The 51,566-nt window shown below is 39.5% G+C and overlaps 2 protein-coding genes and 1 long non-coding RNA gene across 3 annotated transcripts; 2 read left to right on the forward strand and 1 right to left on the reverse strand.

The window, feature by feature from the left end:
• The first annotated feature begins 4,804 nt into the window (after nt 1–4,804).
• On the forward strand, nt 4,805–35,391 carry LOC143305517 (uncharacterized). Its single transcript, XM_076689536.1, has 2 exons — nt 4,805–4,932; nt 31,720–35,391. The coding sequence occupies exon 2, from the start codon at nt 33,754–33,756 to the stop codon at nt 35,137–35,139; it is 1,386 nt and encodes a 461-aa protein (XP_076545651.1). The 5' UTR covers nt 4,805–4,932; nt 31,720–33,753; the 3' UTR covers nt 35,140–35,391.
• Nucleotides 34,033–35,529, reverse strand: LOC143305518 (uncharacterized). The gene is made up of 4 exons (XR_013062531.1): nt 35,390–35,529; nt 34,540–34,696; nt 34,208–34,405; nt 34,033–34,111 (listed from the first exon to the last, which is right to left on the reverse strand). It is a non-coding gene; the product is annotated as an uncharacterized LOC143305518 (long non-coding RNA).
• A 221-nt stretch (nt 35,530–35,750) lies between these two features.
• On the forward strand, nt 35,751–37,601 carry LOC143305540 (uncharacterized). Its single transcript, XM_076689572.1, has one exon. It carries the CDS (start codon nt 35,751–35,753, stop codon nt 37,599–37,601), a length of 1,851 nt encoding a protein of 616 aa, XP_076545687.1.
• The last annotated feature ends 13,965 nt before the right edge of the window (nt 37,602–51,566 follow it).

The following is a 51,566-nucleotide window of genomic DNA, read 5'->3' on the forward strand; positions in this document are numbered from 1 at the left end:
GAATCTTCTATAATATCCGCATAAACCAAGGAATTGCCTAATATTTTGTACTGTCTTTGGAACTGGAAACTCTTTGACCGCTTCTATTTTCTTCGGGTCAGGTTTCACTCCATCTTCTGTAATAATGTGTCCCAAATAGGCTACTTCCTTTTTCAATAGCTCGCATTTTTCTGGCTGGAGATATAAATTTGCTTCTCTCAGTCTTGCCATAAGTCTATTGAATTTTGTTTCGTGTTCTTCTATTGAGCTAGCATAAATTACTATATCGTCAATATACACGAATGCTTCGACCCCTTGTAGTCCATCCAGAACGTTGTTCATAAGCCTCTGGAATGAACCTGCAGCGTTCTTTAAACCAAATGGCATTCTTTTAAATTGGAAGTGTTCAAATGGCGTTGAAAAATGGGTATCTGGTGGAAGCTAGACTTTAAGTCGAATATTGAGAACTATTTTGCGCTTCCCAAGTGATCTAAAATGTCGACTATGTTTGGCAAGGGATATGCGTCGCTAATGGTTTTTTCATTTAATTTTCTGAAGTCGATGACTAATCTCCGTGATTTGTTTCCTTGTGTATTTTCCTTTTTTGGAACTATCCAGATTGGAGAATTATAAGGTGATGATGAATGTTCGATGATATCCTTTTCTAATAATTCATTCACTTGTCTATTTACTTCTTCTTTGGATGCTTGCGGGTATCTATACTATTTTATATTAACTGGAACTTCGTCATTTGTAATTATTCGATGGAAAAATTTGTTTGTTGCTCCAAGTTCATCTTCGTTTAAATAGAATCTGTCAGCGTTGTTTGAAATTAAATTTTTTATGCTTGATTTTTCTTCTTTGTTTAAATGTTCCAGGCGAAGTGACGTAAATAGTGTAGTGATGCGTTTGGTATAGTCTGATGGTGCTTCTTCTTCTTCTTCTTCTATTTTAATTTCTTCATATGGTTCTAATTGTACGGTAGGCATTTGGATTTTGATGTCTTCAGAAGAGACGTTTGTTGCATGAAGGAAGGCTATGTCAGTTCTGTTTGTTACTACGACGTTTCCCATGTATAATTGTGGGTGTATTTCAATTTTTGGTATAAAGCCTGTCTTTTCTTCCGTATTTTTTACTTTAATAGGTATTATTGTCATAGTCCTTGATGGTATTGTGATTAATGGTTTTTGGAATGGTATAATATAATTATTGACTATAAGCATAGATTTGGCGTAGTCAATGTTTGTTCCGCTATTTTTGAAGAATTCCGTTCCTAGTATTCCATCGTGCGCTATTGGAAGATCCTCCACAACATGGAATGTGGACTCTGTATCCAGCGTTTTTACTTCGATGTATCCTAGGGTTGAAAGATAGCCTTCAGTTATTACGTTTAATTCGAAGATGATATTTGTATTAATTATCGCTTTATTTGATATAATATGTTCTTTTATAATATTTATATCTGATCCAGTGTCTATCATTAGTGATGCTACTCCTTGGTGAAAGTTTTCACTCATAAGTTTAATGCTCGGAGGCTTTTCTGCGTAATTTGCTTTTAGACACAGGTTCGTTTCTTTACGTACCTGTGGTTCCTGAGTTGTAGTTTGTTGCGGTTGGCTTTTAATCTTCTCTTGATATGCTTTCTTTCTGTATTGCTCGATAGTATGGCCAATGTTTTGGCAATAAGCGCATATTGGAGGTTGCCTTCTCCAGTTTGCAGTGCCTTGGTACCAGTTATTAAGAGGTTGGTTTACCGGGGGTTGAAAAGTCGGATTTGCCAAAGGTTGATTTGCCGAATATTGAAAAGCCGGTGGTTGTCCCGTTCCTTGGCGTTGGTTTGTTAAATTCCGACTTATGTTTTGCCGCTGATTCACCGGGGTTTGGTTTTGTGGAACCCGGTTAGGTTGTACCCATTGATTTCTTTGTTGATTATAATTGTTGTAATTGTTACAGTTGCTATTGAAGTTGTTGTTGTTATTGTTTTTGAACCAGCAATTTTGAATTGTGTGTCCCGGGCGCTGGCAATGCTGGCAATATCTTGGCTGCCATTGGATTGACGATACCTGCTGTCTTTGGAATGAACGGCTACTACAGGTGTTAGTACTGTGGCCGTACCCAAAACAGTTGCTGCATTGAACGGCCTGGGTATATCCCTCGGTTAATTTCATCCTCATCATATTTTCTTTGTATTCTGCTTCGCCTTTAATAGCTGCACTGATTGCTTCGTCCAAGGTGTCGAATTCGTAATTACGCATTCGACTGAAGATTTCTGGTTTTATCCCAGTCAAAAATGCTTTGACGGCATTGGCTTCTGCAGATACATTATACTGCTGCGTATGTTCAGGAACTTCGATTTAGTTGCAGTTCTGAATTTGCAGCGAAATACTGGAGACTCGGCTGCTATAGTCGACGACTGCTTCGTTCGGCATCTGAGCCAATTTCGACATGTCTCCGTATAATTATATTGATGAGTACAATGGAGCATATATTGAAACGTGATTTCAATACCGTAATCAGATGCTCGATAGTATTGTAGTCTCCGCTCAATACTACTCTCGAAGCTTGTCCATATAATTTATTTTTAATTAATTGGACTAGGCCGTATTCGGCGTTCGGTGAAATCATGCCCCTTGCATTAAGGCAATTCTTCGTGAATTGATATACAGAGATGTTGTGGCCATCGAAAGGTGGCACTATATCCGCTGCATCCCTTATGCTTATTGGTCGGTTGCCCTCGGCTGGTACGTTGGCTTCGTTATCCATGTTTGTTGGTTATTATTTATTAATATATATATATATTTTTTTCTTCTTATTTTTTACGTATGTTTTTTCCTTTTTTTTCGTTTGTTTATTATATATATTTATAAAAAAAAATTTTTTTTTTATTTATTAGTATTTATTTAATTAATTATACCTATACTTATTTTCTAATTTGTTTCAAGAAAGGTATTAACATCCGCTAAGAATTGTATTCTTTTACCACTCTGTCGAACAGAAAACTTGGATGACCCGAACTATCATGAAGAATGACTCGACAGATTCTACCTGTTACAGTGACTCGACCTATCCCACCGCTGTCACCAAATTTATTCTATACTATACGTGTAACGTCCCGGAATTATTATCGCAAGTACGCTACTGCACCGACGCGTAGGGAGAGCGGTTCCCTTGCAAGAAGGCGACTCGTATAATGAAGGGATTACAGTAAAAGCTGGATATATGCAACAAACATTGGGACCCAGGCGTTGCATATATCCAGTCGAGGTGTCGAATCTCGGGTTACACGCGACGAGCAGCCAAGCGTGAACGTAGAAAAGGACAGACAGTGGCAGAAAGAGAGAGGTCCGATGATCAAAGGAAAGAGCCGAAACGTATCGGTGTGACTAATACTAATTGAATAAAAAACTTTTTTATGTTTCACTTTTTTTTAATGAAACTTGTACTAGCGCATTGGTGAGATTTTTGTGATTAAAGTGGTACCAAACACGATATAGTTTGAATTATAATTACTTGCTAAAATTGATGTTAAAAGTGGCGAAAAGCAAAGGACGATTGGAAATGAAAACCGGTTGCGGTGTCGGCTCGGGTTTCAAACGTTGCATATATCCACCCGAGGTGTCGATTCTGGGCATTTAAACGTTGCATATATCCAGTCTTGGTATCGATTCTGTGTCCGTACAAATCGTTTGTACCGTGCCGCGATACCTATTCTACGTTCGTACACATGCAACATGTTGCATGTTGCATCTTGCGTGTTTGATGTATCTTTGGTGTGCAGCCTACCTTATACATATGTAGCCGAGATGTCAATTCTATATTGTTTATTTTATTATTATTCTTTATTTATTCTATTATCATTCTGTTATTACTGTTAGCTTGTAAATTACTGTAATTTTCAATAGGAAGAAACTGTCCGGTTTCATAGAAATCACGAGCTGTTGCTAACATTATAATTAACAACATTATTATAACATGTTCCTAACAACATTATTTTTTTCCAATATATGACAATACATATTATAATGTGCACTTTTATTATTATTTTAATAAATAAATATAATTCAAATCATATCGTGTTTGGTACCATTTTAATCAGAAAAATCTCACAAATGCGTTAGTAAAAGTTTCATTAAGAAAAAGTTAAAAATAAAAAAGTTTTATCGTTCAATTAGTATTAGTCACACCGATATTACGGTCGGATCATATTACACGGTATCCTCGCCGAGCGGCTCGGCTCAGCTTAGGGGTATCCCCCCAAGTGGAGGGGATAGCGATGTTGCATATATCCAGACAAACTTTTGTTGCATATATCCAGCTTTTACTGTATAGATTCGGGTGGCACGCGATAAAGGAGTAAAATCCAACGTTAATTCCTTTCTCAAAAAATAAATAATGAGTATGTTTATTCAAGAAAAATGATGTGTTTGTTTATAATATATATAAAAAAGAGGTAAGTAATTATTTGAATTATATAAAAAGGTAAGTAATATAATATATAATAAATTAAGTAATATGATTTAGTTAATCAATGTATGTACAAATGTTGCGCCCTGTTTTGAAATACAAGAAGAAAATAATTATATTAATTGAGTACAGTGAGTGCGCCCTGAATTAGAAAATACAAAAGAAAATAACAATTGTGTTTGTGCTAAAATGAAATACAATAAAAGAAAATTCAGATTATTAATCACAAAATAATTCGTCCTAAAATGAAATACAAAGGAAAATAAATTAATTAGTGAACGCGACTCTAGATACGATTATCAAAACTCTAAATCTATAATTTGAATTTATAATATAATATTATCTAAATGAATTGATCGATTGTCGGAAAATTGGGGAGGATCCGTTCCGACACTGTAGGAGCTAACTCGTTCGGCCGCAGTACGATTTCTGGGCAACTTAGCCGTCACTGATAGGCCGCATCCAAGGAGCTTCTGCTTTCGCTCGCTCGTTAAGCTTGGTTGCGAACCTGACACGTATGAGAACCGCTGCGAACCGGTGGTCGAGCGCTCCGGGTCCGACGCGGAACCCTTGCCGCCTTACCGACAAAAGAATCTATGCTACTGAATTCTAAGTAATAATCGTACCATAGACCCGTGTCAGACTACGATCAGAATCGAAGTGAAACAGCTCCGCGCGGCACGCTCGTATTTATACCAGAAATCTGCTGACGTAGCAGTTTTTTCTACACGTACTTTTGATACCGGAAGTGTTTGGACTTTGACCGGAGTGTACACTGAGTTGCATTGAACTTGTCGCAGTGAAGTTGGCTACAAATTCACTAACACATTCACGCCACGTCGCGTCGGCGAGCCGATGGCGAGATCGGTTACGTGACTCCGCGCGTATCGCTATCTCTGTCTATACGTTATTGCTATCTTTCTCTATTCTGCGCTCTATTGCTATCTCTTTCTATGCGTTATTGCTATCTCTATCTATTATGCGCTCTGTGTCAATCTTTTATCGACGCGACAATTATCGATGTTGTTACCGTCTTATTTTTGAATTTATTTTTGAGTTTTGATCTTTCCAAAGGCCGATGGAGGAGGAACAGTGGTTACCTTAATGATTGACTCTTGATACCTGATAAGATTTGACGTTTAATAAGCTAGAATAAGTTGAGATCTTTTGAATATACAGATTAGAAACTATACTTTATCCCTGAGTTACGGCGAGAGTGCGAGGTTCTTAGAATACTACAAACGCAGTTGTGCTTACAATAATTAAATCTAGATCCGTTTATGTTTGAATTTGAATACACCCACCGAAGGACTTCACTAGAGTTGCTTGTAGATTTTGAAATAATAATATATGTTGAAGAATGCGCGATCGTTATCGGTTGCGCCCGTCTCTAACACTGAAGGTGAGAGTTTTTGTATATGTATTTACTGGTGACTTGTTCTTCTGGGTCGCGAAACGCCGTCTTTGTGCTACGCCAACCGACGTATGATACAGGAAGTCTTGAGATATTGACTATTGCGTTTCATAAAATGCCCATAGGCAGTGAAGTCAATGCTCAAAACAGGCTATATCATCGCAACCCAAATTGACAGTGCATGGATGGAAGGTACCCTATAATTGTGTAGGTTCCGGCGTCACTGCAATTGAATATACGTGCGCAAAGAGGGTATCTAACGTAGGTATCTGAGCGTAGGAGTAACTGCACAACTGACTTAAGGGCACAGACTCCTTGTACCATGACCTGTATGCGTGCGCTCACACAATCAACGGAAAGCATGCACGTATATGCCATGCGTGAGTTTCGTTTTTTATCTCGATAATTGCACAAATGAAATTTCCGCGGGTACAGCACCCACGGGTAGACTTCACCACAGGGTGGTTTGGTCCGTTTGAACTCTAATAAACACCATACGTTGAGAAAAATGATATTTTCGACACTGTAAGATTGAGACAGACGCTGTCGTAAGCAAGCAACATGGCTGCCGAATGCTGCGTTCGGCTGCATTTTAGCAAATATTGGACGATTTAATGGTTTTTTCACCCATAGCACACCAGATCACCCTTCCTTGAACGAGCACAATGTCACTGAAATTCGATTTTTCACAATTTATCACTTCTGGAAGACGTAAAATGGAATCTACGATTTGCACGCATCAGACGTCAAATAGACATAAGAATAGTTCAGTGATTCTCCGTCAGAGGCATTGATGGTATATTTGACCACGTTATCATCAGGGTCGATAAAAACACAGATCAGTCGATAAATGGAAATTCTAATTTGACACCACAAATGGCTACGCGAATATAGCCACAAGTAAGGCATAGTTGCCGCAACGTATTAGACTTCTGTCACGCTGTTCACACCTGTTACAATTGTAACCATCAACACAATGAATCGGCTCGAGCCGAGAAAGAAGTCCGAGAATAAAACAATACATATATTAATGTGTGCAACCATAAATCTTTTTTATTCATATGTATAATCATGTTTTTTTATCAATGAAATTACAGAGATATGCCAGATAAATGAATTATACAACTTGTACATTTTTTAATATTTAGCATATTCTATATGCGAAAAGACATAGAAGGCGATATAAATGTGCTGTTTGTATTCCTATTTATGTATCTATCATTTACTGACGAGATTTTGATTCCTGCCGGGCATACAAAAGGACAGCCCGAACGAAAGAGAGACAGCAAGAAAGAATTGCTTATTTTATGCCTCGACAAAAAATTGTTTAAACAATTACAAAAAGTTATAAACGTAACAAGGATTGTTTCCAAAAGCCTCTAATTACCTTGTTTCCCAAATCGCATTCGAACCAGGGGCAGTTTCGCGCTATCTCGACATAAGCGAAACGACAAGGATGACATTCGACGAGCCTGGAGTCGGAGTGAAATGGGGCTAAACAAGGACAGAAGTTACAGTGCGAGAGAGAGGCTCTTATGCAGCTTCCGGTTCGGTATGGAATCACGGTCTGCGTTCGCAGTTTCGTGCACCATCCTATAGGGCGGAGGGAGCCACCTTCGCCGTCCGAGGCTCGACGCAATTAATTATTTCGACAAGCGAGTTTTTAATTGTGCTGGTTATATATTTTACTCGTTGAAGAATGAACCGCCTCACTCCTCCGATTAAGCATTTATTTGAAAAAATTTCTTTTCTCCTGAAATACAAAGGTATTTCTCATGCGAACGAGACATAATGGCTGCGCGCTCGCGCGTGACCCGGTGGTAGGGGCACCTTCCCCTTTAGTGCTTTTTCACTAGACGAACGGACACTATGATTGATTTTGTACAAATAAATACTCGTTGTTACAAGCGCCTTAGTCATTTCGTCTCCCGGTGTCACACCCCACAGTGTTGTTGGGTTGAAATAAATGGGATAAAGTGCATAATAAAAAAAAGTGTAATTATGTTTGTAAATCGCATTGTGTATGGGAATGTATAGTATATCTGTAAAAATAATAAATAATACATTTGATGGCGTTCCTGAGAATCACACGTGTTCTCCACCTAATTCGACTTCAGCAGCAACCGTAAGTGAAAATATAATGTACATAAATCGCAATTCAGCATTGTGCTTTTATTACCAATATAAAAACATAAAATAGTGTATTAAACTTACAATACAATTTATAATAGAAAATGAAGGAACATTTCTGGGAAACGGACCGTTTAGTGATTGCGACGGAGGTATGCATACGTCGTTGAATTCGTTTTGGCGAGTACATTACTAATTTGAGTATCATTATTTGTGGAAATTCATTTTTTTCGTGACTGTAAACTTTCAATAAAAAAATGAGGTTAAGTACACTTCGACAGATCTATGGGCAGAAATGATACTTTATTACACTACAAATATTTATTCCGAATCATCTAAATTACGCATATTTATATTTTCTCTGGAATCGAATGAAATCTTTGCAATTTCTGTTAAGATTTCGTCGAACAAGTCTGCATTTTCGCTTTTGACATTTTTGGTGACAATATAATGGCTTAAATATCTCATAAAGTTGTCCTTCTTACTAGAAATAGAAAATATTAATAGCATTATAATTTATAAAAAAGACAATACATTAAAAAAATGCGAGTAAAGTTATAAATAATAACTGATAACATTCTGATAGAAAATGTTTAGTATGTGCCGAGTGCTTCCTACAGTATTAATGCATGCATCTGTTAGAGGACCTTTAAAATTTATGCTATGGTTTATTTTCAAATGTTTATATCCCCCTTTCTCTAAAATATTGTAAAGCTTTACAGCTATCGGATGTAATTGTCTTTCGGGACCTAATACATTCCTTTATAATTCCTACTAATGTGAATCTCTACTTTCAGCAGGCACTAAAAATACTTTGCTGCTCTCTCTCTCATTGCCTCTAAACATCAGATGATCCCTCAACATAATGCCTTTTATGATATTTCCATTTGCCGAATTTGGACTTGTCAATTTCTATAATTTTTCCTTCGTCACCAATTAGTTCACAAAAGTGATAACCAATCAATCATCACTTGTACAAAATATAACCATTGTTCCTATTCAGTTCCAATTCCCTTATAATAGAACATTGGTCGTAGTTATACACAGGCATTAAAGTTAATTTTAATACTGTCTTGTAACTCACTTTAGTTTTTTAAAAAAACGTTCCTTTTTTCCTGATATTTTAACATTGCAAACTTTCTTCTTTTAGTTAGGATTAGCAGATGCTGGAATAGTCAATGTGGAACGACAATTTGCATCTACTATTTTCATTGAGTGTCCACATTATGGACAATTCATTTCTGTTTTAATTAGCATCATATTCTGTAGAAATTTGAATAATGAATTTTGATCCTGGCAAAATTCATGAACATTAATCAAGTTCCATTTTTTTGGAATTATACATATGTTCAGTCATTTTGATTATGGAACTCGCTACAATCCACAAAGTACAAAAGATAAAAAAAAGTCAGCATTAGTAGTTTGAAACCAAAGGAAGACACATTCTTCATTTATTAATTATTTGAATTTCACTTTCCAAATTCCTGCAGAATAAAGTGTTAATAAAGTAAGAAATGAATTGTCCACAAAGTGGCAATGCTACAAAAATGAAAACCGAATCTCTCATACTTGTTGAAAGTAGGAATACTAATATTGCTACCATGAAAGTGCTAAAAATTTTAATTCAAATCTTAGTGCCAGCCGGCCATTAATATAACCTATCTTGACCTCATCTAATTTAATTTAACCTGCTGAATAGTCCGTTTCCTAGGAATATGCTAATTCGAGCTAAGAAAAACGGAAAATGCTGCATAAGTGAAACTTATTCCATTTCTTAACAACACAGAAATGATTTTAATCATTAAAGCGCAATGAAAAATATTTATTATATTCTAGCAGAAATAATAAGTATTTACTATCTATGGTAATATGTAGACAATATTACTTTTTATATAACAAAGAGCTCGTTTTGTTCAGTTAACACATTATCCATCAGCCATAAATAAAATAGATAAGCACTATCACCTTACAACTTAACAGTAATTAAAGATAAAGCATTGTAATCCTTCTTTTTTATTTCTTCTTAATAGAAGTACATCTAACTTTCATTATTTTAACTGAGTTATATGTATGCAAATTTGTAATAAATAGAAAGTTAATAATTCATTTTCCATCAACAGCCCATGGTGTTGAAGAAACTATTAATAGGCTTCCTGTAGATAAAGTGTTAATGGAACAATGCATGTAGATCATATTATAACATCTTGTTTTTGCTTTAATTATCATATGGTAATAATAACACATGTAGGTAATTTATTACAGATAAAATAAATTATATGCTAATATGCTACGTTGTTTACGTCATAATCTTTATGACATTAACATATTTGCAAACGTAAGTGGGAAACAAATGTTGCATGTATTAATGAAATTATAACAGTGTAAGTGATGTTAATAGTAATTTAATATTACCAACTTAAGAAACTATATTTTGTTATTAATTAACATTATTCAATATCTGTTAAGAACAAAGTGTTCTGCGTTAAAAACTAACATATATTATTGTTGCACAGTGGGTTGCGGAGAAGGTTTATTTTACACTCACTATTGAATAACCTTTTTATAATGTTTTATTCTCAGTTTGCTTAATAACAAAATGTAACATAAGTTTGAACCTTTTTATGATATAATGAACTAGATAATAAATGATAGACTTTCTCTTTATGGTTAACGCTATTTCTAATCTCTCTTCTTATCCTTACTGTTCTCTAACGAATAACCGGAAGTACGTACGCGTGGGACTATCTTTACTATATAATTGGCGCTATTATTTGAATTTTGATTGTCTTATACTAACAATTATTATTAGTCAGGAATTTTAGTAACGATTCGCTTTTGCAAAGAAACACTCGTTTTCGGTTTTCGCACGTACACATTTTATTCTACATATACAGCCGCGGAGACAACAATCACGATTAACACTCTTCACTCGTGGGGCGTACTTAAAGACCCAAAACATATATGATGTCACGCTTTTTTGTCTATATGTTTACATATTTACATTTGTACAGAGATGGCTGGATCAGTACGTCTGTGAAGCTGGCCCCTCATTATCAAAAACTTGAAAAATTGATAAGAGTTCTGAATGCCCCCTAAGAGTCCTAGAGTTCTCTATCAGTTTTAAAAATAGTTCCGTCGATTAAAGTATCGAAAATAGCATTTGAAAACCTTGAAGAGCTATAACTTTTTTGCTATCAACTTTAGCACTTTGGTTGTTAAGGATAATTGATAGAACTGTTTGGGGGGCTACCAGAACTCTCAGCAAAATGGTCGATTACAAAAAAAAATTTTTTTGTTAATTTTAGAGGTGAACAGTTCTGACAGCCTCCCGAAAAGTTCTATCGATAATTATTAACAGTCAAAGCGCTGCGATATGAAATAAAAAAGTTCTCGCTGCTCGAAGTTGCAGGATCGAAAATTTTTCTTGATAACTGACAATTCTGTTGACAGTCCTGGCAGCCTCCTGAAGAGTTCTACCGATAATTATTAACATTCGAAACGCTACGATGCGAAATAAAAAAGTTCTCGCTGCTCGAAGTTACAGGATCGAAAATTATTTGTCCATAAGGGTGAAAATTTTTCTTGATAATTGACAATTCTCTTGAGAGCTCTGGTTGCCCTCCAAAGAGTTCTATCAATTATCCTTAACAACCAAAGTGCTAAAGTTAATAGCAAAAAGGTTATAGTTCTTCAAAGTTTTCAAATGCTATTTTCGATACTTTAATCGATGGAACTATTTTTAAAACTGATGGAGAACTTTAGGCCTCTTAGGGGAGTACATTCAGAACTCTTATCAATTTTTCAAATTTTTGATAATAAGGGGCCAGTTTCACAGAGGTTGGATCGGTATTAAACTGACATCGGTAATCTGACATAATTCAAAACTAATATCTTTATTTTTAAAGCCACTAATTTCATCCAAAGGCATATGTTCTTCCAAATTTTTGGATAAAACAGAAGGAATTTGGTAATTATTTAGATTATGGACGGTAACTCCGATTTCGATGATTTTTGAATATGTTGTAGAAATCAACATTTTGAACAACTTTCTCCTATACATATAACCGCCGCTCGGCGTTAGTTTTCGAGATATTTTCGAAAAACTGTCGAAACTAATACATTGAATTCTGCCTGTTCGTGTGCGTCCGTGTAGTTCTTACGCGCAGGGTGCGATCGCCGCTTTTCTATTGTTTTTGCAGGCAGCAGCACGGTGACCGACACAAATATACAGGGTGTCCCGTAACTTGTGTAACTCCCGGAAACTGGGGGTTGCTGGGGTGATTCTGAACAACATTTCCATTTACCAAAATGTCGTTTGAAGCTTCGTTTTTGAGTTATTAAAGAAAAACACTGGCCAATCAGATCCGTTGCCGTTTGTGATCGTTTATGGAACAGTGGAAGCGTCCCGTTTGAGAATTAGCTACCTCCTATTCCATAAATGTACCTGTAACTCCAATCCGTCGTTCTTTGATGTTTCCGAACATAGAAAAGGATAGCGTAAGAAGGATAAAGAAAGAGAAAAAGACTCGCAAGTTCAACATTTAACTCAATATTATACCACTAAATGTTGACCGATTTATATCGTGTTTAGCTTCATTTTAATCAAGAAAATCTCCCCCACATGATAGTGAAATTTTTATTAACAAAAAATATAAAATAAAAAATTTTATTCTGTGCATTAGTATAGTCACACTGACACGGGACATTTAAACGAAGGCAATAAATACCGGTCTCATTCCCTCTTTCGTTTTTAGCTACTGACTCTTTCTACGTTCGACGGGTCGGCAAATTATAATCAAATTCGAAAAACGATTCTTCTATCCCATAAGAGTTGCGGAGCGGACCCGTATAGTTACACTTATCGAGTTTTTACTGTACATCGTCGTGAGGAAGACGATTGCGTATTTCATTACTTACGGTAAGGTAGAATCGTAAGCAATTTTCGCGGAAGTTAATAATTTCACTTTCTATTACACCGTTCTGTAATGCCTCTTCCAAGTGCAGTTCACACTCAGTTCCAAGTTTTACTTCATTTAGTGGAACTTGGTTAGATTGGCAGGAGAAATCCATCTGCCTAACTAAATCTAAACGTTTAATTAGAGCAGGTTTCAAAAACCTGCACAAGAAAAATTGAAGCAGCCTCGCTGATGCAGGTTGCAATTCCGGGATCATAGTTTCTCTACCCTGGAAAGAGACATTATAGATATTTAAAATGTTTAAGGTATACTAGTGGAACGCCCCGTAATCAGTTAAAATATAAATTTGACTTTGCCCACCACCCACCCCAAGCTCAAATTCCATGATATTAAACCAAATGAAACTTTTAATTAAAAACTTCGTTGTAAACTACATTGTGTTGTAAAAATACATCAGTTTGATTTGTTAGAAAATTTGTTGCCCAGGATCCGCTATTATCTCACGAAAACTTTGACCCCTGCGCAGTAGTAAACCGTAAGAGATAGACATGCGCAGTAGATTTTTACAAAGAAAGTAATCAAAGAAAAAGTAGTCGAAGCACCCATAATGATGACGTAATTAGTTTTTATGTATCCTTTAAAAAGTGTCCCTTAATAAGGGTTTTACTGTACTATCATTGTAAGAGTACATATAATATTTTTCTGCCTTGTTTTCGAGCATGCGTACAACGTTTCAGCGTAACTCACGGACATGTTTCTGCGTTATAATATGATGATTCGAGAAAATAAAAATACCCTTTCATAAGAGGGTTATTGAAAAATAATAAATAATTTTCAGCGACATTAGATTTTTCGGAAAATACCTGTTCTGTGAAGAATCTAATCAAATCGTCCCAAATTTCAAAAAATCGCTGAACGCACTGGTGCATCGCCAACCAGCGCGTGTCCGATAGTTTCAGAACTTTCAGCGGGCAGTTCTGATAGCTTTCCTGAAACTGCCGGAAAATTGCAACTCGTTTAGGGCTGCTATTTATAAAAGAAATCACACCCCGAAGCAATTTGAAACATTCCTCTGGAAGTGTAGCGCAAGCAGCACTCGTTGCCAACGCTACCGAATGACATACGCAAGGGAGTGTAATTACATTACTGTTTTTTTTCCAGCAATTTAGTTTTAAAAGAAGAATTCCTCCCCGTCATTACAGAAGCATTATCGCAACTAAGGGCCGCGATATTTTGCAGCGGAATTTGCATTTTCAGTATCTGATTTTCGAAAGATTTGAAAATCTTTTCCGCTGAACAATCGCTGGCGTCCAGATGAATTAGTTGCAATAATTCTATACGCATTACAAAACTACATGGCTCCACATACCTCACCGCTAAGGTAAGCCATTTATCGTTAGTCGAGTTCGACGTTTCGTCCTCGTGTATAGAAAATTTTGCGTTACGAATACTATCTACAATGCGTTCGGGAAACCGAACGCATAAAACATTATTGATAATTTGTGTACATTTTGTACGACCTACTCGTATTCTCTCTAACACTCCTGGCTCTTTTACTATATCTTGCATAAGAGCAAGAAAATCTGTCGCGATAGATAGTGCAACATTATGTTCCGCGAAGAATGCGGCATACCTAATTTCCGCGATCTTGACTTTGTCTTGAAGGGACGACGAAGGTACCGCACTTTGCTTCACTATCTCACATCCTAATTCCTCTGATGCCGAATTTCCTACACTTAAATCTATCCTATCCACGCTACTTGAAATATTACTATTATGGAGCATTTGCTCCATATTACACTCCCTCGCAAAATTAGAGGAACACGCACTTTTTACGTAGAAATTATGCGAACTTCGAATGGACGTAACTTCGGTCCGAAAAGTTGTATTGACGTGAACAATATAGCAGGTAAAAGAGCAAATGGTCCTTTTTCGAAACCTGTTTGTGGAAGTTTCAAATTTACTAAAATTTTGAAGTTATGTAGCTTTGAAGAAATATTAACAGTAATTGTAATTTTTTCAATCGATTTTTTCTGTCTCTGTCGGCTTAGCAGAATTTTTTTTCTTAGCTGTAACAATTAGACAGGAAAGTCTGTTTCCTTAGCTTTAATTCCCTCTCTTCAAACATCTTGTGTGATTTTTTTTGACCGAGTTATTAAAGTTTAAAGTAAACAAATCATTCTCAACTTTCATGACCTGTATTTCGCGACCAGTTCCACTTACAGGAATTAAAAGAAATGCAAATTAAAGGTCAAACAGTCAGCTTCGACACTGTATTATCAGATATCATAAGGAGACCCTTTCACCCTATTTATTTTTGCATTAATTGACATCATACAAATCTGCGAAATTGAAAGTTGCAAACAAAGCGCGATAAAACATTCAAATGATGGTATTCAAGTGGCACCATTTGATACCTTGAAGCAGAAACCATACCCTTTCAAATTCCGTCGGAATTTTTCGATTATTGCGATCTGGTGCAGTGATATTGCATTGTTATACATATATTATCATCGTACCCACTTTTTACATGTGCCACCCGCAAATGCAGCCACTGGGCCCCAAAACTACGCAGACCGTACCGCGGCCCGCAACGCAGTTTTGCGCACTCGGCCCACCCAGGCTGCCGCGACCGCGGTTTAGATTGGCCTGCCGCCGCAGCTGGCGGCATTCCCTAACGCGCTGCCGCTCCAACCGCCGCTGTTCCATTGATATGTATGTCTGGAAAAATAAATATTATGTTATTATATACGAACAATGAATAACAGAAATAACGTGCAAAGAGGAAGGTAAAGAAACTACTTAGGATATACCCAGCATGCTGCTCTTGTGCCGGCGGCTGCAGTTGCTGATGTACCGGCCGGTGCTGCTGGAAAAATAAACATTATGTTATTATATATAAAGAATAAAGTGCAGAAATAACGTGCAAAGGAGGAAAGTAAAAAAACTACTTACGATATACCCAGCATGCTGCTGCATATAATCTTTCATTTGCAGCATGTCTTGATGCAGCTGCAACAGCAGCTGCAGCTGCTGCTGCGGCTGGAGTTGCGGCTGCGGCTGCGCTCCCAATGATTTTGCTTTTCTTTGTTCTAAAAAAACATTGAAAAACATTGATTATACACCGGAAAACAAAAATTGTCTCTGCACAAGTTATCGTACAAAATTGAAACAGAATATGTACCTCAAATTGGACTAAATGACTTGATTAATTTACAAAGATATGTACTTTTGTCGTTTTACAAAATTACAATTTTTCGAAATCGCGAAAAAAATAGTAAAAGTGTAGACGCGTGTACGTGAGACAATGAAACAGACGACTATTCCAACGGTTTCTGTAACAATTGCTACAGAAACCGTTGGAATAGTCGTCTGTTACATTGTCTCGCGGACACGCGTTTACAAAAGGCAATTTTAACTTTTTCATGTGAGCCTGTAATGAAAATTTAAAATATGACATTTCTAAATTTAAGTTGTTATGTGCATGCTGAAAATTACATGTAATTAATTTCTAACAATCGTGACTTTTCATGTAAGAACGTGACTAGTTATGTTCTTAGATGAAAAGTCGCGATTCTCGGAAAAGTTAATTACTTATAACTTCTAAATGCATTGACCGATCTCGATGAAATTTGTAGCATGCACATAACTCATTTGAATCTACGAAAGACATATTTTACATTTTCATTATAGGCTCACATAAAAAAGTTGAAAAATTACCCCTGAGTATTTTTTCTCACAGTTTGAACAAATTGGAAAGACAACAAAAGCACATATCTTGTACATTTTTGTATAGGTTCTCGAGAAACTTCAAGTCATTTGGTTCAATTTTGAATAAGGTATTCTGTTTGAAACGGTTAGGTAAAGATGAAAAGAAACACTTACTGCGATTTCGTAGATCCATATTCGCTGTATAACTTGCAGCACGACCTCCCTCATTCGCAGGACGTATGGAACAGTCGCTACCAGTGAAATTTGAAAACGCCACAGCGTTGGCGTTTCGTTTTTGTTTCACACGTACGTAGCGCGTTGTCACGGCCCGCGTTGCCATAGCCCGCGTTGTCATCTACTTCTTTCTAACAATAAGACGTCTTCGCGGTAACGTAGAAGACATTATTGAAAACATTTCCAAGCATTTGTGAAAAAAATAAGCACAAATGGGAAATAAAAGAAATAGTAGTCGTCACAGGTTTGCGGGAAGTAAGAGGCTCTCCTTCAAAAGTAGTTATAAAAAACTGTAAGTGTTTCACATTTATACATTTCAAAAATTTGTATGAATTATCCTACAAATATTTCCAACTTTATGCGTTTTACCTTGCAGGCGACATAAACAACAGCAATTGTCGGCAACGACGATTCAAGATGCTGCAGTTTTCGAAGAGAGATCTTCTGTACCAGCGAAATGTGTAGAAAAAAATGTAAAGGGGGATAGTCAGACAGATATGTCAGACTATCTACACATTTGCAAATGTTATAATGAAGATCCGTTATTTTCCCCAAATAATCCTAAAGATGTAGGGCGCATCTGAGATCACGTTCTTCGCGAAAATACAGATGTAGGGTGCATCTCAAATCACGTCCTTCGCAAAAATGATGAAACTGTCGTTGTATTATACAATGCGAATCTACAAGTGTGAGACCCACTGAACAAAACGTCCTGGACAATACCGACGACAATCTCGTCGTAGACGTCGGACATGTTGATATAGGACGTATTTCGGAAAATGTGCCAGATGGCCGCTGTATTGTTGACGTTCAGTTCTTCTGGAATGAAATACATAGAACGTTCGACAATCATGTGCGAGGTATTGAATGTCATATTCGCAATTGGAAAATGATCGGTACTCGCCAGCATGGGTGTCTCACACAGTTTTTCTTCAAGTGCCAAATGTACAATTACGAAGATATTGTTTGGTCGGAACCTATGCATTCAGATATAATGAATGTAAATCAGGCCATGACGACCGCGACTGTTACAGTCGGAATCGGCTATGCACAATTAGAAGAATTATGCGCCGCCTTGAACATGTCCTGCATGACTGAAACGACGTACCGCAGGTACCGTGAAAAACTTGTAGATGAGTTTATGAAAAACGCAATGCATACCATGCAGGCAGCAGGTGAAGAACAAAGACGATTAGCTTCTGAAAACAATGAAGTCGTCGACGGTATCCCATACATAACTGTCATAGCGGATGGTAGCTGGATGAAGAGATCGTATGGTACGAATTATAATTCACTTTCCGGTGTTGGTGCCATTGTAGGTTCCCGCACAGGAAAAGTTCTGTTTATCGGCATACGCAATAAATACTGCATAATATGTGATATAGCGGAACGAAAAGCCACATCCCCAAAACATCATAAATGTTATAAAAACTATGATCGATATGCCAGTTCTAGCAGTATGGAAAGTGATGCTATTGCTGAAGGTTTCAAATGCAGCATTGAAATGCATGGCTTGATATATAGAACGGTTGTTGCCGAAGGTGATAGCAACATCTATCATACTATTGTGAATAACAGACGTTACCGAGAGCAAAAAGTAACCATTAGAAAAGTTGAGTGTACCAATCACTTACTTCGTAATTTATGTAAAAAGTTAAGACACGTTGCGGAGAAAACACAAACGAAGGGTCATAGAGATCGTGGCTTTGTTGCGCACCGAAATATCATTAAAAAAAATATTTTAAATATTCGTAGAGCTGTCGTTTTAGCAGTCAATGCGCGAAAACAAGAAACAGGGCCTCAGCATATCAAAGCTAGAGAACTTCGGAAGGACATTTTAAGTATTCCTAGCCATATATTTGGTGAGCACAAGGAGTGCAATAGCCGCAGCCATACATGTATGTGGGACGAAAACAGAGCTGAGAAAAATTACGTTCCATCTTTGAAATTATACGGTCTGTATACCGAAGTCGAGAAAGCCATACGATTCCTCAGCTGCTATTCGGATAGTTTGTTAATGAATGTTACAAATAATCCCGCAGAAACATTTAATTCAATTATCTGCAAAGAGATTGGTGGAAAACGTATTAATTTTGGTGCAAGAGGTTCCTACAATGCTAGAGTTACAGGAGCTGTTAAGCAAAAAAATACGCAACAAGTACTTACAGAAATGCATAAGAACATGTGTAAAACCGTTCCACCACTTGTAAAGAGATTAGAGGAACGGCGGCAGAAAAAGTTGCGAAAACGAAAGAATTGCGAATGACCCATGACAAGAGAAGGAAATTTAAGCCGATGCAAGGAACGGATAAATATTATGGTCCAAACTTGCAAAGACCAGATCTTCCGAGTGATATGCTGCTTCAACTTCGCAAGGAACATTTTGAAAAGCTTGCTGACAATGCAAAAAATCGTACACTAATAGAAACGAACACAAGAGAGTAAAACGATTCAGATTTATGGAGAACTTTAAAGGAGGAAATGCTAACTGCTTCGAATTTTGGAGCAGTATGTTGCATGAGACAAACAACGTCCTGCGCAGCAATGGTAAAAAACATTTTATGTCCTCCATCTGTCTGTTACGTCCCGACAAAGGAAATTCCATTCTCTCCAATTTCAAGTTGCAAAAGCGTGTAGAGTCATAGTTTCATCTTGGCAAGAACATTGTATCATCATCCGTGCGTCGAGAGAAGAGAGAGAGAAAGGAGCGAAGGATCGAACTCGTTAACCGTTTCTGTTCATCTAAATATCCGGTGAGTGCGATTAAAAAACTGGATACTCTGTCCTCAGTAATTAAAGAAAATTGTAATATCTTTTGAATGCCCATTATATTTTCATACTTCGTTTCTTTTGGCAAAATATATAATAGTTATTTATTCAATCTCGATAATTATTTAGTGCGTATTTCCCAAACCTTGTGTCCAACTAGCGAGAGGCTTCTATAAGTCTAGACCGAATCCGAATCCTATAATATCTTACCTTCACAAAGAAGGTGTTTAAGCGTTGCGTCGGATCATATCAATCCGCAGACTAGTCACTTACCACTACGCCTGCTCCGCACGTAACATGTCGATACCGCTGCTTTGAAATACGGCCGCGATAAAGAACACATTGCAAGAAAAGACGTAGCGAACGCAATGAAAACAAGAATTCGAACTTGTGGCTTGTTCATTGATCACGACATTCCATACTTGGGTGCCTCTCCTGATGGACTTATCGACGATGACGGTTTACTGGAACTGAAATGCCCACAATCTGCTGAGAATTTGACAGCGATAAACGCAATAGAAACAATACGTCACTTACGAAACATCTTCGATAAGAGAGATATACAAGAAATGAACAGAAAGCACCAGTATTTCTACCACTTACAAGGTCAGTTGCATATAACGCAGCGGAAGTACTGTATTTTCGCTATCTGGACACCTAAAAGCATACATATGATCCGCGTGAATAGGGACGACGCGTTTTGGACAAATCATATGGAACCTTTCCTAACGCGTTTCTATGAAGAATGCATGCTTCTGGAAATATTGGACAGCCGCCACAATAGACACATGCCTATTAGAAATCCAGAATACATACTACGGGCAAAATAAGACACCGCATCCATTGAAAAATGTAGCAGACAAATCGCAAAAAAGCGTACATACGAAAATATGACACAGAACAGTGTTGTAGCATCAGATATTACCGTTGAAGCAGTAACTAGCGAGTGTGTCATTGTCAGTCATTCAGACCAAGAAGAAAACTTCATAGATGATGATGTAGGATACTATATATTGGAGACTACTGTTTCTTCCGTAACTGACGTACAGAAAAATGTACTACCTGTGCAAAGTAAATTAAACGATGAATCGTTAGATCGATTTTTGCGTGTCGTCAGAGAAACTACTCCTTTTGAAACGCAAAGTGTCCTATACTTACAGTTTACAAAATTTATCAATCCCTGCTGTACTGACAAAAGCGTGCAAATAATTGGAGGCAACTGTTCTGATCACTGGCGAAGTATCTATTTCGACGGCCACAAACTCCATGTATACGACAGTTTACCTGGCAGTACATATGATAAGCTCGTAGAGGAAGAAAAGAAGTATATTGCATTACGATTTCCTCATATTCGCAAAAAGGATATACTTTTTGAAAGAGTTCAAGCGCAACCGGATTGTTACAGTTGTGGCGTATACGCGGCGGCATACATCACTACCATAGTTTTGGGTGGAAACCCTTGCTCAGAAAACTATTCCCATGACGTACAACGCCTGAGACGTCACTTTGTGAATATTATTGAAAATAATATACTCTTGCCCTTCTCGACAGAATAAGAGAATAGTAATATATTATGCACTGTTGGAGCATAGGCTTATTAGCGAGGTCGTCAAGGCAATTAGTCCGACAATGCGTTAGTAAAAGTTTCATTGAGAAAAAGTCAAAAATAAAAAAGCATCTGTCACACCGATACGTTTCGGTTCCTAGCTTTGAAACCTTGGACCTCTCTCTTCTCCACTGTCTGTCACTTTCTACGTTCACGCCTGGCTCGCGCCGCATGTTAACACAGAGTTGACGCCACTGTACATTTTTTCTTTACCTCTTCAATGTGTATTATTTCATGTATATTACTTCCTGTAAAATGCTCTTTTTATTCACGGCCACCAGCAGCATAAAAATATGAAAATACAGTAAAATCTCGGTTAGTGTATTTCAATCCGAACCGAATGCGAACTCGAATGGTGTATGTACAGAACACGTTTCTCGAGTGAATTCGGCTCGCGTTCGATGTGGTGACAGCCGAGAATCGAGGCAGAGTACAGTAAAACCTGGATAAATGCAACGAAAGAATGCTTGGATAAGTGCAACATCGCTATCCCCTCCCCTTTGGGGGATCACCCTAGACAAACGTTATGTTTTATAATCGTCGACAAATTGCGGATACATTTCCGCATTTAGTTAATATTCGTTCCGCGCTTATTAGTTATTAACGTTCTTATTCGTATTTCGACGATTTACGTATATTCGAAACGTTCCACGTTTAACGTTAACGACGATGTTTATTGTCTCGATCGACCTTTGTCTCGAACATTCGTGAACAATTTCGAACTACAGCGGTTGTCACGCAAACCCTCGCATTCCAATATCATTCAAACAGTTTCATTTCGTTCAATTCCAATTATTTTCGTTCTTAATTGCATTCATTCTTTGGTGGAAGGACCGGCTGACGCATGCTTTGCAGGTATGAGAGGTACCTCGCTAATAGAATAGAAGAAAATTCTTCTTTATGTTGCACGGTTAAGTTGGGAAATTTCCAAGTGCGTCGCACTGCTTAACCGCGCGGCGAAGGATGTTTATGATACCTCTCCCTAAACGGTTTCGACTTTCGAAGTTTTTGTCGCTGCGTAGTTTCGACAAGGCAATCATCCCAAGGAAAGGTTGACTCGTATTATTTGAAAGAACTAAATATAGCCTCCTTTGTGTGCCTCGCCTGGGATTATCTCCAAGTGCTTCGCACTGGCGAGGTACACAAACTTGGTATATTGACGGTTAAACTATTGAAACTAAGGAAAAAGGAGAGAAGAGAAAGGAAAAAGGAGAATTATAATTTTAATCTCAAACTCCTTTCTTGTGTTCTCCGTGAGGAATCACTTCCAAATGCACACGCACCCGACGGAAGAACACAAGATCGGAGGAGCGCGAACAGGTAAACGAGGAAAAATAGAATAAGAAAGGCCCTTCCTTGCGCCCCTCACGTGGAAAGTTTCCAAGTGCAGCGCACCCGATGAGGAACGCAAGGTCGGGTTAATGAAAAATGAACCCGGACGTAACATACATATGTGATACGTACAGAAGTTATATTTTCAATTAAATGTTACTTCAACTATTACAATACTTAAAGGCGAGTGTAATGCATGCGAAAATTGGTTGGGTTAGGGTTAGGTTAGTTTATAAATAAATCTATAATCTTTTCAGGTTTGTTTCTTTTATTTATTTTTTATATTTGAAAGATACAAAGGTACTACAATTGTATTGTTCAAGTAATATTCAGTATATATCATGTGATGTTTGACAACCTTTGCAGCTGACCAACGCACGGACGATGTTTGACGGTCTTCTTCCATCCTATACATAAAAAAAATACAATTTAAATCGCGAATATAATGATATATAATACAAATATATAGATTCCTATTAACTTATCTTTTTTCGTGTGTAATTGTTCTGCATCTACGTTTCCTCCCTTCCCGGTTGAAAGTTCGTGTTGTTCGAATCCATGCCGCTCATTCACAGTCTTCTTCCGTCCTATGCATAAGAAAGAAAAATACAATTTAAATCTTGAATGTAATGATACATGTTAAAAATATATAAGTTGCTATAAACTTATCTTTTTTTCGTGCGCAGAAGCCGTGCCTGCGTGCTCGCTTCGATGTGACCACCACGGTTGCACAAACATGCACGCACACGCTGCGCCATATTTCTTGGTATCTTCTCGCCGATGTTACGAGTGGATTTAATTTGGTTGAATGCATATTCAATCCGTCGTTTCAATTGTGGGACCGATGTAATTTCCCCACCTGAGCGATAAACGATGTTTTTCACGGCTCCCCAGAGGAAGAAATTCAGTGGTGTCAAATCCGGTGAACGGGGAGCTCACATATGGGAAGCAGGTCTTCGTCCTATCCACCGCTATCCAAACATTTGATTTAGAAACTGTTGCACCATTCGGCTGGAGTGCGGTGGAGCACCATTGTGCATAAAATAGGTTGAATTATGTTGACTTCGCGGAATGATGTGCCGCAGTTCACTCAAGAGTTTCGATCTTAGAAATTGAAGATATGTTGCACTGGTTAACCGTGTCGGCAAATAGATCGGGCCGATAATATGATTGCCAATGATGCCTGCCCAGACATTAACGGTGAATCTTCCTTGATTAAATTGCTCCATCATCGCATGGGGGTTGCGATACGCCCAAATCCTTTCATTCTGCCGATTGAGGATGTTGCTATTCGAAAAGCTGCTCTCATCCATGAATAGGACACGTTCCAAAAAGCGTGGATCGTGTCGCAGTTTATGTAACATCCAGTTACAAAATTCTCGCCGTGTGGCATAATCATTAGGGCGTAGGGCTTGGACACGTCGAATTTTATATGGTCGCAGACCTTCTTCGCGTATTATACGCCGCACTGTCATGTGCGAGATTCCTACTCTTTTCGCGATGCACCGTAACCCCATCAGTGGATAAACTCTTGCAAGAGCTATAACTTTTTCTTCTTTCTGCCAATGCACTCGAGGTCGACCTGCTCCGTTACGTCTTGTAGTAAGCTGCATCACGGTTTCCTGCTCCCCGAATTGATAATCGAGTCGCGCAAAATCTCGTCTATCAGGAATTTCGTTGGGGTTCCGCACTAAATCACGATGAATCTTACGAGCTAAAGTATAATTTCGTCCCGCTTCGTCAATAGCACGCAACATAACACGTATATTTTTGTATTTTGGTATGTTTGCTCTTCCGTGGTTTCGAATAAACTGCCTCTTTACGGAGTTCGAATCCGTGCGAGATGGAGGCGTTTCCTATTGAAATCATAAAAACTACAGAGGAAAGAAAGAAAGGAAATAAGGAAAACAGGGAGAAGAATAGAGATGGGGTGAACACCACATCTACAAGTTCAACAACCGAGTGGCCGTTCGCATAGAACCTACACCAATTCATGTGTAATGCGGATCTGATACTTTTTATGACGCTCGACCTCCAGGCATAAAGAAAGAAGAACAGAAACAAAGAGCGGCAGAGAGGAAGAAGGATGGACTGAAGGAACGAACGAAGGAAGAAAAGACGGAACTAAGAAAGAAGGAAGTAGGAAAGAGAGAAAGCAAGAACGGAAGGAAAAGAGAAAGGAAACAAGCAGCAGCAAAAAAAAGTGGAAGAACGAGAAAATAAAATGCTTAGTGGGGAAGCTGGGATCACGACCTGTTACTATGCGGAGCCGATGCTTTCAACCTTGGATTTGACTATAAAATATACGCACATTATAAATAAGATGATTATTTCCAGACCTAATAGAATTTTATCATCACTCTCGGAGAGAACGAGCTGATTTGTTATATCCGGTTCACTAAAAACCTCATTTCCGAGACAAGCCAAATGGTGCAGCGAGTAATACGATTTTTTGTTCCTTGATCAACAACCTTTGCATCTATATTTTAAATGCAAAACTTCTGCGAATAAAACTCATTTATATTGTCTTTTGCAAATTGCAACCATAATCAATATAATGATATATTTCACGAGATTCGAATGTTTGATGCAGTCCTTTGCGTGATAATTAACTGATGCATTAACTGCGTAACTGCGATGTGTTAACGAACTGTGAAATGATAAAACTGAACATTTATCTTGCGTTTATATTCGAAGTGCAAAACTTCAGTGAATTAAATTCATTTTTATTTTCTTTTACACGAAGTAGCTCTTTCGTCTTTTTAAATATGCTCTCTTAGAATTTACCCTACTTATATGCTGGCATTGTGATTGAAATTCAAGAATTGTCCTATAGCATGAAATTCGAGCGATACGCGAGACTGACGCGCCAAGATCACTGGAGAGGGGTACCGCGCGACTAAACTTTTAATGTATTAACGTACAGTAAAACCTGGATAAATGCAACCAAGATTGGGACCCAGTGGTTGCATTTATCCAAGCGAGGTGTCGAATCTCGGGTTACTCGCGACGACCAGCCAAGCGTGAACGTAGAAAGGGACAGACAGTGGCAGAAAGAGAGAGATCCGATGATGAAAGTATTGGATTATGGGAGATTAAATTACACAGTTTTACTTTAGAAAAACTAACTTTATTAAACGGAACGGAAAAACACGTCTAACGCTTCTGAGATTTTGACTGCAAGTGACTCGACTCCCATAAGAAAGCTGGGGTCCGCTTTTCTAAAGAAAAGCGTTTATGGCCCTGCCTGGCGATGCAGTCCCTTGACTTGGGTGACGAAATCCAGACACATCTGGTCGTCCTTCTATCGCCTTTGTTTAAATTGAACGTTAGGCATTTTTGCTTACAATATAGAAATATTATTCTAGAGTACCCTAAACAATATTTCAACACGCCCCCTCAAAAATGAGTCAAACGTTTTAGTCAATAAACGAATAGGTACTACCTTTACTTATTGAAAACTAATTCTAAACTTTAATATTAATACTTAATACAAATATAATATAGTAGACATGCTTTTCCTTGCCGTGCCCTGGGAAATTACACATGGTCCAACATTTGTTGCAAAGGATTAGGGAAACCCAGAAAAACCTAATCAGACCATAACAAATACTTATCAATTAAAGCTACAAATATTTTTATTATATTTTTTAATTTTTAATTTTTTTTATTTTTTATTTTTTATTTTAAATATGCATTATATATATTTAATTCCTTCACTCCAGACCCATCCTTGTCCTGAACTCTATAAATTTGGGCGCAGGTAGTGGTTTGGTAAGCACATCAGCTACCTGACTTTCTGTGGAAACAAACTCAAGCTTAATAACATTTTTCTCTATCTGTTCTCTTGAAAAATGATATTTGATGTCTATATGCTTCGATTTCTTGTGATTGCTCGGATTATTTGCAATACTGATACAGCCGTTATTATCTTCATATATTAAAATCGGCTTTGAAATTTCTATATTAATACTAACTGCTAGAGATTTTAGCCATAACGCTTCTCTTACAGCTTCAAACAATGCCATGTATTCTGCTTCAGTAGATGAAGCAGCTACCGATGCTTGTCTCTTTGTTGACCAACATATTGTGCATCGTTCAAATAATTGAAATAAATACCCTGACGTACTTTTTCTATCACTCTCATCATGACCTCCCCAATCAGAATCAACATAACCATTTATTATTTCTACATAATTACCTCTCACGTAACTTAATTTAATCTTTGCCGAACCTTTGAGATATCTTAACACCCGTTTCAAAAGTTGCCAAAGTTCCTTATTATTTTTATTCGTATATCTACTTAAAATATTTATTGCAATACTTAAATCGGGTCTTGTACATAACATTATGTACATTAAACACCCAATCAAATTTCTACACGGTGCCTCATATTTCTCATCTGAATTTAAAGCTGAATAATCTAATTTACTAGGCAAAGGTGTGCTAACTGGCTTACATTCTTGCATATTAAATTTTTCTAAAACTTTATTAATATAACCAGTTTGATCTAGTGTAATTCTATCATTTTTACGTTCAACTTTTATTCCTAAGAAAAAACTAATGGTATTCAAGTCGGTCATTTTAAATTTATTCATTAAATACCTTTTAAAATTGGTCATTGTTTCCATATTTGCAGTAACAATCACAAGATCATCCACATATAGTACAACATATATATTTTTATATATATTTCCTTTATCTAAAATATAAATACATCGATCGACTGATGAACTTCGGAAACCCTTATCTACAAGACTTTTCTCAAATACTTCAAACCAGCACCTTGCTGCCTGTTTTAAACCGTATATGGCTTTATTCAATTTGCAAACTTGCTTACTTTTGCTTTTTACTCCTTGAGGAACTTTCATATAAATCTCCTCTTTCAATTCACCATTTAAAAATGCAGTTTTTACATCCATATGGTGTATTAATAAATCAAATTGATTTGCAAAAGCAACTATGAATCGAAAACTAGCCATTCTTGCAACTGGAGCAAATGTTTCATTATAATCAATTAAATATTCCTGACTAAAGCCACGAGCAACTAGTCGTGCCTTATATTTCGATGGATTTCCGTGTTCATTATTTTTAATAGTAAATATCCATTTACAGTCGACAATATTTATATTTTCAGGCTTCTCTACTAAGGTCCAAGTTTTATTTAACAAAAGTGAATTTATTTCATCATTAATTGCTTCTTCCCATTTATCTTTATCTTTACTACTTTCAATTTCTTCAAACGAATTGGGAATTTTATTAATGAAAGATTGTGCACACATGAGAAGATCATATTGTGTGTCATTTTCACTATATGATATAGGCGGACGCTGCTTAATCCTATCACTTCTTCTAAGCTCAGATTTCTCTTGTATTTTATCATTATCATTTTGAGACGAAGACTTATTGCGCGCATCTGTTTCTGTTACAGATTTATCAAGTTCATTACCTGATTTTATTTCCGAACTTACTTTTGCACTCGATTCCACTACATCTGATTTATCATTATCAGATTTATGAGACTTTTCACTTATTTCTACTGATTTTGACTGTATGTCAGATGCATCAGTTTTGTTATAAGTGTTTTCATTAACCTTTTCAAGTCTCAATACTGGTCGAGTTTCCAAGTAATTTGTTTCATCTACTATTACATCTCTCACTACGAGAAATTTTTCACTTTCCACATCCCATACTTTATAACCATTCGGTTCATAGCCCATTAATATTCCTTTCCAAGACTTTTCATCAAATTTAGTCTTTCTTACTTTATTATGGACATAGACTGTTGAACCAAAAATCTTTAAATACCTTAATTTAGGCTTCTTACTATGCCACAATTCGAATGGTGTTTTATTTACATTTAAAGCTCTAGTCGGGGTTAAATTAATTAATTTCGTAGCAGTGAGCACTGCCTCACCCCAAAATACTTTATCTAAACTAGCACCACTTATCATTGTGCGTGCCTTTTCTGTTATTGTTCTAACCATTCGTTCTGAAACACCATTCAATTGAGGGGTTCGTGGAACTGTTAAATGAAAACTAATACCTCTTTGCACGCAATAGTCTCTCATCTCATTTGATAAGTATTCTCCTCCATTATCACAATACAAATTTACAATCTTTAAATTAAAATGAGCCTCACTTTTTGCAACAAAGTCTTGGAAGACTGAAAACACATCTGACTTGTATGTTATCAGATATGTAACGCAATAGTGAGTAAACTCATCCACAAATAATACATAATAATTTTTATTATTAATAGTAGATGGAGTGATAGGACCGCAAACATCAGTATGAACAATAAACAATGGTCGTTTTATATGACTTTTATCCTTGGACTTTTCAAATGATAGTCTTGCTTGTTTGCCATTTATACAAGCTTCACATAAACTGTCAGTAGGTACAATTTTATTAATATATTCTATGTCATCGACCATTTGTTTATTCCTCAATTCTAAAAATTTCGATTTACCGATGTGGCCTAAGCGCCTATGCCACAGTTCATAATTGTTACTAGCTACATTGTAAACATGAATAATTTTATTACTAACCCTTTTTATATGAACTTTAAAATGAATTGCAGTTAAATTTTCTAAGGGCTTACCAATCATCACAGGTTTACCGTTATTGCTTACGGTGACTCCCTCCTCATTGAAAATAACGCTTAATCCAGCCTGCTGCATTCTTCTCACGGACAGTAAATTATATGGTACTTCGGGGCAATAGAGCACTTCTTCAAGTATTCCGTCCACTCCCATATTGCTGGTCACCTTGATCAATCCCTTTTTGGTTGCTGTAATGTAATGTCCATTCTTCGCCACTGAAATCTTCAGTGGTGGTTGTAATAGGATGAAACTAGAAAACACTTTATCATCTTTCACTATGTGCTCAGATGCACCAGAATCCAGCAGAAAAGTTAGTTTGTCAGTCACTTCCTCTTTATGGTCTCCAGCCATAAATGCAAAACCAGACGAATTTTCTTTCGAAGAACCTGGCTCTGCAATTTGCACAGTCTGAACCGTACGTGTTTTCTCTTCATTATATTGCACATTCCTTTTATGATAAAAACAGTCTTTTATCTTATGACCTCGTCTTCCACAATGGTGACATTTCATAACTGGCCCCTTTTTATTATAAAATTTCTGTTTTTTATTATAATTGTTCTTCTTAAATGATTTTTGAACTCCTTTGAAATTTTGTACATTAAGTACCTTCGTGCTCGTACAAGCACTTTCAGTTTTTAATTTTACTTCATGATCGAGCAGCCTTGTCTTAACAAAAGCCACTGTTAAATTGTCCTCGGATAATGTTTCTATGGCCGTGATCACACCATCATATGCCGCAGGAAGAGTCAATAATAAATGTGAAACTTTATCAGTTTCTTCTAACTTCGCACCCGCTGCTGATAATTCGGTGATTAAATCATCAAAAATTGTGAAATGCTTCACCAATGGCATGTCACCTTGCAATTTTAAGCTTAGTAATTTTTTACGTAAAGCTAATTGAGTAGCTAGACTTTTCCGCTCGTAAATAGTATCTAAATTTTGTAAAATCTCCTTCGCGGTACTACCGGTTGATGCAAAGCCCAAAAATGAATCTGATAAGTATTCCACAATAATATTTTTTGCCACACGCTCAGCCTTTATCCACTCGACATTCAACATATCAGGAGCATTTTCATCAATCACTTTGATTACGTCCATTTCACTCATTAGTGCGCGTATTCTCAACTTCCACACACTATACCTTTCACCGTCGAAAGGCTTAATGTTCCTCTTCACTTTCAAGTTTTCCATATTTATTATTATATACGTTTACTTATTTTTTTTTTTTAATCACTAAATCACTACGCACTAAATAAAAATAAAAATAATACACTAGACTAATAATAGCTTAATTTCCGACGTAATTTCTAATAATTGTTTCAATTTAGCCTAGACACTATAATACACTGTTTACACTAATTATACAGTTTTTTTTTTTACAGTTTCTTAATAAAAAAAAATTAGTTTGTATTCGTAATCTGGGCCCATAACCTATTGGATTATGGGAGATTAAATTACACAGTTTTACTTTAGAAAAACTAACTTTATTAAACGGAACGGAAAAACACGTCTAACGCTTCTGAGATTTTGACTGCAAGTGACTCGACTCCCATAAGAAAGCTGGGGTCCGCTTTTCTAAAGAAAAGCGTTTATGGCCCTGCCTGGCGATGCAGTCCCTTGACTTGGGTGACGAAATCCAGACACATCTGGTCGTCCTTCTATCGCCTTTGTTTAAATTGAACGTTAGGCATTTTTGCTTACAATATAGAAATATTATTCTAGAGTACCCTAAACAATATTTCAACAGAAAGGATAGAGCCGAAACGTATGTTTTGAATGTAAAAGTAAATTTTGAATGCGGTAAGGGTGTTAATGTACGTATTGGATAGAAAAGATAACTTAAATTTTATAAAAATTTCAGCACATGTAATTAATTACCTATTAATAAATGCAATGATTATAGCACAGTTGTAATAGTTATTCAAAAAGAGACAGATTATCATTAAAAAGAAAGAAGAAAAAAGAAAAAAAAAGTTGGAGGGAACCATCGACTTGAACCGTGGACAGTTAGATTGCGAGTCTAGCGTTTTACCGCGGAGCTAAGCATTTATATGTGTTAGTTTGTCATGCTTCTCAATGTAAGGAGTAACTAACTTTAATTGTTAATATCTTTTAAACAATTAGCCGTCTGCCTCCAAAATGGGGTATAGGCGTGTTCAGGGCGACGAGCTCTACAAGGTGGGAAAGTTTCATTAATAAGTGAGTGTAACACTTGGGTAGTTCCCCTCGTTAGCTTATAAACCGACTGACTGAATCTAGCCGGCAACGCTTGCTTATATGTTTTCTGCAAGATCTTCTAGAACAGTCCAAATCTGTCGTGAAAGAATTCGCCGAAGAATATGTACAATATTGCCCCGGAATAAGCTACACTTTCGTGTCTTGAAATAAGCAAATCACTATCGCCTCTTTTTTGTTTGAAGTCGCCCACCGAGTGAGAGATCCGAGAAGGAGTGAGAGCAGCATGAAAGCCAGAGGCCATGCATTGTCACGCTCGAGCGAACAGTTTATCGTTCTTCTTTCATGCGGTTTTATGATATGTGCCACCTATTCGAGTTCGAGCTTAAGGGCACAGACTCCTTGTGCCATGACCTGTATGCGTGCACTCACACAATCAACGGAAAGCATGCACGTATACGCCATGCGTGAGAGAGACACTCGATTTCGTAGATTTCGTTTTTCGTCTCGATAATTGCACAAATGAAATTTTCGCGGGTACAGCACCCACGGGTAGACTTCACCACAGGGTGGTTTGGTCCGTTTGAACGCTAATAAACACCATACGTTGAGAAAAATGATATTTTCGACACTGTAAGATTGAGACAGACGCTGTTGTAAACAAACAACATGGCTGCCGAATGCTGCGTTCGGCTGCATTTTAGCAAATATTGGACGATTTAATGGTTTTTTCACCCATAGCACACCAGACCACCCTTCCTTGAACTAGCACAATGTCACTGAAATTCGATTTTTCACAATTTATCACTTCTGGAAGACGTAAAACGAAATTTACGATTTGCACGCATCAGACGTCAAATAGACGGAAGAATAGTTCACTGATTTTCCGTCAGAGGCATTGATGGTATATTTGACCACATTATCATCGGGGTCGATAAAAACAGAAATCAGTCGATAAATGTAAATTCTAATTTGACACCACAAGCAGCTACGCGAATATAGTCAGAAGTAAGGCATAGTTGTCGCAACGTATTAAGACTTCTGTCACGCTGTTGCCACATCTGTTACAATTGCAACAGGTTCGAGCCGATTTTGATTCCTGCCAGACATAGAAAAGAACAGGGCGCTCGAGAGAGAAAGAGGTTCGAGAATGAAACAATACATGTACTAATGTGTGCAACCATCAAACTTTTTTATTCATATTTATAATCATGTTTTTTTCATCAATTAAATTACAGATAGAATACTTGAAATGGTATGCCAGAAAAATGAATTATAAAACTTGCACCATATTTAGTGAAAACTCGATAAATGTACATAATTATTGCCGGTCCACTCCGCAACTGTTATGGAATAGGAGAATCATTATTCAAATTTGATTGCCTAGTCAGTAAACACTGATTAGAAAGAGTCAGTAGCTAAAGACGAAAGAGGGACTAAAACCGGGATTTATTGCCTTCATTTAAATGTCCCGTGTCAATGTGACCATACTAATGCACAGAATAAAGTTTTTTATTTTTGTTCGAGCGAACTGTTTCCTCAATGTCTAACGCGACTGACTTCTGTCGTATTGCCATCCCTCTCTCATCGGCGCCCATCTCTCTCACGCCGTTGGCCAGCGGTGTGGGGCGAGGACGCCGGGAGAGAGAGGGAGAGGTGCGAGCCTGTCGTCGCTCTGCGACGGGGCTCACTCTTGTCTCACTCTTATCTCGCGAACGCTTTTCGGAGAATTCAGATCCGCAAATCTCTCCTTTGTTCTTTTTCTGGCGCTTCGCACGAACCAAGTGCTTCGGCGAACCGCAATAACGCGGATTAATTCAGTGAATAGAGGATTGAAATATAAACCTGTTATTCCTAAGACTACTTGTTAATTTATTAAATACAACGAGTTTTTGCTAAAACTACGCAACACGTTGCTGTGGAGTTCATTGCTTCCGCTTTTCCAAGACTCCTGCGCCTCGGTAAACGCGATCCGGCACCTCGCTCATTTTCCTACAGATTCCCAACCGCGGAAAATACGCCGCGGCGAAATTTAACGGAACAAACTGGTCCTTCGAGCCGGATCTGGTTAAACGAACAACGGTGCTTCGGGAAAATCGCGCAAGTGAACTCTGTGCTTCAAGTGCATCTGGCTTTTCTTCTTCACCTGTGGAGAACTTCTTCGGCGATCCAGATCAGCGAAAATCTCCAACCAGGAATCTGAAAAGAAGAGCCGATTGAAAACCGGTTACGTAACCATCCTTTGTTTCAACGGCAACGACCACGCTTTGTGACGTCACGCCGAGAGCCTAACGACTTTGGGTAAGTCAGCGCGACTAATATTTACCAACATTACGGTACGCGTTGAAAGGCTTAGAAGTACGGTCTCAGTGGTTCTCTATCGAAATATTAAATTAAATTTCGCCTTGAATTGCGATCATGACTACGTCCTTTTCGGATCTTCTGCGTGAACAAGAGGAAGTAGCGGGGTGGATACAAAGATTCTGGGCTAACGTATGCAAGTTAGGAAAGGACAAGCTGACGGGAGCGGTTTTAGAGCAGAGACAGGGTTTGCTCAACCGATACTGGGATACGTTCCTTAGCGGACACCGTAAATTGATGAGATGCAAGGAGGCGAGTTCTAGTTCATATGTCAAAGAGGACGCCTTTTCGGTCACAGAAGAAGCTTACCTCGACGCAGCCTTCATGATTTCCCATCACCTGAAAGAGCTGCCGTCCCCTTGCTCCTCGCATGTTCAACAGTCCAATATTGCGCCTCCGCCCCACCCGCAACTGCCTAAAATTGATTTGCCGAAATTTTCGGGCGATCCGTTACAATGGGAGAGCTTTCGCGACCTTTTTAAAAGTCTAGTCCATGACGTCAGCCACTTACCTGACGTACAGAAGCTACTCTATTTGAAGTCTAGTTTGACAGGTGAGGCCGCCGAGGTCATTCGGAATACGCCGATAACGGACTCCGGCTTCAGGGGAGCATGGGACGATCTGGAAGCCCGGTACGGTAACATTCGTCTGTTATCGTTTTCCCATCATCGAGCGCTCCTCTTGTGCCCACCAGCCCTGCAGCAGTCAGCTGGCGAATTGAAGCGGCTTTTAGACACTTTCCGCCAGGCGATTAGGGCGTACGTTACACTGAGGAAACCCGTTACTTCATCGGATGAGTGGTTTGTATACTTACTAAGCCAAAAGCTTGACAAAACTACTCACCTTGCTTGGGAGACTTCTTTGGCGGATAGCCGGGAAATCCCGCGGTTCCAGCAATTATCGCAGTTCTTGGAGAACCGGATCCAAGCTTTAGGCGCTGCAGGCATGACGGACCCATCACTCCACGCTGTGTCGCCGACCAGCTCAAAGGAAATCAAACCTAAAACAAAAGGAGGAGCATCAGCAAAAGGCGTTAACTCTAACGTCTTAGCCGCAGCATCAAAGTCGCCCCCGGCCCGGAAATGTCCGGGGTGTTCGGGCACCCACGGTCTAGGATTTTGTTATAAATTCAAGGCGCTGTCGCCGGCAAAACGCAAGGAGCGCGTCCAACAGCTGAAGGCCTGCCTGAGCTGTTTGAATGTAGGACACGAAGTGGGTAAGTGTCCGTCTAAACAAGTCTGTTTAGCTTGTAGCAAGCGACACCTTACGTTACTGCACGAGGCGCTGACGGCTCCACCGGCAAGCGCACCAGGCCGTGAAGGCGGACAGCCGGCACGAGAAGACGCTGCCTCGACGTCTGACGACGCAACTCAGTGCGAGTGGCCATCTCAGGCGTTAAGGACAATGAGGTTGGACACGCGACCGGAGAGGTATCACTTGTAGTTCGACCCCGACACACCTCGGACTTCCGATTACCAGTTCGTGCGTTGGTACTCCGCAAACTAACGTCGTTGCTCCCGAGCAAACGCATCGTGGCAAAGTCTTGGCCGCATATTACCGGTCTCACGCTTGCTGACCCCGAGTACGGAGTTCCGGCTCGGGTAGATTTACTTTTAGGTGCGGATGTTTGCGGAACGCTCTTTGGTGACGACTCGCGCAGAGGGCCAGAGGGTACTCCAACAGCGAAACTCACCCCCTTTGGCTGGGTGCTTATGGGACCAGCCTCCGACGACAAACCCAAGGCGGAGACGGCCGCTCGGGTTCTTCACTGCCACGGCGAGGACTCCACAAGCCAACTCCTCCAGCGGTTCTGGGAGCTGGACGAGATTCGAGAACGGGCTCCAATGTCACAAGAAGAGGAAAAGTGTGAGCGTCACTTCCTTAACACCCATGCTCGAGATCCATCGGGACGCTACGTGGTGCGCCTTCCCTTCGTAAAGGACCCGCGGACTGCGCTGAAGTCCAACAGGACGACGGCGTTGAAACTCCTCTTCAATTGTGAACGACGCCTATCCTCGGATGCTACGCTGAAAGAGCAGTATCGAAATTTTATGATGGAGTACCTGACTTTACAGCACATGCAGGGTGCACCCGAAGAAGCGGATAAAGGGCCTGCGTATTACCTGCCACACCACGCCGTACGCAAGCGTCACGATCCTTCTGCCAAGTTACGGGTCGTTTTTAATGCTTCTTTTTGTACAGCCACGGGCCAATCGCTAAACGACTGCCTCGCCACTGGTCAGAAGCTCCAGGCTGACCTATGGATGGTATTGACCCGCTGGCGACTTTTTCGGGTCGTATTCACCACGGACATTGTCAAGATGTTCAGACAGATCCGAGTCCATTCAGAGGATACTAAGTGGCAAAGCATCCTTTGGCGCGCCACTCCCGACGAACGAGTGCAGGACTTTCGGCTTACAACGGTGACGTATGGCACGGCGTGTGCGCCTTTCCTAGCTTTACGGGTACTTGCCCAGCTGGCGAACGACGAAAGCAGCCGATTTCCCCGAGGAGCTTCGGTGGTGCGTCGACACACTTATGTCGATGATATTCTCACCGGGGCGGATGATGTCAGCGAGACCCTGGCTTTGAAAAGAGAAGTGGTGGCAATTTTCAAAGCTGGCGGTTTCGAACTAAGCAAATGGGCATCTAACATACCGGAAATTCAAGAAGCCGACTCTTCTAATACGCGCCTGTTTCAGGAATGGTCCGGCATCAGCACACTAGGCGTGAACTGGAATCCTAGGGATGATGCCTTCTCCTTGCGAGTCGCAGCCGCTGAGCTGGTGAGAGAATGCACCACCAAGAGGTCTATCCTTTCGGAAATCGCAGGCCTCTTCGACCCACTGGGCTGGGCGGCGCCGGTCCTAGTCGTGGCCAAGATTTTAATGCAGGACCTCTGGATCCTTGGAGCGGACTGGGATCAGCAATTGCCAGAGAACGTCTGCACTATGTGGCAGCGCTTCAGAGGCTCCTTGCAGCAATTGGATACCCTGAAGATCCCACGCTGGACATTTGCCTCATCAGAGCCGTCCACCCAGATGGAACTTCACGGTTTTTGTGACGCCTCGCAGCGAGCTTATGCGGCAGCGGTGTACCTGCGGGTCAATAACAATGGGTCGGTAACGACCTCGCTTTTGGTCGCAAAAACTAAGGTGGCCCCGGTAAAGACTATAACAATTCCGAAGTTGGAACTGTGTGGAGCCACCTTGTTATCTAAATTATTGATTCGGGTCAAAGAAGGCATTAATATGTCTGGCCCGACCATCGCGTGGACGGATTCAAGTGTAACCTTACACTGGATCCGCGGCCATGCATCTCAATGGAAACCCTTCGTTGCCCATCGAGTCTCCGATATCCAGCACGAGATACCGGCGGACAATTGGCGGCACATCCGCTCTCCGGACAATCCAGCGGACTTGGCAACCCGAGGAATGAGCCCAGCCGAGCTCGTCGACTCCGATATCTGGTGGCACGGGCCGAAATGGTTGACGGAACAGCCTGAATTCTGGCCGGCGACCTTTCCGGAGTCCAACGAGGGAATAGAGGCAGAGAGAAGAGGAGCCACGGTACACGTCGTCAAGGAGAAATTCGGAGAAAACTTCCTGTGCCGCTTCTCCTCCCTCTCGCACCTTTTATCTGTTATTGCCCAGTGTTTCAGGTTTGCCAGTCTAAGCCGAGGGCAGCCTTGCGAGAAGGGTTTTGTTAAAGCAGCGGAGCGCACCCACGCCTTCCTAGCAGTTCTGAGATTCTCTCAACACACCAGTTTCCTGGAGGAGATTGAACAACTGCAACGGCACGGCGAGCTACGCAAAGCTTCACCCCTTTCTCCGTGTCGACCTTTCTTAGACGACCAGGGCTTGCTAAGGCTCGGAGGGCGCTTAGAAAACGCGGCTCTGCCGTAGAATGAGAAACATCCTTACCTTGTGTCGAAGAGATGTCCGTTGGCCAGGCTTCTGATACGGGACGCACATTACCGCACGCTCCATGGAGGTCCACAGCTTACTCGCAGCCATCTCATGAGAAGAGTCTGGATCGTCCGAGGCCGCTCACTGGTTCGATCCGAAATCGCCGCCTGCGTCACGTGCGCCCGGTTCAGCGGACGTAGAGCTGGACAACTGATGGGACAACTTCCACAGGAGCGCACTGCAGCACAGAGGGCCTTTTTAACCACCGGCGTGGATTATGCGGGCCCGATTAAGCTACGTACCTCGCCCGGGCGTGGCCACAAAGCCTACAAAGGCTACATCGCCCTCTTCGTGTGCCTGTCTACCAGGGCAATACATTTGGAAGCGGTGTCAGATCTAACCTCAGCTTCCTTTCTTGCAGCCTTCCGTCGCTTTGTGGGCAGGCGAGGACATTGCGCCACTCTGTTTAGCGACAATGGAACGGTATTCCAGGGAGCAGACAGAGAGCTCCGCACTATGTTCCGCCAGTCTACTTTATTCTACCAGGAGGCAGCCGCATCCCTGGCATTAGACGGCACCAGCTGGCAGTTCATTCCCCCTTATGCGCCGCATTTTGGTGGCCTGTGGGAGGCAGGGGTAAAATCCGTAAAGCACCATCTACGGAGAGTGATCGGTGATTCCACACTTACCTTCGAGGAACTGACGACTCTCCTCTGTCAAATAGAGGCGTGCCTAAACTCGAGGCCACTGTACGCACTATCAGAGGACCCTTCGGAGCTGGCCGCCTTGACACCGGTTCACTTCTTGATAGGGGAACCAACCACCGTCCCCCCAGAGCCAGAAGAACCATGCACTGCACTTCACACACGCTGGCGGTTAATCTCACAAATGCGAGCACAATTCTGGAAAAGATGGAGACGCGAATACTTACAGCATCTCCAACAGTTTCCGAAGTGGCGTCGTTACCGGGAGAATTTGGAAATCGGCAGCCTGGCGCTTATCCGGGACGACTTACAGCCACCAGCAAAGTGGTAGATGGGACGCGTCACCGAACTACACCCAGGACCTGATGGATGCGTTAGAGTGGTAACTCTACGCACTGAAAAGGGCACTGTTAAGAGGCCAATCGTCAAGCTGTGCCCCTTACCAGTATCGCCAACCGACGCCTCTTAGCATCGATACCAGCTAAGATACTTTAACTTTAACTTCCTTTTTCTTTTTCTCTTCGTAAACTACGACCGAAATTTTCCGCGTAATTCTTTTGCTTTACTTTGGTTGGTCTAGTTTGACAAAAATATGTTGTAGAACGGGTTTAAAGGTTTCCAATCCAGACAATTCGGGATGATTGGAAGGAGGAACCACTGTCTGAATTCTTCCTCCCGCTACTTTGAGTATATGACCCTTATACTCTCCTTCCTTGTTAAGGTTTACACAGTCCACTTTCTGCCCTGGTTCCACAGGGAACGTAACTGGCATGGAGATCTCGGAGTCCTGTCTGGTCTTAGGTGTCGGTAACAGGTCAAGCTTTGCGGCTTTTAGGGCAAACGTTTCAACTGTTTCTGTAAGCCCAGACAAACGCTCCGATGTTGTCCTCATCTGGTCGTTCACTTTTAATGTATGATCACGCTGTTGGGCATATTCATCCAGCAGGCTTTTGAAGTTCTTGTTCATATCGGTATACAATGCTTGAAGACCTTCAACAATATCAATCTCTGGACGTACTCGCCTGGCGGTAGTTTTAAAACACCGAAGAAAACCCTGGATGCTCGCAGGATTCTCAGTCAGAGTAAGAGCTAAATCTAGAGCTGTATCATCTAATGCGAGACGCTTACATTGTTTTACGACATCTTTAACCTTAGCAAGCACATTTGCATATCTTGGATTAACAGCAAGTGCCAAGTGGCCAAAGGCAACAACCCATGAGTCATACAATCGAGACTCATCGATCAGCATCAGCCTTAGTTGAGCTAAGCTCAGATCAGTCGCTCTACCACGGTCAGATTGTTCATCTTTATAAGGAAACCATTCCCAAGACTCAGAAGTCTCTTCATCCCCTGAATCATCCTGTCCCTCGAAAGCGTCTTCTTCTACAAGAGGAACGTCTGCATGGAGTTCTGTCGTCACGGGATGTTCATCTGCCTCATCGGCACGTCCTAACATCCCGAGAGCAGAGACTCCAGTAATCTTCACCGTATCCTTTGGAGAACTATTTCTCCACTCAGCTTTGCCAAACGAAGTTGAGGGAGAGCTGCCTGATTGACTCATCTTCGGGGGTCGTGGGATAACAGAATTGGTTGTAACTCGAAGTTTCCGTAACCGAAGTCCTAGACGAGGAGGAGATTTACTCACAGAGTAATAAGGGATGTCGACTTGAAACTGCCGAATTGGTAACCTTGAATCCAATATATTGGTTTCTTTGCCTGAGGGATTGATATGTAAGTTTTTAGACATGTGCACTGGACACTTTATGTATCGTATGTTCGAGGAAAGTTGTGATTTTCACTCTCTTCAAAGTTGTTTTGAGCATCAAAAACTTCCTTTCTCTTTTTCTCTTCGTAAACTACGACCGAAATTTTCCGCGTAATTCTTTTGCTTTACTTTGGTTGGTCTAGTTTGACAAAAATATGTTGTAGAACGGGTTTAAGGTTTCCAATCCAGACAATTCGGGATGATTGGAAGGAGGAACCACTGTCTGAATTCTTCCTCCCGCTACTTTGAGTATATAATGACCCTTATACTCTCCTTCCTTGTTAAGGTTTACACAGTCCACTTTCTGCCCTGGTTCCACAGGGAACGTAACTGGCATGGAGATCTCGGAGTCCTGTCTGGTCTTAGGTGTCGGTAACAGGTCAAGCTTTGCGGCTTTTAGGGCAAACGTTTCAACTGTTTCTGTAAGCCCAGACAAACGCTCCGATGTTGTCCTCATCTGGTCGTTCACTTTTAATGTATGATCACGCTGTTGGGCATATTCATCCAGCAGGCTTTTGAAGTTCTTGTTCATATCGGTATACAATGCTTGAAGACCTTCAACAATATCAATCTCTGGACGTACTCGCCTGGCGGTAGTTTTAAAACACCGAAGAAAACCCTGGATGCTCGCAGGATTCTCAGTCAGAGTAAGAGCTAAATCTAGAGCTGTAACATCTAATGCGAGACGCTTACATTGTTTTACGACATCTTTAACCTTAGCAAGCACATTTGCATATCTTGGATTAACAGCAAGTTCCAAGTGGCCAAAGGCAACAACCCATGAGTCATACAATCGAGACTCATCGATCAGCATCAGCCTTAGTTGAGCTAAGCTCAGATCAGTCGCTCTACCACGGTCAGATTGTTCATCTTTATAAGGAAACCATTCCCAAGACTCAGAAGTCTCTTCATCCCCTGAATCATCCTGTCCCTCGAAAGCGTCTTCTTCTACAAGAGGAACGTCTGCATGGAGTTCTGTCGTCACGGGATGTTCATCTGCCTCATCGGCACGTCCTAACATCCCGAGAGCAGAGACTCCAGTAATCTTCACCGTATCCTTTGGAGAACTATTTCTCCACTCAGCTTTGCCAAACGAAGTTGAGGGAGAGCTGCCTGATTGACTCATCTTCGGGGGTCGTGGGATAACAGAATTGGTTGTAACTCGAAGTTTCCGTAACCGAAGTCCTAGACGAGGAGGAGATTTACTCACAGAGTAATAAGGGATGTCGACTTGAAACTGCCGAATTGGTAACCTTGAATCCAATATATTGGTTTCTTTGCCTGAGGGATTGATATGTAAGTTTTTAGACATGTGCACTGGACACTTTATGTATCGTATGTTCGAGGAAAGTTGTGATTTTCACTCTCTTCAAAGTTGTTTTGAGCATCAAAAACTTCCTTTTTCTTTTTCTCTTCGTAAACTACGACCGAAATTTTCCGCGTAATTCTTTTGCTTTACTTTGGTTGGTCTAGTTTACTATTCTAATTGCTATTTGTTATTTTATATTTACTCTTTATTCACTTTGCTTTACTTGATTGCTTTATATTAAAATTATTATTAATTAGTTTACCTTTGTAACTAGCGTGTAAGCACTCATGGTTTGTACTAGTAAAACTCTAGCGGTTATTTGCCTTGATTCACGTCAACCATTCTTCGTATCACCGAAGAAGGCGGGCGGTATGTTCGAGCGAACTGTTTCCTCAATGTCTAACGCGACTGACTTCTGTCGTATTGCCATCCCTCTCTCATCGGCGCCCATCTCTCTCACGCCGTTGGCCAGCGGTGTGGGGCGAGGACGCCGGGAGAGAGAGGGAGAGGTGCGAGCCTGTCGTCGCTCTGCGACGGGGCTCACTCTTGTCTCACTCTTATCTTGCGAACGCTTTTCGGAGAATTCAGATCCGCAAATCTCTCCTTTGTTCTTTTTCTGGCGCTTCGCACGAACCAAGTGCTTCGGCGAACCGCAATAACGCGGATTAATTCAGTGAATAGAGGATTGAAATATAAACTTGTTATTCCTAAGACTACTTGTTAATTTATTAAATACAACGAGTTTTTGCTAAAACTACGCAACACGTTGCTGTGGAGTTCATTGCTTCCGCTTTTCCAAGACTCCTGCGCCTCGGTAAACGCGATCCGGCACCTCGCTCATTTTCCTACAGATTCCCAACCGCGGAAAATACGCCGCGGCGAAATTTAACGGAACAATTTTGTACTTTTTGTTAATAAAAATTTCACTATCATGTGGAGAAGATTTTTCTGATTAAAATGAAGCTAAACACAATATAAATCGGTCAACATTTAATAGCATAATATTGGGTTAAATGTTGTGCTTGTGAGTCTTTCTCTCTTTGTTTATCCTTCTTGCGCTATCCTTTTCTATGTTCGGAAACACAAAGAACGGCGGATTCGTGGTGCTGGTAGGGGTAGAATGAATGAAATAATACACATAACGTAAGTACGCGGCCATAAGACTTATAGGAATGAAAACTACCTGACATAATAATTTCAAGAAGGGAATAAGAAATAAAGAAATGAATAATGAATTTTAATATAATTCTGTCACACTTAGACTGGGACACCCTGTATATGCAGGTACAATTATATTAAAATTCATTATTATATTTCAAATGAAAAAGATTTCAATAACACGTGGCTGGAGTGGCTGTCATGGGAATCGACGATGTAGACGGCGCGGAGAAAGAAGAGGCATTGTTTATATTTATTGATTATATTTCAATCGATAAATATTGTATATTATAGATCAATTTACATGTCTTTATTTTTCATTCCTTTCCTGAAATTATTAATGCCATATAGTTTTTATTCCTATAAGTCTTATAGTCGCGTACGTTATGTGTATTACAGAGTCTCATCGAATCTGTCGTAGCGTGTGACTATATTTACGCCGATCGGCCCTACGTTGTTTCATTCATGATACTCCTTCTCTTTCTCTCGCGCTGTCCTTTTCTATGTCCGCCAGGAATCAAAATCTCGCTCGGCTCGAGCAAATTCATTTTGCTAGATGGTCACAGATGCGGCAACACCGCGATAGAACTCTCAAATGATGTGATTTGGCAACTATGCCACCTCACTTTCGTTTCTTATTCTGCATAATGACGTTAGATGTCACACCGTCAAATGTCGAATTTCTCAATTATGTGTTTTCACGATTGCCCGATTCTTTCCAATGGCGCTTACATCGATTATAATGGCGATTTCTGCCATCGAGAATAAGCATTACTGCAAAATAACCGTAAGCAATTTTTCAATTGACTTTCAGATTTTTCTGATAAATTAATATCTAATTTTTCTGTAACGAAGTCGAACAATTGTTTCTGATACATTAGAGCAGGACCTAAATCTTTTAAGAATAAGAATAAATCTTTGTTTCTTAATGTTGTCATTTTTAATTAAAAGAATCAGTTATGTGTTGATTGTATGTGTTGAACTTATGTATTTTTAAAAGCAGAGGTGTGAGTCGTGACAGACAGACAAAAGACTCTCTAACAAACAGTGCAGTCAAATCGTACGAAATAGGAACCTCCACACAGAGCGTACCGCACCGCGCTTGTACGCGCTCGCGTTTGTTTGCGTATGCTACTGCTACCAAAGTGGCAGATGGTGGCAGCTGAAATAAGTTGTTTTGTGGAAAGGAATGTCCAATTGATAATTTAGAACAAGAAAAAATGTAGCAACTCTCAAACATTCTCTTAAATGTTAATAAATAGTTAAGATATTACTATGACTTTTAAGAAATTATGAAAATAATTGTTAAACATTGAACGTTATTGTTATCTGTTTAAAACACATATTTTTCATAAATTAAACAAAGTGTTACAAAATGAAAAAAGTTTGATTGTATCATACATAAATTTAGAAGAAATATATCGCCTTGAAGTTTCATAAAAAAATCGACGAAAATATTTACGTAACTGTCACAATACGATCATTATGATTATTTTAGATATAAATAGTAAGGGTATTTTAAAAAATTACAATTGTTTGTTCTTAAAGTAATGTATTAAGTAACCAAATTAGCAATTAGGAACTTAATTAAAGAAAAAAAGTTTTTGTTCCTATGTCCGCATTTTAATACAGTTCGATCCACTGTGCGCCGTCGCCTTTTGAATGATGTTACTTCTGAGTTTAAATATTGTTCTTATATTATACGTGTTGTTAAAAACTCTAAAGTTGTTCCAATTCTTGACTGATCTGAGAACTCGGAGTTTCCGCCGTGTTTGAATTATATGCGTGTAGTGAGGTGAAGGATAAAAAAGGAACACGCCTTTATCTTCAGTAGGAATCCTTTTTACCGTCAATCCTCATTACCATCATCCCACACGTTGTAGCGGATCCGTTAGGGTTTCTGGTTCGGATAGAAAAAACTAGTCTTAGTATGTAGCACAACCGACTCTAGTACTAGCCATGCTGAACAACGTGGCAACACCGCTCACGTGACAATCGGGAGTCCTATTTTCAAAAACAGAGTCCTGTGCTCGGAATTGTAATTAACGTCTTTTATAATTAAATGCTGTAATAATATACACTATTTTGTGTTAATTATGTATAAACAATATATAAACGTTGCAACTGTGGCAAATAGAAGTAATGTGGTGGTATAAAATTGTTATAAATGTGATATATATTTTGTGTACTCTCAAAGTAGTTTGGTGTTGTGAAGCATGATATTTGAAATATTTACAGTGGTTTCAAGAAAATTTAGGTATGAAGCAAAATGAAACCATCTTTGGATCAAATTGAAACATTTAAGAATTGATGAACGTGTATATAAGTTAACAAAAACCTTGAAACAAGCGAAATTATTGGAACGAAATCAAAGAGGTTATGTGAAGTCCAGAGAGTAGTCGGGAATTTGACGACGTTGATTGGCTGAGAGTCTGGGAGTCCGGGAGGCAGATAGAGTAGGGTAGGTGTTGATATATTCAGACCGGACTCCCGCGGTGTTGCCATTTTTACTTCAGCACGGCTAGTACTAGAGTCGGCTGTGTATGTATTTAGTATAAAGAATATATATATTTTATTTGTGCGGCGACTGGCTAGCGCGAACTTCTATCTAGCCGTTAAGGGGGTAGACACGGGTAATGCAGCGAGGTGACATTACCGGCAAAAATGGACCTATTAATGGGTTTACGGGAATCGGTTATTTGTCCTTATATGAGAACACTTAGGGCTGGGTGAGGGCTCGTTGGAAAGAGGAAGGTCCAATGCAGGGGGCTCAACCGATGGTTTAACGAGATTGTGTTAATATCTAATAATACGAGTGTCCAAAGTAGAGGAAAAATTGAGAAAATACGTCCGCTGAATCCAAGTACATTTTAGGTAACTATAAGAGTTTTGTGACTAACACGATTTATTGAGCCCCCTTCATTGAACCTTCCTCTTTCGAATGAGCCCTTATTCAGCTCAAGAACTTCTCATATAAGGACGAATAACCGATTCCCGTAAAAGCATTCCCAAAGACGAGTTCCGCCATTATCTGGATACTACAGAGCAAGTCACGTGACAAATTTAGTTCAGCTAGTAGTTATAAGGTGGCGTCTAAGTAGAAAGGCTGCCGATTTGGAATCGTAGTCAGAATCAAGCGTTAGCTTGATTACGTCACTCGAGCTGTGCTGCGAAGGCAAGCGAAAAAGGCAACATCGCCCGAACGCTGAGTGAGACGCACTACAGTCCTGCTGTTGAGATTGTCCCTTTTCGCTACGTTTTGACTGCGGCCCGCCTGGATTTTCCACAGCGCCCCATAACCTCGACCCATTCAAACTATATAGTGTTTGGTATCATTTTAATCAGAAAAATTTCACCAATGCGCTAGTAAAAGTTTCAGTAAAAAAAAGTCAAAAATCAAAAAGTTTTATAATTGAATTAGTATTAGTCACACCGATACGTTTCGGCTCTTTCCTTTGATCATTAGACCTCTCTCTCTCCTCCACTGTCTGTCCCTTTCTACGTTCATGCTTGGCTGGTCGTCGCATCTAATTCGAGATTCGACATCTCGGCTGGATGTATGCAACGTCTGGTTCCCAATCTCTGTTGCATATATTCAACTTTTACTGTATATGTAGACGCGAGGTCCCTCCATTTATTAGTTCTAATAGTACCATAGTACTTTTTTATGCAGAATGTTTCAAGGAGTTGGCACAAGTAAAACAAAAATGCAATTCCATTTAAATAAAAAGTGGATTTGCGATCTGAGAAATTTTTTAGAAAAAGTTATTAACTTCTTTAAATAAATGTTTTGTAATTAATAAAAATATACAGGACACGTCATGCAATTTCTGACGGGTTATATCTTGAATTTGATAAGAGATAGGAAAAAGCTGTTTATGTAAAAGTTCAATGGTATGATAATGTCTATTTTTCTGTGATTTCATCTTCTCCGTGAATGCAACGATGCACTCAAAAATGCAAATCCACTTTTTATTTAAATGGAATTACATTTTTGTTTTACTTGTGCCAACTCCTTGAAACATTCTGCATAAAAAAGTACTAAGTACAGTAATGCTTCGAAATAAGCAAGTGGTCTCTGCTTCGAAATAAGCAAGTCGCTATCCCCTCTTCTTTGTTTGAAGTCGCCCGCAAAGTGAGAGGTACGAGAAACGAGTGAGAGGTCCATCAAAGCGCGAAGCCGATGTTTAGGGTAATAAATTTCACGCTCGACTGAGCAGTGACATCGGTTAGTAGAAGAAGGATGGAATATATATAATGCTTTCTCAGTCTGGTATATTTGCTTCGAAATAAAGCATAGTGCGAGAATGAGAGGGCATGTTATATTCTATCCTTGTCCAAAAAATAACATCGCTGCTCGACCGATCACTTTATGATTTGCCGCTACCTCGGATCTCTCACTCGTTTCTCGCGTTTTCTATCGTCCCGTTTCAAGAACAAAGTCAAGCCGAATAGGTACCTGCTTCGAAATAAGCAACTGTTCGGTCCCGAGCCACTTGCTTATTTCGAAGCATTACTGTATTGTACTATTAGAACTAATAAATGGAGGGACCTCGCATATATTCAGCCGAGATGTCAAATCTCGAATTAGATGCGACGACCAGCCAAGCGTGAACGTAGAAAGGGACAGACAGTGGAGGAGAGATAGAGCGGTCTAATGATCAAAGGAAAGAGCCGAAACGTATCGGTGTGACTAATACTAATTCAATTATAAAACTTTTTTATTTTTGACTTTTTTTTACTGAAACTTTTACTAGCGCATTGGTGAAATTTTTCTAATTAAAATGATACCAAACACGATATAGTTTGAATGGGGCGAGGTTTGTTATGGGGCGCTGTGGAAAATCCAGGCGGGCGGCAGTCAAATCTTAGCAAAAGGGGACAATCTCAACATTCTGAATGAGAGAAGGACAGCATGACTGTAGTGCGTCTCACTCAGCGTTCGGGCGATGTTGCCTTTTTCGCTTGCCTTCGCAGCACAGTTCGAGTGACGTAATCAAGCTAACGCTTCATTCTGACTACGATTCAAAATCGGCAGCCTTTCTACTTAGACGCCACCTTATAACTACTAGCTGAACTAAATTTGTCACGTGACTTGCTCTGTAGTATCCAGATAACGGCGGAATTCGTCTGTGAGAATGCAATCGCGATTTTTCGCTTTTCTCCCTTATATGAGAATATTTGAGGCTGGATGAGGGCTCATTCGACAGAGAAAGGTTCAGTGCAGCGCGCTTTGGTCATCGTTTGAGTCACAAAACTCTTTTAGTGACCTAAAAATACCTTCGATTCTGCGAATGTATTTTCTCGATTTTTCCTCTACTTTGGACACTCATATTATTAGATATTAACAAAATTACGTTCAATCATGACCAGAGCGCGCTGCATTGAACCTTCCTCTTTCGAATGAGCCCTCACCCAGCCTCAAATATTCTCATATAAGGACGAAAAGCGAAAAATCCCGGACCCTTTTTTATGCCCATTTTTGCCGGTAATGTCACCTCGCTGCATTACCCGTGTCTACCCCCTTAAGGTAATGCGAGCGTCGAGGCCGAACTTCGAATTCCGCGTTGGTAAAACAGTCAACGTTTCATCGAAAATTAGGCCGAACAGAAACTGATTTCAGCGCCACCTCAATTATCGCATCCAACTAACGGCATGCTATGCTACATCACTTTTCGCATACACCTAAATGACACGGATGCTACGATAACTATATTATGTACGTAACAGATAAAATATAAAATACGATACTGTACACATGACGTATGAAATATATGAATGACCTAACTCCTTCATGCAAATGTTATATATACATTTCTTGTAATATAACATAACCAAGGGAAGAATATTCCTACAAATCGAATGTCTAAAGTTATTTTTTTTATATGTCCCGATATTGTACCCCGAATTTCTACAAAATAATATGTCCCGAGAAAGAGTGTGAATGAGAGGAGAGTGATTGATGTGAGATAATGAGAGGCAGAAAGAGAACTAGAGCGATTGTGGGTAGATGTGAAAAGGCGAATAATAAAGATTATAGTATTTTGGGCACAAATCCCGTTTATTTCCTACAGGAAAAGGAATATGGGAATAAATGATAATAACGTAATTTGTGATATATATTTTTATGTATAAATATAAGAAAATGAACGAAATATAATAAAATGAATAATAAAAGAAATACATATAATAAAATCTAATAGAATAAAATAAAAAGATATAATAAAATGAAATAAATATAACAAAATGAACGAAATATAATATTTATTAAAACAAATACAATAAAAGAAATATATATATTGAATAAAATAAAGAAATATAAGAAATATAATAAAATCAAAGAAATATTTTACAAATACAATAAAAGAAATATATATATTGTAACGTTTTTATTTTACTACTCTTTACGGAGGAGAATGAACGCGAGTAGTACGAGCGTACGATTTCCCCTACGATTCTCAAGGAGTGGTTCGCGTTCGCTACGCGTTCGCGAAGGCAGAAAGAACGGTGAAGTCAGTAATGAGACGTAGGTTTGCGGTGTAACAAAATACTGATTTATTCAACAAAAATATTAGTGACTGGAGTATGGCAAAAGAGCCTATCACAGAATGGTGGAAGCACCGCAAATATTATGGCAGTTTACGCGTTTAACAATCAATGGAACGCAATTCTCATCTCATAGATGTTCAATAGACGCGCTTGTTATAAAATATACTATACAACGGACCTGAGTAGATTAATCGTCAATAATTCGTGTTGGGCACGCAGATCGGATTTACACGAATCGGAAATGTAATACAAGAATGGTAACGCAAAAGAAAATATTTCAACCAGTCGAGCGACTTTAACGCGACTTAACAAAAAACTCAGTCTTCTTTTGTACGGAAAAATGACTGGTTGAATAACGCACCTTAAGTATCGCGGAATAATTATTATTGAATAAAATATAACCTAAGAAAATAGAAGGAAATATAACGCAAAGAAAAGATCTCAACCAGTCGAGCGACTTTAACGCGACTTAACAAAAAACTCAGTCTTCTTTTATACGGAAAAATGACTGGTTGAATAACGCACCTTAAGTATCGCGGAATAATTATTATTGAATAAAATATAACCTAAGAAAATAGAAGGAAATATAACGCAAAGAAAAGATCTCAACCAGCCGAGCGACTTTAACGCGACTCAAAAAACTCAGTCTTCTTTTATACGGAAAAATGACTGGTTGAATAACGCATTTAAGAAAATATAAGAAAATATACGAAAATATAAAAGAATATACCAAAAAGGACCAGAACGCAATACCGTGACTCTAATCGGAATGCGAAAGGTAATATCCACACGACGGTTACAAAATTTCGTCGGTCGTCTACGATTTAAACGCCTTTCACCAAGGACGAGTTATTGTTCGCTCGATTCGTCTTGAAAACATACACCGAAATCACGACGCACGACGGTCGCGTGATCGTGGAGCGCGTAGGCAAAAAAGGAACGTTTAAATTTACTAACCGTACAGCGAAATATTAGCTTTAACGCGCCTCTCAAATCGCAGAATGGCGAGCCAGTGGATTCCGAGGATACTTCCGGTCCAGCGAGGTTTTCACCTGCGAACCTCAGATCGACAGGGGCACTGACTTCACGATTTCACTCACAATCAAAGGATGAGAAGGTCGCGCACTAAGTCCCGACCCTGGACTCCTTTGCAGATTGAAATACGTGAATTTGAGAGTATCCGTTAACAGTGGATTTGCCGGAATCCGTCAACGTTCTTCCTGTCGTACACGGCGTACTCAAGGAAGAAATGAAGACTGCCAAGAGCGAGATCACGGCCCTCCAAATTGCAATGTAAAATTGCCAGAGCACAAGCAAAACGATGATGACTCGGCTAGGTTTCCCTAGGAATCAACGACGTCTCGGATATGCCTGTGTAGAGCGATCTTTCGAGGGTGCTGAGTCCCAAGATAGAAGGCCACTACTAAATGAAAGGGAGATGTCCAAGCTCGGGCTCTAGTCACGACTTGCTGGATCGCAATCTTAAGACGGTTGTCTCTATGAAGAGAGCCGTAGGCGAAAGCGTCCGTTCTGCTTGTCGTTTGGGACCAGAGTGTCGATCGATGGATCGACACTGAGCTCCTTCGATCCGGCGTTCGAAGGAGGGGATCCGCGCACGCGCTCCACTATCATGAATAAGTAGGGATAGCACGTACCATCGCTATAGTTCCGATCTCTTACGAAAAATCTATGTTACTTTGTACTGTACTATGTAACTGTACAAATGTACGGTTACATATACCCCCCTCTCGGATCTAGAGCGCTGATAGGTACTAATGAACGCGACACTCACTCCCCCATTCATACAACAACAAAAAAAATGAAACTGTGATTACATTAGATAAAAACAAAAATAAAAAAAAATATATATATATATGACTCGGTCATATGACACAAAAAAAAAATAAATGTCCTCTTTGGTGTTACCGGTATAAATCAAATAAAAAAAAAAACGAATTTATCATAGCCTTCCACACATCCATCACACACTTATTTACAACTTACAACTAGATAAACAGAAAGAAATACAGTAAAACCTGGATAAATGCAACCAAGATTGGGACCCAGTGGTTGCATTTATTCAAGCGAGGTGTCGAATCTCGGGTTACACGCGACGTAGAACGTAGAAAGGGACAGACAGTGGCGGAAAGAGAGAGGTCCGATGATGAAAGGAAAGAGCCGAAACGTATCGGTGTGACTAATACTAATTCAACTATAAAACTTTTTTATTTTTGACTTTTTTTTATTGAAACTTTTACTAACGCATTGGTGAAATTTTTCTCATTAAAATGGTATCAAACACGATATAGTTTCAATTATAATTACTTGCTAAAATTGATGTTAAAGGTCGGCGAAAAGCAACAGAGATCGAAATCAAAACCAGTCGCGGTGTCGGCTCTGGTTTCAAAGGTTTTATTTATCCAGGCAAGGTGGCGATTCTGGGCATTTAATCTTGCATTTATCCAAGCGAGATGTCG

The sequence above is a fragment of the Osmia lignaria genome, chromosome 8 (assembly GCF_051020975.1).
Source record: "Osmia lignaria lignaria isolate PbOS001 chromosome 8, iyOsmLign1, whole genome shotgun sequence".
In the NCBI taxonomy this organism is placed as follows: Eukaryota; Metazoa; Arthropoda; class Insecta; order Hymenoptera; family Megachilidae; genus Osmia; species Osmia lignaria.

Coding starts and splice junctions, on each gene's coding strand:
- LOC143305517 (XM_076689536.1), top strand. CDS start 33,754: ATGACTACGTCCTTTTCGGATCTTCTGCGTGAACAAGAGGAAGTAGCG.
- LOC143305540 (XM_076689572.1), top strand. CDS start 35,751: ATGGAGTACCTGACTTTACAGCACATGCAGGGTGCACCCGAAGAAGCG.